The sequence below is a fragment of the Notechis scutatus genome, chromosome 15, assembly GCF_049901735.1.
Source record: "Notechis scutatus isolate UNSWTSFEM ecotype Mainland chromosome 15, rNotScu1.2, whole genome shotgun sequence".
In the NCBI taxonomy this organism is placed as follows: domain Eukaryota; kingdom Metazoa; phylum Chordata; class Lepidosauria; order Squamata; family Elapidae; genus Notechis; species Notechis scutatus.
Window position 1 is genome coordinate 8,410,556 of NC_142023.1, and position 71,631 is coordinate 8,482,186.

The 71,631-nt window shown below is 43.9% G+C and overlaps 2 protein-coding genes across 4 annotated transcripts; both read right to left on the reverse strand.

Annotated features, from left to right (window-relative positions):
• Positions 1 to 700: 700 nt before the first annotated feature.
• Positions 701 to 14,725, reverse strand: ZBTB34 (zinc finger and BTB domain containing 34). Its single transcript, XM_026685735.2, has 2 exons — positions 14,580 to 14,725; positions 701 to 9,837 (listed from the first exon to the last, which is right to left on the reverse strand). Exon 2 carries the CDS (start codon positions 9,813 to 9,815, stop codon positions 8,331 to 8,333), a length of 1,485 nt encoding a protein of 494 aa, XP_026541520.1. The 5' UTR covers positions 9,816 to 9,837; positions 14,580 to 14,725; the 3' UTR covers positions 701 to 8,330.
• A 2,348-nt stretch (positions 14,726 to 17,073) lies between these two features.
• Positions 17,074 to 22,907, reverse strand: ZBTB43 (zinc finger and BTB domain containing 43). Of its 3 annotated transcripts, none has more exons than XM_026685736.2 (2): positions 22,753 to 22,907; positions 17,074 to 21,625 (listed from the first exon to the last, which is right to left on the reverse strand). In XM_026685736.2, the coding sequence occupies exon 2, from the start codon at positions 21,611 to 21,613 to the stop codon at positions 20,228 to 20,230; it is 1,386 nt and encodes a 461-aa protein (XP_026541521.1). In that variant the 5' UTR covers positions 21,614 to 21,625; positions 22,753 to 22,907; the 3' UTR covers positions 17,074 to 20,227. The 3 variants fall into 3 exon arrangements, with proteins under 3 accessions (XP_026541521.1, XP_026541522.1, XP_087800292.1); XM_026685737.2 differs by having other exon boundaries at positions 22,778 to 22,903; XM_087944166.1 differs by lacking the exon at positions 22,753 to 22,907 and adding an exon at positions 22,518 to 22,642.
• Positions 22,908 to 71,631: the final 48,724 nt, after the last annotated feature.

A 71,631-nucleotide genomic window follows, 5' to 3' on the forward strand; every position in this document is an offset into this window, starting at 1 on the left:
GGGGCATCTGAACGCAGAACTGCCAAAAATTACAACGCAGCTGACCCCAAGCGACCACGGTTATGTTTGGGAAATGTCTCTCTCTCTGTGTGTGTGTCCCAACTTGGGAATGTCCCCAAGGTGCTTTTTCAAGAGGCAACTGGACTTCCTTTGTTTTTCTCCGAAGACGTTTCGCTTCCCATCCAAGAAGCTTCTTCAGCTCTGACTGGATGGTGGGGAAAGGAGGGATTTACGTTCCTTGCAGACAGCTGGTCATTTGCATCCTTTGCGAGGGTCGTTGAGGCCACTTGGAGGTTTGTCTGTGTCCTTACTTTCAGATAAAACTTCCAAGTGGCCTCAGTGACTCTATAAAACAATGCAAACTACCAGCTGTCTGCAAGGAATGTAAACCCTTCCATTCCCCACCATCCAGTCAGAGCTGAAGAAGCTTCTTGGAGGAGCAGCGAAATGTCTTCAAAGAAAAACCAAGGAAGTCTGCGTGCCTCAAACTGAACTCATAAGGTCCACGAACATAGCTTCACCACACACCCAAGCTGTGTTTATAAACCACATGCTAACCCCAAACCAAGCCACATCATGGTTTGGATACAGAGGGACACCATAATATGAGCTCAGGGTGATTTTAACCAAGCAGGAGGTGGTGACAGATGCCCAGCGACATGGCGTCTCTTGAAAAATAAATCCAAAGCCGGAGACAGCATTTGTGCTTCAGAAGCATTTTAATTTATAAACGGCAAAATTCCCATTGACTTTATTTATACCATAAAAAGGCAATTTACAAGCAAGGAAACAAACAAACAAACAAACAAAAATCCTTTAGAACAAAATAAAGCAGCACTGAAATATTCATGACACAAAATGAAAAAAAAAAAGGACCAACCAACCCCAAAACAAACCAAAAAAACCCCCATCTGAGTATAAGAGTAAAATATCATTTGAATAAATATTCTAAAATATCTCATGCTATAAAATAATCCTTAATGGCAAGTTCAGTTGCTTTAAGAGCATCCGTTTCATTTTACTTCACGTCAGCGATGAAGTGTGTGGAGTTTGTGAGGTTACCGGTTTAATATTGCAAAATATTGACACTGAGGTAAGTCATTCAAAGCGTTCAAATATTGATGAAAACATCAAAAGCTCCTGATAGGAAGTTACTTAAAAATACCCATTGCCAATGCACCGACGTCATGCAAATCTGTCATGAGTTTCTCGTCTGAGCCAAACAGGTGTAAACAAGTATGTATTTATTTATTTTTTGCAAAGTTCAAAAGAGACCGTGGCTTCCCGCATGAGATCTGGTTAGAAGGCATGTTCTGGAAAGAAGGTTGGAAAATACAGAGCTGTATTCTAGAAGCTAGATCATGTGGTGTCCAACTTCGACAATTTGCCGCCCCGGGGAATTCCGGGAGTTGGAAGTCCACCGTTTTTTTTTTTTAAAAAAAAAGTTGCCAAGATTGGTCACCTCTGTTCTGGATTGAGAACCGAAGGACTGGCAAGTGTCAACTCATTAAATATTTCTATGGTCTTTTTAAGAGTTGGCAACAGAAAGGGAGGGGGGAAAGAGCAGCGCGGCAGCTTGGAAAGCAAAAGTGCATTCCATAAATACTTTTTCAAAGATGGTAACTAGGGGAGTGGAGAGCATGATTGATGACTCTGGGCTATGGATGTGTCCCATTGGAGAATATGAATTAAGATACACCAAGGGGATGCGGGGGGAAACCAGGGTCAAGGGTGACAATGAATTATGTGCCTGTGCTACACCCAGGCAGTGCCGGACATGTTAACTCCCAATAAATCATTTGAAGTCTTGGAAGTTTGGCTCGAGACTCGTGATTTAATTGGGGTAACTGCCAAATCCTGACAGCCAGGTGTTCTTCCCGTTTAAGGGGGGAAACCTGAAGCCTGATGATGACCTGTTCCAGAATGTGCCCTCAGGTGTGAATAAAGAGGACATCTCGCTGCCCCGAGAAGGGACAGAGAAGACGCAGAAAGCGAGGTGGATTTCATTGGGTTTGGCACAGCTGGGACTATGAGAAAAGGAGAGTTTTTAAAAAAATGTTCAAATTGCTCCCGAGCTTCTTCCGGGATTGTTTTGAAATCCCAACAACAGACCCAACAAGACTAGTGTATCCTGCATCTTCAAATCAACCAGGTAGTACAGGTAATCCTTGACTTACAACCATTCATTTAGTGACTGTTGGGGGAAAAGGTGACTGGTCCTGCCGCTTACAACCGCCGTTAACATCCCCCGAGTCTTGGGATTCAAATTCAGGCACTAGGCAACCAGCATGTATTTGTATGACGGTTGAACTGTCTGTGAGTGTGTGACGTGATCGCCCAGTTGTGACCTTCCCAAACAGCTTCCGACTAGCCAAGTCAATGGGGAAAGCTGGATTCACTTAATGACCGTGTGAATCGCTTAAAACCCAGGTCAAGAAAAAGCCGTAAAATTGGGCACGGCTCACTGAACCACCATTTAGCAACAGAAATTCTGCCTACAGTTGCGGTTGTAAGTCAAGGACTACCTGTACGGCAAATCTCTCCCAAGGGAACGTTCTTAGAGGCAAACACCCTCCGCCCCCAGGTTGTGTAAACTTGCATATAATTCCATTTTTCTACGAAGATATTTGATCTCTGCAGAGCGATTTCCATGACATGATGATTTGCTGAACATTCTGAATGACTTCGCTGAACTCTGGGTTCAGTTTCTGAGCTTTTCTCCTCTCCTTACAGTTCATGAACTAATATAGATTCATATATATATTTATATTTATATATATATATATTTATTATTTATATAAAGGATTTACACGATTCCCAAATACTTTAAAATATATAAAAATTTTAATAAATAACTCTGACCAGTCTTAAAAGCACCATTCCAGGGTAGAATTCCCCTTAGAAAATAGATTAGGCGTTGCATATTTGAGTCCCACTGCAGTGGCTTCAATGTGAAACCCCTTCCGATTAACGACCAAAAGAAGTCACAGTAAACTTAACATAATATTTCAAATAAGAGATATCCGCCTAAAGATAAAGCTCAAACACACCCTCTTCTCTCACCCCCCAGCCCTTGATCTAAAAGAAAAAAAAAAATCCTGCGGTCTTCCTACATGATAGATAGAGCTCTGAACAACTGCTTCAGATAACACAATTCTATCTAAGAACGAAGGAAAAGCCTCCTTGATGTGTTCCATTTATCCTGCGAATTTGTTAAGACAAACTTGAGAAAAAGGAGAAAAAAATAAATCAGGTCAGGGCTGACAAGCACGCAGAACATTCAGCCTTCTCCAACCCCAGGTTGGACTCCAATCCCCCTGCTTCCCAGCCAATCGAGTACGAGCTTGGTGGGGGAACGATGGGAATTTTACACCCAACGGATCTGAGCATTTGGGTAATACCTGGTATGACGGGCTGGCTCTTTCTCTGTCCCATTTGGGAACGGAGCAGAGGTTCAGGATGAACCATGGTTGAAGACAGGGGTCGGCAACCCGTGGCTCTGGAGCCACATGTGGCCCTGCTGTGGCTCCCTGTTGCCGGGTTGGCGCCACAATTGATAGGGCTTTAGGTTAGGACAGGTAGAGGAAAAAGGATGCCGCGCTAGGAGGAGACTCTATGGTGGGGGAACGGCCATAGAGTCTGGTCGGCTCCAGAATTGAAAGGGGGGGGGGGGGGTTTCCAGTCAGGACCTTCGTGTGAATGTTTTAAGGTTGCCGATCCCTGGTTTAAGAGATTAGGTCCACCTGATCTCACTTTTGGCAAGGATTTCCAAGCTAATTTCCACTGTGAAACATGCATGTATATATATGAAAGGTTGACGACTATTGCAATTCCCTAAATCTTCTTTTCTTATGGCAAATTTTCTAAAACTATCCTTCCTGTCACTAAAAAAAGCATTCGTTCTTGAATACAGAACCAATTGTGAGGTGCTCTGTTGCTTTAAAAAAAAAGAAAAAGCCACCCACTTATTTACAAAGCTTTCCCCACCTTAGTTTATTTACAAGCTCAATAGAAATTATATGGAAGAATTAACTGGTTAAAACAAAAAATTCAGTTGCTATTTAAAACCACAAAAGTATAGCAAAAGTATAAAAATTCATTTTCACAGTATGTAAATAGGTTAAAACGTATAAACAAAGGACATTGTCACGGTTGGTTTTTGTTTTTGTTTTCACATTGTCTATGTAAGCTAAAAAGGTAGATTAAGAGACTCAATTATGAACCAATTTTCTATGATTTCACATATCTAACCCAAAGTTTCATATAGCTGTCTCACTGACTTCCTTTAATTCCTGCGTTATTATAAACGAAATGAATTTGCAGTTCTGGAATAACTTAACATTGTAGAGTCAGCAGCACAACAGGCTCACTGCATACTTTGCACCTGGGTGAGGTTAAGGTCTGAACTTCAAAGGAGTAAGAAGGTGTACCCCCATCACAATGGAAACAACGGTGCAAAACGGCACAAATTAGAGGTTGTGGCTAGATTTGAGGCCTGTCGTTTGTTCACCTTGCAATATTCCAGGGGGAAAGTAGAGCAACATCTGAGGAAGACGCTTGAGGGCTGCTTCACACAACGCATTTTTGCCTTTTGTGCAAAGGGCAGTCACAGGTATCTGGAAAGCTCAACACCCTGCTTGCTTTAATGCTGAGGCTCCGCACAGAATGGCCTTCTAACACTGATGATGTTAGCTAGTTGGGTCGTGAAACGTCTGCAAGGAAACAGCTAAGCTCACAGAGTGCCAATGACCCCCACAGTTCAACCCTGAGCTACTAATATTCTCTCCTATCAGTAGAATCGCTCGTCTAGCTTTTCAGCAGCTAGAAATTCTAGGACTCGGAATCCTTAACAAGGGTAGAGTGGCCGGTTAAAATGGCAGCCACTGTAGTTACCTGCTATTAAGAGAGTCAGCTTGAATGCAACAACACTGGCACAGCTTCTGCGTTTCTCAACCTTGACAATTTTAAGGTGCCTGGACTTCAATTCCCAGAATTCATGCTGGCTGGGGAGTTCTGGGAGTTGGAAGTCGAGGCATCTTAAAGTGGCCAAGGTTGAGAAATACTGGCCTAAGGAATGGGGAAAGGAGGTATGGACAATGTTATGACAGGAGTGAGGAGTTAATTAGTCGATATTATCAAATTTCTAGGTGTTTTTCTTCCCTGCAGTCATCTGGTCTTTGCTGGATATTTGCCTTTAATACATAACTAGAGCAGAAACTCATTTTATACACGTGCATAAATCTTATGGAAACTGTCGGAGAACAAATTGCTTTAACTTTATACACGTTGGCTTCCTACAGTTGCCATGTCCTATGAAGCTCTCTGATTTATACAGTACTATATTATGGCTTGATCATTTTTAACCCTAGCAGGAGGAAAACAACCCTAGAAAAGAGGAAAACAACCTATCAACACAAGCAAGGACTTAAAAGCCTTTTAAAAGAAGGTTGTTGTCAGATGGACAAACTCTTAGGCGGGTTAACACGAAGTTATGCCCTGTTTATGAAATCTGCATAACTAAAACGAAAGTAGCCTTTTGGATATATCACTCTTTGGTAAACTCAAACCAGCTCAAGTTTACAGATTAAAAATAAATAAACAAGCAGTATTTTATACTTCGGAAGGACCGAGAGAGGGCTAAGACCGCAGAACTGAAAATTAACTGTCCTCTTTCTTTCTTTCTTTCCTTCTTTTTTCTTCCTTAATCCTGCTTACTATGGAGTAAAGCCAACTGATTGAAAAGGCACCGCAGCAGAGGTTTGACGTAAAAGGGTCGCGATTAACTTGCACAGCTGGACTTTTGTTAAGAAAACCTTGGCAAAGCAATTTAAAAACCCGGTTTCGTTCCTTGGGCAAAAACGCTTCTTAAGCTTACGTCTTAAGAAGCGTTAAGAAGGCGCATGAATGGATGGTCTATATGCCCTCGCTGATGCCCTATGGAAGTGTGAAAATTGTTTCTCACCCCCTTCTTCTGGTGCACGTTGTGAGCACCTTGCCAATTCCCCCTAGCCAGAAACCTACAAGCCTTCTCCCCCCAGCAAAGGGAGAGGGAGAGGTTTCCCCGTCCTGTCGTGTCCGAATTTAAGGTGCGGTGCTCACCTCTGTTTTTTGGGCCGAGGGAGCCAGCACTGTCCGAAGACATTTTCCGTGGCCACATGGCCGTCCACCATAGGCGCACGGAATGCTGTTTCCTTCCCACCGAAGTGGTACCTATTTATCTACTCCCATTGGCATGCTTTCAAGCCGCTAGGTGGTCAGGAGTGTCCTGCCCACTGCTACAGGTCGGCCTCGACTTACAACAGTTCATTTGGTGACCAAACGGCGCTGAAAAAAGCGACTTACGGCCGTTTCCCGCACTTACGGCCTTTGCAGCATGCCTGTGATCAAAATTCAGGCGCTTGGCAGCTTGGCTCACATTTAATGGAATTCTGAGTATCAAAAGGTGCTTTTTCAAGAGGCCCCTGGACTTTCTGAAAAACCAGAAAAGTCCAGGGACCTCTTGAAAGAGCTCCCTTGGGATAACCATGACCTGGATGACTGAGAAGCTGCACAGACACCGGAGTACCCAAGCGCCCTTCAAACCAAGCATCACCAATATTTTGCTCTGCTCAACCTAGTTAACCCTACTGCCTACACCTTCAGATCAGAAATCGAAACAGCCACTAATAAACCCAGCCAGGAGAGAAATTTAGGACACTCGAGTTTCCCGTAAAAGCGAAGACACCGATCAAAACGCTGCTCACCCCACCAAACGCAACACTAACATGCTTTAAAACAATCGAATAAAATCCATCATTTTCCCCGTTGTGTAGATTAAAAAAAAAAAATACAGTCAAGTTTGCCAGCTTATAACTGTTTGAGGTCTGTTTCAGAAAAGCAAAAATCTGAGCGGAAAGGTAAAAAAAGGTTTACTACCAGTTTAAAGTTTCACATTTTCTATGCTGTAGTAAGGGAAAAGAAAAAAAGTTAGCACCACTTTTAAAAGTTATTAAACATCTGAAAGCAGAGAAAAGAGGATATTCGTTATTGGCTCTCTGTGAAAAATACTGATTAGCCACTGTTAGGGAGAAGCTAAAAGTTGCCTCTCTAATACAATAGGATATATTGCTCATTGTTTCCCATATAATATCATTACAAAAAAAGTAAAAAAAAAAACCCAACTGTTTCATTTGAAAACATTTAAGTATGAAGGTAAGGTGTACCTGAAGAAGTCTGTTTACAAATACTGCAGTGAAATATTGTAGATTCAAATACAACATCCTTTTTAAATCCACTGTTGAGCTGACCGTTAGCTATCCAAAGCAATTAATGTAAAACATGATTGAACCTGGTCTGCCTTTTTACAGTACGAAATGAAGGTAGATTCCGAGCAGAATAAAAAATAGTTAAAACCACAATCCTATATTCTGTGTTGGCTAATATAACAATACATTTTTTGCTCCTATAAAAAAAGAGGAATCAGCACCAAAGTTGTCCAGTTTGGATTCTAGACAAAAAAGGCCCAAATTAATACATTTATGGCATTTGGTTTATATATGTTATGGAGCAAAGTTATACTAAAAAAAAGTGATACTTTGCTTGCGTCTGGACATCATATTTGCACAAAAAGGGGAAAACATACAAACAAACAAACCAAGAACAATGTTTCTTGAACAAAATCCAGGCTGGGGGACTTAAATGAAGCTTGAGAGCCTTATCAACAGGGTTCGTTTTAAAATGCATTTAAGATATTCTACATTCACCCCTCACCAACCAGAAGAGGAAAAAAACAAAAAAACCCAACCTCTTGTAAGTGTTTATATATATATATATATTATATATAAAATTCAAAGCTATCGAAATAGTTATTCCACAAAGAAAAGAAAAACCTTCTTGAGCCCACGTTGTCATATGACAAAATAAAACAAGCACAGCTGAGAGGCGCCATTTCTAGCTTTCGAGCTCTGCCACCTCAATCAACCTGAAATAAGTCCTACTGAACACAACGAGACTCACATGCAGGGATGTCTGCCTACTCCCGGGCTCCCCACAACACAACATTGTGGTGTCGTTTGGTGAACCAGCCTGCACTATATCCCTGTTGTCATCCCATCTTTAGCTAACAAAGCTCGCCCCACCGTCAGCGAGCACATCATCTCCCTAAGATGGTTTATTGGGCTTTCTATTGCCTTTTTGCTGGAACCACGCCCGCAAGAATGGCTAAAATTTGGGGCGGAGAAAAACCACGCAACTATAACTCTCGTAAAACCAATCGAAGGAACGAAGAAGGAACTTGTGTGCTTTGCTCGAGTTGCGTGGAGAGAGAAAGCGCCTTGTTTTTTGTTTTTTTTTTAATCGGGGGTGTGCACATCCATGGTATAATCCAGAGTCTCGTGCACGGAAGTGTCGTCGTCTCTCTGTTCCATATAGACTTCTGTTCTTTCGGGCGATTCCACCCGGCTTCGGATTTCGGCCACACCGGGATGGTTCTTCCGCAGGTGTTGGTTCAAGGTCCCTTGGAAAGGGAAACACTTCCCGCAGACTTCGCAGCGGAAAGGCTTGTCGTCGGTGTGGCCGCGGATGTGGTACTCGAGCTGATCCTTGCGGGTGTATTTTTTCCCGCAATACTTGCACACGAAGGGCGTGATGCCCATGTGCAACCTCATGTGCCGGTCGAGGCTGCCCTTCTGGTTGAAAGACTTCCCGCAGTAGATGCAGATTAGCCGTTCGCTGTAGGCGTACCAGTGGCCTCGGGAATTCCTCTCCCGGGAGCCGCTCTCGTAGCCCGGCTGATGGGCGGAAGGCTCGCCGTCGGCTGCCGACACCAGGCTGGACACGTCGCTGTGCAAGTGGCTGGTGGAGACCCGCTTTTGACGCCCACGGCCTCGGTAGGAGCCGAGCATCGACCTCGAACTGCTGGAGCTCCTCAGGCTGCCGAAGGATTCGGAGGCGTTGGCAGACTGCGAGGCTCCCTGGGAATACGAGAAAGCATTTTGCAAGACGGAGCCGTAGGAGCCGACGTTAACGGCCACCACTTGTTCTCCGTCCACCATTTCTGTGTGGTATCCATCGTCGCCAAGCGAAGAGCTATCCGAGCAGCTGGGCCGGTCGGATTTTTCCATCTTGACCTTCACCTCGGCAGCCTGGCTCTCTCTAATGATCAGCTCCGCTTGATCGTGATCTCCTTCGACTTGAATCTCGTATTCCGAAACGCTACCGCTGCTGCCCCGGTCCGAGTGGCCTTCCTCCTGCAGGCGGCCGCGGAAAGCGTTGACCGGTGTCGTTTCCATCCGGAGGTCGTTCCCTGAAGCTGGTGGGCGGCCCTGAGCGCAGTAGGGAGGAGGGGAAATCTCAACGGGGTTGGCGAAATAGCTGCCCTCCTTCAGGCCATTGTGGTTCTCCAGCGGATCTTCGGCCCCGATCGTCACCGAGTCGACTTCCCCGACGCTGATTTTCGAATGGATGCTTTCCAGGATCTGAGTGCACTTGTCGATGACGCACTGCATCTGGAGGAAGCTGGCGGCGGTGAGGAAGCTGACCACGTCCTTCAGCTGCAGAGACATCCTTCCAGTGTAGCAAAAAGAAAGCAGCTGCTCGAAGACGCTGGGGTTTTTAATGACGGAGATGGACAAGCCGCTCATGGTGTTCAGGGCCGAATGGTCGCGGAAGTAGGGAGAGCTGGCGGCTAAGACAGCTTTGTGAGCTCGGAACGGCTGGCCCTGGATGTGCACGACGATGTCGCAAAGCTTGCCCTGCAGGCGGAGTTCGTTCAGCTGGCTCAGGACGCTGCTGCTGTATTCGGGAACGTCAAACTGGATGAAGCTGCTGCTGTCCATGTCTCCTGGCCCAAGGTGTAACCTGCAAGAAAGAAGGACACAAAAAGAGCGTTCGCAAAATCAGAATTCGAAGTGCACGACTTGGGGGAGAGAAAAGAAAGGAAAAAACAACAACCCACCAGCCGTTTGGGGCCGGGGATGCGATTTTTCACTTGGCACCGCATACGATCTGCAAGTTGATGAGAATAAAAATACAAGAGGTGGCAAGTTTTACCCGGGATTCAAGAGAGCAAATTACATTTCTGAGACATGCGCGAAGTGGGAGGGAATTAATTCCCCCAACAGGGAGTTGCTGGATGAGGGGGAGGGGGAGCCTGTAGTTTGATCCTGCAATCTCCTACGGAGAACATGGGCCCGAGTTATCTCGCATGACCCAGAACTATTCACACGTCCTCAGATTAGCACATTTGAGTCTCTTCTTCAAATACTGGGAATTAATAAAGCCATTAGAAGTTGTGCTGGCTGTAGTAAGAATGCAAAAAATAAAGGAACTAATTCATCTATTACATTTATTTGGTGCCTATCTCACTGCAGGGCTACTCTAGGTGGCTGACAACAGTAAAAATTAAGAAGTGAAAAGATTATAGACAGTAGATGCCTGTCTGTCTGTCTATTTAATCTTCTATCACATCCATCTTTTGTATCTATCATCTATCTATATCTACCGTATCTACTGTATCTATCTACCATATCTATCTACCATATCTATCTACTGTATCTACCTATCTACCTGCCTATCTATCTAATTAATCTTCTATCACATCCATCTACTGTATCTATCATCTATCTAATGTATCTATCATCTATCGTATCTACCGTATCGTATCTACCGTATCGTATCTACTGTATCTATCTATCTATCTATCTATCTATCTATCTATCTATCTATCTATCTATCTATCTATCTATCTATCTATCTATCTATCTATCTATCTATCTATCTATCTATCTATCATCTAATCTTCTATCATATCTATCTAGCGTATCTATCATCTATCTACCATACCTACCTACCTACCTATTTTTATGATTCTGCAATCTGCATAAGGAATCGGGGCTGAACCTTTACTGGCCGGATGCCCTTCCTGACACCTCTGCAGAGTTCACAGCAGATATTTTCTCTTTGCGCCCTGATAGATAAGCATCTGTCGCTGCTAAGATTGAACTCTCAACCTCTTGAGTGTGAGGTGAACATCTTTACTTCTAGGCCACCCCACCGCTTAGAACAGAAGATAACAGAACAATAAAATAAACAATGAAAAATAACACAACGAGAATACAACAATAGAATGTCCAAAAAAGAAAGGTGACAGAGAGAGAAGAACAGAGGGGGTGGAAATCTGCCATCAAATCCAGCAGCCACTTCCAGTGTGGATTGGAAATACATTGTCTGAAAGAAGGCTGTATTTTATGGGCAGCTGACCCCAAGTACTGTTGATGTACACTAGCAGGTCATGCAACATTAAGAGGCAAAGAATCTTGCAACTTCCTTCCATCTCGTGACTCCAAAACGGAATTTCTCAACAATTTGAACCATCTTAGTTGACAAAATAACAAGTTATGTCAAAAAAATTTTTGCTGCAGGTAAGGACAGTTTTCCCCCAAACCATTCCAGAAGGCTAACAAAAGGTGCTTCCTTTCCACACAAAAGCCATCACTTAAAAATAAAATAAAATGTAGCAGAGAAAAATCAACAATAATTTCTCTGCCGAGCCACTGGAGAGATGATTTGCCTCATACTGCTGATAATCAGTGATGGCAAACTTACTAATTGGGATTGAATTTAATTTATTTTCTCATCTTCCAGTGTGGGTGCAGCCTTATCTATCTGAATCATGAGATTTTTTTAAAAAGATGACCTCATCTTTATTCTGGCCAGCTCACTTTTTAAAGAAACATACATTAACAGCCTCTCCAAGCCGAGGCTTCCAGCTGTTTTTCACTGTAATTCCCTGGAATCTTAATCAGCAATAACTTTGAACTCTGGAAATTGTATTCAATATATCTAAAAAAGCAGCAAGGTAGAAAGATTACAGAAGAACAGGTGTGCAAAAAAAAAACACCCCCCATAATTTTAGAGTGGATGAAGGGTTTCATAACAGCGCATTTTGGTTTTGCAGAGCCCCATATGAGCAAATCTATGTTCACAGTAGATAAAGCGACCTTGAACATATGTACCTTGCTTTTATTTAAACTTCCACATATTTTACAAGTCCGTAAATACCATTTCTGAAGAAATGCCTATAAAACAGATAACTTATCCCGTGCACACACGTCAGTACAGGCAGATGCCACCAACCAAACCTTAAAATGGTATTTGCGAGCCACTGCTGTCAAGAAAGACCCACCTCCAAATGGCAAAGGAGAACTAGACTGTTGATTATCTGAGACTAGTCCTTTTAAGCTATTATATGTAAAAGTTAGGCACAGACAGGCCAGCTCCTGACTTTAGTTTTGCACTTGCAAAGTTGCTAAGATGTGAAAAGGAGATCTGCACTATTAAACCAGATTGCTTATCCATGATTATCCATGTTATGTTGATGTTTTTCTGTAAGAAAGATTCAATGTACTTTTTCAGTTCAATAATATTGATCAACTGAAAAATGTACATTGAATCTTTCTTTCAGAAAAAAAACATCAACAAAGAATGACTGTTCAAAGTTAACAGCAGCACTGGGAAAAGGGGCTTATGGCCGTTTTTCACGCTTACGACAGCTGCAGCATCCCCATGATGAAAAAATTCAGGTGCTTGGCAACTGATTCATACTTATGATGGTTGCAGGGTCCAGAATCATTTTGTGATCTCTTTTTGTGATCTCCTCACCAGCAGAGTCAACGGGGAAGCCAGATCCACTTTAAGAACCGGCGTTACCAAGAACTGCAGTGATTCATTTAACAAATGTGGCGAGAAAAGTCGCAAAATGGAGCAAACTCACTTAACCGTCTCACTCAGCCACATACATTTTGGGCTCAATGGTGGTCGTAGGTTGTGGGCTACCTGTACAGTTTTCTTTATGCACCTTACCCACCTCAGTTTCTCTAGAGCGGTCTATAAATAAAGGGCTGTGATCTCACTTCCACACCAAGGATTAAATTAGCTGAAACTCACTGACATCATCTAAATATCATCAGATACGACCTGAGCGGTGAAATGGGTAGGAGGTATGAAGAAAACCAACGGGTGCCTGAAAAAGGGAAACCAAGCGCAACTTTCCGACAACAAGAAGTAACCGCTTCTGAGATCTAAGAGCATAACAAGGCCTTGAAGTTAGAAGGGGGCAGCAAAGTTGCATGTGAGATTTTTACTTCTATAAATGTTGGGATTCTTCTTCCTTTGCCTTGTTGAAGTGCCTCTTGTGATTGGCTCTGCCTCACTCTGTCGTAGAACTCGGATACACAAACCTGTGGGAGGTTTATTTACAAACAAAGTTCCACACCCATCATCGATTGCTTCATTCTTCTCTTTGTTCCCCATCGCCTCGCCTAGCAACCATTTCCAGACCCAAAGCAGGGACCCCTCCAACTAGACACAAGGGAAAGGAGACCCTGTAGTACAGAAAGGTTTCACTAAACAAATATCCCACGCTTTATTAGCTGCCCATCTCAACAAGAGGCTCCAGAGTAGTGGACGATATCGAATAAAAGTAAAACAGTTACGGGATTGGGGTATGGAGAGCCTGCAGCACTTAAGAAAACCCTCATCCGTATACCTGCCTTCCTAACCAGGGTGTTATAGGCATATCCATCGCAAAGGATCATTTCTACAGGGAAAACAGGAGGCAGGAGTATTTGATTTGATAATTAGGTAGGTAGGGATAGATAGATAGATAGATAGATAGATAGATAGATAGATAGATAGATAGATATAGATATAGATATAGATATAGATATATAGATATGATAGGTAGGGTGGGATAAAACAATGCATTAATGCATTCTTTTAATGCATTAATGCATGGGATAAAATAATGCATTAGCCTGGTTCCCAGTAGACTAGAACTCACAATCTCTTGGTTTCTAGCCAGGTGCCTTCACCACTACTCCTAGTTGGTGGCAGAGGAGGTTCTACAATAGGTTGCCTGGGGACCTAGAGAAGAAGGCAGGGATGCCAACTAATGAATGCCAGCAGACTAGAAAGTGGGTGATCGCGAGTTCTAGTCCCACCTTAAGTCGGGAAAGCCGGTTGGGTGACTTTGGACCAATCGCTAGGAGATGGTGAGTTCTAGTCTTACCTTAGGGAGGAAAACCAGCGGGTTGACTTTAGCCAATAGGGTAGGAGACAGGGAATTCTAGTCCCGCCCTTAGGCATGAAGGCCAGGTGGGTGACTGTGGGCCAATCACCAGGCGATGGGGAGTTCTAGTCCCGCCTTAGCCATGAAAAACGGCTGGGTGACTTTGGGCCAATCACCAGGCGACGGGGAGTTCTAGTCCCGCCTTAGCCATGAAAGCGGCTGGGTGACTTTGGGCCAATCACCAGGCGACGGGGAGTTCTAGTCCCGCCTTAGCCATGGGTGACTTTGGGCCAGCCCCTCCCTTCCAGCCCAGCCCACCTCACAGGGTTGTCGTTGCGGGGGAGATAACAGGAGGCAGCCACCACATGGGCTGCCCTGAGTTACTTACAAAAAGCAGCGAAGGCAGGAGAGGAATAAAACCAAAACCTCCCTCGAGGGAAGGGCGCCTGCCTGAAGGGACCGGGGCGCCTGCATAGGAAGAAGCCGGAAAGAAAAGGGGCCCCGAAAGACGGCCTCCCCACTCCCGCCTCACCTGAGGGGCGTTGGGGTCTCCTCACATGGCGGGCCCGCCGGAGGGAGCTCGGCCCTGGCCCGAGTGCTGCTTTCCCCCCGGCCGCCGCCAGCGCCGCCGCTTTCCCCCTCAGCCAGCAGCACCCGGAAGCGAATCCTTTCTGCGGACGGGGGGTTGGAGAGAGACGGGGGACGTGCGGTTCCGCTTCCGGGGCACCATAGGAAGGAAAAAAAGGAAACGCCCCTTCGCGGGAGGGACGGTGAAAGAGAGGGCGCATGCGCGCGGAGAGACAGCCTCGCAAATCGATTCCCTTGCGCCCCTGGTGGACATTTCGTGTCCTGCTCGGAGCAGGTCTAACTGGGATTTTTGCATTAAATCTACACCTAAAGTGGTGTGATAATAAATATAATAAATAACAATATTGCAATACAATACAATATTATATATTATACAATATAAAAGATAACTATAATAAAATAACTATAATAAAATAAATATATAATTCAATATTATATAATATAAAATATAATAAATATAACACCTTGTGTGGATGCAAAATCAAGTTTTTTGTTCTGCTGACCCCTTTCCCCTCTGCAGGGGTTGTGGAGTTCATGGAAATGCTTTTTACTTTGGGGGGGAGGGTGTCTAAAGTTTATGAACTGATCCAGCCCAGCATTATTACGTCCTTAGAATCATAAACTCTTCCTGACTTCCGGGTTAATAAGTTCACAAGTCACTCTGCCTTGACATGTCAAGGTACAACTTGAGTTAACACGCAGGGTGTTTACATTTGTCGACCTCTGTGCTGTGCACTCTTTATTATCTTTTGGGCTAGGATAATAAAAAAAAATATTCTGCTTTTTGGTAAAAAAAAAAAAAAAAGGCACGGGGGCTTTAAAAAAATAAACAGACTTTTCTTCCTTCCAGATAGAGAAGTACCGATAAGTAACATTCACTGTTGCTATATACAAGTATAGCAACATTCGACAACGTTTAGCGACCGGTCAAAGTTACACGGGAAAGAGTTCGTTTAAAAATGTGACTTAGGAAACGTTTTTTTCATAGTTAACGATTTTTGCAGTATCCCCATGATCAAAATTCAAAGGCATGGCAGCTGACTCCTATTTATGATGGTTGCAGTGGCCAGGGAGCATGGATTACCTGTATGAGGTATTAGAATTAAAATTAGAATAACTTTATTGTCATTGTACAAAGAAACTGGATGCACCCCAGCAACTGTTCGCAATACAATAAAACCAAAGCACTTAAAAATGAAGATAAGAAAAATAGAATACCCACGTCTCCATTTGCAATTTGAGAGTACAATATCTATGAATATACACAAAATATACATCCAACACTGACTGTAATGCTTAGCTGAGTATAATACGCAAGAGATGGATTGTACTGTAATATGTTATTATACATCTGAAAGGGGTATTGAAATTTCACATCTTTTCATATCTTAATGAGGTAGTGACTTCGTGTTTATTTGCAGTTCGGATGGCCCAGGGAAAGAAACTATTTGTTAAGTCTAGTGGTGTGGGATTTTATTGACCTAAAACGCCGTCCAGACGGCAGCAGGTCAAAAAGATAATTGCCAGGGGGTGAGGGGGTCTTCTATGATGGCCTTGATTCTGCTTTGGCAGCGGGACCTGGCTCTTTAAGCCAACTATGCAGGAAGGGGCTCCTTGGAAACAGCCACAATGGGGATGGGGGTGTTTCACTCATTTGTTATGCTTCTATCTTTTGCCTCAGCCTACCAAAACAGGGCTTGCAAACAAGGTTTTTGTGAAATGAGCACTTTGCAAGCTCCGATTAATTTTTTGGCACCTTTGATCCAAGGGATCAGGGGGTGTACGCCTGTGAAACACAAGGGGAAGAATTGTACACAGGTTCTGGCGTGCGCTGCTTTCCCCTGTGTCTGAAAGAGAAACACGTCATCCTTTCTTTGTGACCGAAAGAGAGATTCTTATGGCACCGTGATTGAATTTAAAAAGGGAGGTTAGCCGAGAGGCCCCGGATTGAAGGCAAGAAGGGTGGCTGTTTTGTTTGGAAAGCAAACATTCGCTCCGGCCAAAGCCAGTTATGACAGCTGTGGGCAGGGCAAGCAACTCTGGAGATGGGGGGTAGATTTGGTTACCCTTTTGAAAATAAATGGCTGAATTCGGATACCCGTGTTGAAAAGGAGTGATTAAATGAGATCTGTTAGAATGGCCGGGTTCAGCTAAATGCCACTGCCGGTCATTAAGAGTGGCAATGCAAAAGCTTTCCGATGGCTTTGATTGAGCACATGTGATCTTCAGCTTCTTCATATCAGCAGATCTCACCGATATTCAGAAGAGGTCTGCCGTCCAACGTAGAGGTGTCCTTGGGGTATGTTAGCCGGATTTCTGAATTCTTTCAACCCAAATTGGGTTCCTATTTATTCAGAAATCAGCAACCGTTAACATTCAGTGAAACTGGCTCCCCACCCACATTTTTTTTTTTTTGCTGTGTAAACAAACGTGCCCAGCAAAATACCAATAACATTTATTAAAACATGTTATACAAAAAGAGCAACGGACTCTTCTATAAGAAGAAAAACAAAGAAACAGGAATGTCACATAAACCACGCTGTACATGATAAAGGACAGCAGAATTATACCTCCCACCTTTGTGATATAATACACAGCAGTTCACAGATCAGTCCTAAATATTATAAGTGACCCGATGCTTAACGGGTAAATGTTTGTAGTGGAATGAAGGAGGTTTGCTTGTTTGCAAAAAAACAAAGAAACCTCCCATCACATTTATTCTAGAAATATGGAGGAAAACCAGAAGGGGAGTTATAGAGGAGGGTGAGGGAAAGCAGCAAGAACCAACTTAGGATGCAGGCTTTAAGCAAAGGAGAAGCATGTCAATGTAACACATCAAAAATGTTAATATACATTTAAATCCTCCAATTTCCTTTCCCTCCCCTCCCGCCTGGGGGCTTAGCAGCTAAACTCTTCGATTCTGACTCATCCATAGATGAATTTAAAGCAAAACAAAAAAGCACAAATCCTTTCTGGGTGGTTTTTAGTATTCTATAATCCTAGATAAAACAAGTATCTTTCTTTAAAAAAAATAGACTCTCAGGTTTAGAAATATCATCTGCCCAAAAACATGTTTAACATAGATGCCCTTTAAAAAAAACAACAACACAAAAAGAGGCCAATGGTGAATTTTACAATATAATATTTACAGTCTCGGATTTGGGAAACATGCCATGTTTGCATGCCTCTAAAATCCTTTAAGGATTAGAAATAAGAATACATTTCCCAAACCCAGCAGTTTTTGCCTTCGCCGGAAAGCAGACTATGGATTACTATCCAAATTGCACCAGAATGGAGGGGAAAAGATTACCCCCCCCCCAGCTTAGCAGCAGATATCTGAAAGAAAAGGGAGATTGCAAAAAGGAACGGCAGGTAAAATTCATGGGGTATTTTCCTTTCCCGCAAAAGGAAAATTTTCTAGAGAAAATTTTAGTTTTGTTAGTAAGATGGGCTCAAAGCCAAGTGTGCCATTATCACGCCGGCCCCTTCATGAGCACACTGAACTGACAAATTGTCCACAATCCCTTCTCTTGGATTAGTTGCAAGGCAGGCGTCACTCATGAAGATGTACAGTTGGAATTTAGCACAGCACAAGAGAGGGAATACGTGCTGCAATTCCCTTACCATGCACAGAATCCTGGCCTATGTGGAAATAACCTATTTCTACACTTCGGGCATTTTATCTAGTTTTCCTTAATTGCAACTGCCATCTCGAGAGGCGAAGGAGAGGACTATCGATTGCACACCAATTCTGCCTGGAACTGTTGCCAGCAGATGACAAATATCTTAAGTTTTATTCCACATGGGAAACAACGAAAGAATTGTCTCTCTGTTCCTATCTGAAGCATCATGTTCAAAGTGCACAAGCATATCCCCAAAGATTTTTGTTTTTTTTCCAAAAGGTAACTGAACCTTCTTGGGGTGTCCCCCCCGTCCCCCCGAAAACGTTCTGCTTCTCATCCAAGGAGCTTCTTCAGTTCTCTCCAAGAAGCTTCTAGGATCATTTTAAAGGGAAAAATAAAAACCAAGAAAGTCCAATTGCCTTTTGAAAAAGAAACACCTTTGGGACAACCATGAGCTGAATGGTTGAGAATTTCCCTACATGTCCAAAATCATAGTTCTTCCAGTAACTGTGTCTGGTTTCCACTGTCAACTTTTGGCCAAGAGAAGTGTTAGGGTAGCATACAATCCCTTTCTGCATTAAATTACATGAAAAATGCAGCATAACTATCTTTGCATATTAGCTCAATGGCAGTTAAGAGAACCATTTCCCCATGGATTAAACCTCTGGCATTTTGACCTGTGTTGATACCCTCCAATTGCTCAGGAACTAACTTTCCCTCACACACAAAAAAACCATACATACATCCATGTATAATATTTGAAGTTAAATATAAATATACATGGATGGATGGATGTTTGAGGAAAAGTTAGTTCCTGCACAATTGGAAGCATCTATATATAAATGAAAAATTGGGGAGATTCTGAGAGATTAGAGAAAAGGCCTCCAGAACATTCTAAGGCAGTGACATATTTTTTTTTTTTTTTTTGCTTCTGTTTGATTTTGGAAACAAAACTCAAAAGAACCAGATCCTTAGGATCTTACTTTTCCTCAACAAAACAAAACGAAACCCAGCTAGTACCGACCCTTGTGTAAACACAAAACTTCTCAACCTTATAAAATTTCAAACAAGAAATAAGAAAAAACAGACCAAACAACATGAATTAGAAATTAAACCAGAGGGAATATGTGTGTGTGTGTGTATACACGTTCTAAAAATATTATATATATTTTTGTTTGTTTGCTTTGCTTTGCTTTAAATACAAAGTGCTTCTGTACATTAGCAAATTACAGTGTTGGCAAAGAGATCCCTGCTGACGTGTTTTCTAGGGTTCAAGTCAGTCAATGGAACTCAGAATCTTGGAACTCAAAGAAGTTGGACAGAACTTCAGAATTGCCTTGGAGTGCGAGACGGGTGGCAAATAAATTTGATAAGAATAATTAACAATTTGATGGTGATGATAATAAGTCTTGCCCTTGAAAATTACCCAGCAATGTGCTTTTGGAGACAAACTGAACCCACCCACTCACCCTTTGGTTCTCAGCAAGCAAGCGCTCACACCTCTCCTTCACTAGCTTCAATTCAAACACCGCTAACTGGGGAGCGCCGTCAAAGGAGACCACCACCCCGTCCTATGCATTCCCGCCGAACCTGAAAAGAATCGATCCAAATTCTACTGAGATGAATTCCAAGCAAGAAGCGACCTTGGCATTCCTATCGGAGAGAACCCAAAGCACAAATTAAACCGCAGGAATTGTTAAGTAGGGAACAAGTACCACGAAGCCAACTGGCTGGTCTGTTTGCAGTCTCAGGGCAGGGATCCTCATGGACACCTTAAAAGGGGGTCCTGCCCCCCTACCCGGGTTTATTTGGAACCCACCCCCTCAAAAGCAGCAAGGCCTCCCGCACGAGGCTGTGGGGACAGGTGGCCATTCCGCTTGTCCAAAATAAGCCATGGTCTGATCAAGGGCTGTGCCGACACGGCCGCTCGCCCGGTTAAGCCATTCGTGGCTCTCCCAGGCCCCACTCCCTAGTTCATTTTAGCAGCGTTCTGCTCCATTTTGCAAGTCTGGTAAGATTTGGTGCAGGAAGTGACGTGCCGGTGGAAACTGTCCCTCCACATGAACCTTTTCCCACAGATGTTGCACTCGTACGGTTTGATGCCCGTGTGGATCTTCATGTGGCCCACCAGGTGGTGTTTCATCTTGAACTTTTTACCGCACACGCCGCAACCGTACGGCCGGAGTCCCAGGTGCATGCCCATGTGACGGTCCCTCTGGCTTTTGTGGGTGAAGCTCTTGCCACACTGGCAGGGGTAAAGTTTGTCGGTGGCCGAAAAGCCGGAGAGGGCGCTCTCCTCCTTGATCCCCGAGGGAAGGTCCACGTTTTCTCCGTAACCCGAAGCCTCCGGCCCATGAAGGCTGAGAGGCGCCCCATCGTTCCTTTCCCCGGAAAACTCTTCCATGGAAGAGCCGTAGAAGTCGACATGCTCGTCGTAGTTGCCCTCGCTGGCTGGGTCCCCAAATTCCACCCCCACTTTCCTCTCGTTGGCCCGGAGACCTTCCCCAAGGCTGGTCTGCACTGAGCGGTCCGGCTGAATGACGTTCCCCGACTCAGAGACCTGGTGCTCGTCGTGCATTTCCACCCCTTCGCAGTCCTGGACGAACCTCTCCGTCTTGACGTGGATCCATCGCTTGTGAGACATGATGCTGGGCTTGATGTACAGAGGCCGGGCGTACGGATAGTCGGTGCTGTCGCTGACGCCTTCTTCTCCATCCTGGCTGGCCATCCCAGTGCTCAGCCGGTCATGTTCTGTGGAAGAGTTGCTTGGGAGGTACTCGTGTTCGGTCAGTTGGGAGAGCAGCTCGTCCTTGGAGCTCTCCTCTTCGTTTTCCCCGTCCCTCAGTTCCTGCACTTTGTGGAAATCCGCCTGGCCTGCTCCCCCCAGCTCAAAGCTTTCCGCCAGGCCGTTGTAGCTACTACTGCTCGGAGACTGGTGGTCGCTGGCTCGGTTGAGCTTTTGGCAGAGGACTGAAGGGTTTCCTTCCAACACCTCTGTGCATTTGTCCACCACGTGCCACATCTGGAGGAAACTGGCCGCCGTCAAGTAGCTGACAATTTCCGGGGCGGGCATGACGAGCCGGCCCGTGTAGGTCGACAGGAGGATATTCTCAAAGACCCTGGGGTTCATGACGTCAGGGAGGACGATCCGCCGGCTGTTCTTCAGCAGCACCTGGTCGCAGAAGTAAGGGGAGCTGGCGGCCAGGACGGCCTTGTGGGCTCGGAAGAGGTGGCCCTGGACCACGATGGAGACATCGCACAGCTGGCCTTGCTGGCGCTGCTGGTTGAGCTTCTGCAGGACGGTGCTGCAGAAGTCGGGGAATTCGACGCGGAAAGAACTCGCCCCTGGCTCCATTTCATCAGCGAGCTGCAAGAGAAGAGAGCGCCTGGTTTTAAAGAGGAAAGAAAGTCGAGAACTTGCCTAATCGGGAAGCCCCCAGGGAAAGCATGACCGAGGTTTGCAAGGCAAGAGCCAAGCTCAGAGAGCACCAAGGACCCCACAATCCTCCTCTTTTTTTCTCCATACACCCCACTCCCTTCTAGAGCTGATGAGGTTACCTAATGACTTACAGAGTCATAAAGGTGGGATAAAAAAAAATGAGTGAAGAAATAATAATAATGATAATAATAAATAAAATAATAATAATAATAATGGCAGCAATCCGTATCAACCATCAGAGCCAGTCAATCATATTTGTGATACATTTTTAAATGTCCAGTTGACTAAGTTTCATGTTTAATGATTAAAAGTTTACAATAATGAACCCTGTATCTCTCTGGTGCTGGGACGAATTGTAACAAGACAACACGCTGTTTAGATAGACAATTAAACTGTTGCTCTTTCTATATATAGCAAAAATAATTTTAAAATACTAATAGATAATAATAAGAACAACAACATCAGCACCAGTCAATGACATTGGGGATGCATTTTTAAATGTTCAGTCGACTTGAGTTTCATGCTTAATGAATAAAAGTGCATTAATTAATGCTTTAAATAATAACAATAACAATAACAATAACAATAATAATAATAATAATAATAATACCACTAGCCAGGGCATGTCAGTGCATCAATAATAATAATAATAATAATAATAATAATAATAATAATAACAACAACAGCCAGGGCATGTCAGTGCATTAATCAATAATAATAATAATAATAATAATAATAATAATAATAATAATAATAATAATAATAATAATAATAATAATAATAATAATAATAATAATAATAATAATAATAATAATGCTACCTGAACAGTTCCTAGGTCCTTGGTTAGGACTCGAGCTGTTGAGTTACCAACCAGCCCCAAAAGCTGTAATCTCACTAAAGATTAACTAATAATACTAATACTAATAATGATGCATCCTGCTTCCCTCCATGTAGACTGCTCCTGCCTGTGGAGGCTCTCTCAGGGATATCTTTCCCCTCCCTCCTCCCACCCAGGCCCGGAGGACACCCCCCCACAACGAGAGCCGCCCCTTCACCTGCCCCCGGAGAAAACAGCCTCACATGGCGGGCGGGCGGGCGGCCTCCCCAGGCGACCCCGCCGCGCGTCCTTCGCCCCCTTCTCTCTCTCTCTCTCTCTCTCTCTCGCCCTCGGAAAGCCAGACCCGGAAGCCCCGGCCTCCGCTTCCGGTCCCCGCGCCTCCGCTTCCGGCCTATAGAGTAGGCAGGGAGAGACGATAGAGTAGGGCGGGGACGGAGTGGAACCTCCGAGGGCGCTGGGCGGGTCTTCACCCCAACACCCCCCACCCCTTGCCAATCGCCTAGGCTGCGCCTATTATCCACAGCCATCGGGGGCGGAGCAACATGGGTCGGGAGGGGAGAGCGGCCAAATCCAACCGGGCGCCCGGGAGGGTCTCTTGGGTGGCACCATTTTTTGGGGGCGGGGGGGCAGCAAAAAGGCAGGATGGGGATCTTGGTTTCGGTTTCGGTTTCGAAATAGAGGCTCCTATAAATAGGGGGCCGAATTCTGCCCTTCCTGGCCTGTTGGAAAGGCCTTCTCCCATTTGGGGGCGCGGGGGGGCTCTGAGATTTTGGGGTTGAAAGGAGGGAAATGTGGGCCTGAGGGGCGGGGGAGACGTTTTTCTCCCCTCCCCCACATGCAACATAAGTTTTCTCAACTATTTAATTGATTACATTTATTGGCGGCCAATCTTATTCGCCAGATTTTTTCCAGTCTAATCACGGAAGCTTCCGCTTTGGGACAACCCCCCCCCCAGCCCCCCAATCTTACAGTAGCTTCCTTGCTTGTTCAGGAAGGGGAAAAAACAACCTTGCGGGTTGGTAGCCCAGAACCTGCCAGTCCTCTTGTTGCTGGCGTTGAATTCCAGCTTGTCTCATTTAGACAATCAAAGAGGCACTTTGTGATCCCTGGCACCGGGAGAGGCTCCCAGAAATGCCCACGGCGCTTTCCCCCCTGTTGTCGTTATTTAGGAGAGTTCAAAGTAAGGCTTTGATCTATTCTCAGCTTGTGAATTGCACCTCTGACATCTTGGAAGTGTTGGGGAATTTGCTCTCGGGCTCACATGCTGCGAATTGGAGTCTCTGGTCTCGTGGTGGCATGTTTCTTCCTGAGAAGAAGACCGAAGTGATGGAATTTCCCATCTCCCAGTTAGGGGCCCTGGCCTGGTTCAATCAGAACCCAGCACGCAAAGGGTTTTCCTTCCTTCCTTCCTTCCTTCCTTCTCCTCTTGAGGTTATAAACCTATTCAGTATAATATATTGTATGAAAAAAACTTACAAGAATATTCCTTCCTTCCTTCACTTCTTGAGATGGATATAAACTAATTCAATAACATACTGTATCTCCAACAGGATCATGAAAGAAAACTGCTAAGAAATCTTTCTTTTTCTTTCTTTCTTTCTTTCTTTCTTTCTTTCTTTCTTTCTTTCTTTCTTTCTTTCTTTCTTTCTTTCTTTCTTTCTTTCTTTCTTTCTTTCTTTCTTCCTTCTTCTCTCTCTCTCTCCTTCCTTCCTTCCTTCCTTCCCTTCCCTCCCTCCCTTCTTCCTAGGAATGCATAATGCACCAAGGCAGAATTAAGAAACATTTTGGGTTGTTCTCTGAACCAGGTGAGAAGTCCTTAATAACACCATCCATGCTGAAGAAAAGGTTTGTGGAGGTTTTCTGGAAAAGGAAGAGAGAGAAGGAGAAAAAAAAAACAGTCCTTGTTAGCAACAAACAGTAGATGGCACTGAAACCCCAAGCAGTTCAAAGCTCATCTTCCAACATTTAATGTAGCAATATTCTCAGAACTTTAGCCCTGCTCTCCAGCCTTCAGTGCATTAGAAGCAGGGATCTTATTTAAGAAATAAATAATAATTAGATAAAGCAAGGAACATTGTAATTGCGTGCTCCCGTTGTTAATGTCCTACAAAATCTCAGGCTCGTTGAATATAATATCAGTATCTACCATGGCACTAAGGTTAAAGGGCCGTTCACACAAAGAGGCAAAGTTTGCAATTTTAAGAAATCATGGATTGGGGCAATAAGTGGTAAATTAGAGAAGCAGCCAACCAAAGTTGCTCTGGGAATGCTCAAAACGAAGATTTTGGAGTATCAAATGCTAGTGAGATGGAATAATTTCTTTTAAGGTAGCAAGACCTGTAAGTAGTCCCTGACTTCTAAGTATTCATTTACCGACCGCCCAAAGTTACAACGGTCCTGAAAGAAGTAGTTTACAACTGATCTTTCGCAAGGGGGATTTTTTTTTTCCTGAGCTCTTGTAAGACCAAGTTCTGCCCAGTATTTATATACGTGCCGCAGTGAGGAATTTAAAGCAGAGAAGAAGAAATTAAGAGCCGAGTGTGTCAAAACAATGACCACAAATGCAACGCTTCCTTCCTTCCTTCCTTTTTCAACAGACTTTATCTCCAAACAAGGGACCGCAGAAACTTCGTAGATGACCCTGCAACCTCTCCGTAGTGACCTGTGAAATATGAAATAGGAGTTTTAATTACAAAAAAAAAAACAGAGAGTGCCTTTTATATGTTTAATATTTAATGCGCTACAGCAATTTGCCGTTCAAAGACAGCCAAGCGTTTCCCATTTTTAAAAATGGTTGTCTTCTCTTTTTCCCTGCTCTCTATTCAGGGTGCAGCTATTCCTCAAAACGTGGGATCCTCCAAGAAAGTTGGATAATACTTGCCTTCTTGGGAATCCCTGTAGCTGGAGACTACTTTTGAAGAGAAGGGGGATGTCCCTTCTCTGTCCCACAATGCGACAAGGCTAGGGCATTGTGGGAAATCAAAATAGAATAACAGAGTTGGGAGGGACCTTGGAGGTCTTCTAGTCCAACCCCCTGCTTAGGCAGGAAACCCTATACCATTGCAGACAAATGATTGTCCAATCTCTTCTTAAAGACTTCCAGTGTTGGAGCATTCGCAACTTCTGGAGCCAAGTTGTCCCACTGATGAATTGTTCTCACTGTCAGGAAATTCCTTCTTAGTTCTTGGTTGCTTCTCTCCTTGATCAGTTTTCACTCGTTGCTTCTTGTCCTGCCCTCAGATGCTTTGGAGAATAATTTGACTGCCTCTTCCTTGGGGCAGCCCCTCAGATATTGGAAGATTGCTATCATGTCACCCCTAGTCCTTCTTTTGATCAGACTAGACATACCCAGTTCCTGCAACTGTTCTTCATGTGTTTTAGCCTCCAGTCCCCTAATCATCTTGGTTGCTCTTCTCTGCACTCTTTCCAGAGTCTCCACATCCTTTTTACATCATATACACCAAAACTGGACACAATATTCCAAGTGTGGCCTTACCAAAACATTATAAAGCGGTATTAACACTTCGCGTGATCTTGATTCTGTCCCTCTGTTGATGCAGCCTAGAACTGCGTTGGCTTTTTTGGCAGCTGTTGCACACGGCTGACTACAGGTTCTTTACCAGTCTGATAGCCTCTAGATTATGGTAATTTATTAATTACTTATTATCAGTTATTAATTATAGTAGTCTAGATTGTGTTGTGTTGTATTTAGATTAGATTAGGTTAGATTAAATTAGATGAGGTGACTGGAGTCTAAAAGGTACAAAGAACATTTGCAGGAATTGGGTATATCTAGTCTGATCAAAGGAAGGACTAGGGGTGATATGACAGCAGTCTTTCCAGCATTTGAGGGGCTGCCCCAAAGAAGAGGGAGTCAAGCTATTCTCCAAAGCACCTAAAGGAAGGACAAGAAGCAACAGGTGGAAATTAAGCAAGGAAAGAACCAACCTGGAACGAAGGAGAAATTTTCTGTTCGGTGTTTTGGATGCCAGCAAAGAAGGAACACACCTACTGTCTGGGAATTCTGGAGTTATAGTCCCCATTCATCTGGAGGTTCTTCGTCAAGGGAAGACGCAATTAGGAAATCAGATAAAGGGATATTAATAATCATAGCTTGAGGGAATATCAATTTGCTTATTCTACAATGATCTTGAGGGACGTTTAGGACATTCCAAGGGTGTTTAGATTTAGCATCAAGAAATGAAAGTTGCAAGGATTTTCAAGCTGTGCATTGGGGAGGAAAGGAAAAAAAAAAACAGAAGCCAGTGATGGAAGGAGGCAGAAGAAGAAACTCAACCATCCCAGCTCTCGATCATTAAATTGATTTCTCCGTATCCCTCTCCTTCCCTCCTATCCCTCTGAGAATGCTAGATTGGGAACATTACTGCTTTTTCATTTTGTTTTGACACGGCACCTTTAAAATTTCATGCCTGCGCGGGAGAGCTCGTCAAAGTGACAGATAAAAGTTGACATTAATCTCCGCTGTGTCACTCTGGTGACTGGCTGTTTTTGATTTGCCCATTACCCTGTGGGATCATCAGGGAAACGCAAGAATACAATACCGGAAAATTTGGTTACCACGAATGGGGTGCTGTCGAAATGCAGCTCTCTGGAGTGATACCGTTTTATTTTGTGCAAATTAAGATAGATAGATAGATAGATAGATAGATAGATAGATAGATAGATAGATAGATAGATAGATAGATAGATAGATAGATAGATAGACAGACAGACAGATATGATAGATAGATATGATAGATAGATAGATATGATAGATAATAGATATGGAGATAGAGACAGGTAGGAAGGTAGAGAGGCAGAGAGATAGATAGAAATGAGAGAGAGAGGAGAGAGAATAGAAATGGAGATAGAGATAGGTAGGTAGGTAAGTAGATAAATAGGTAGAGATAAATAGAAATAGATCATAGAGAGGCAGAGAGGTAGGTAAATAGAAATGAGAGAGAGATGAGAGAGATAATATATATGGAGATGGAGATAGATAGATAGATAGATAGAGAGATAAATAGATAGAGATAGATAGATCATAGATAGGGAGATAATAGAAATAGATTTCAATCTACAGTTCAATGGGTGTCCAGAATTATTTCAAAACTCACTTCCTAGTGTTTATTTTTGACTTTTTGTCAGCATTATTTTAAAACTGTGGGGAAGTTATTTGGAGGGACTCTGATTAAATCTAGTTCTGCCCAGCTGAGAAATATCTCCCCCACCTATATCTTTCTCCCCAGCAGAAAAACAGACCAAAGTGCACAATCCATCAATGCAACCCACTCTTGTTCCTAAACTGCCAACCTTCCCTGAAAAGGAAGGGACAAGGTAATAAAAAGAAACTCCCAATTCTTAAAAAAAAAAAAAACCTTCCTGGGCACAGTCCCTCTTTCCACCCTGCCAATGACTAATCCAGTTTGTAAGTTTAGACTCCTCTGATCGGTGCTTCTCTCTCTCTCCTTTCTTTTTTTCTTTTGTTGGCTTTTTTAATTAACTTGTCACACCGCGATCTGGAAATCTCCTTGTCAGTAGCTGACAAGGAGTTGGCAAGACGTGTGGAATATTGACTGGGAGAAGACGGAGAGCCAAAGCAACCGGGGAGTTTTACTCCTGTCTGTTGCTGATGACCTACTCTGATTTTCTCAGGCATTAGAGGGGGCCTGGTATACAACGGGTGCAACTTTGTTCCAAGAGAAGAAAGAAAGGAAGGAAGGAAGGAAGGAAGGCCTGGCTGCAAAGGAGTGGAGGAGGAAAATAGCTTTGCTTGCCTGACCTTCAAGATTAAAGCTATTCATAAAGATCCCAATGGGTTGTTTTTAATCAAAGGCTCATCTATCACCACGTGCAAACTTTCCCCGGCTTTGTAACCTGTTGAGGGCTTGTTGGCTGGAGAAATCATTGAAAAACCAAACCCAAAATTGCCTCCTTTGGGGATGGAACGTTTTCAGTAACAGTCAGGAAAATGCAGGTTGGACTTTTCACGAAGCCCCTTGAATGTAATCAGAGTGGGGAGAGACCTTGGAGGTCCTCTAGTCCAACCCCCGCAGAAGATCCTATACTATTTCATAGTAGAGAGTCCTCATTTTACCGATCTTGGAAGGATGGAAAGCTGAGTCAACCTCAAGCCAGTGAGATCAGACCACAGCTGGAGTCCAGCCTCCACTTTTGGTCAGCACACTATAAAAAAGACATTGAGACTCTGGAAAGAGGGCAGAGAAGAGCAATCAGGATGATGAAGGGGCTGGAGGATAAAACATAGATGAACGGCTGCAGGAACTGGGTGTGTTTAGTTTAAGGAAGAGAAGGACCAGGGGAGACAAGAGAGCAGTCTTCCAATATTTGAGGCATAGAGAGGAGGAAGGGGTCAAGCTATTCTCCAAAGCCCCCAAGGGCCAGACAAGGAATAATGGATGGAAACTGAACAAGGAGAGATTCAACAAGGAGAGAATTTCAAAAACGGACAACCATTTGACTGGGATGGTATTAAAGTCTTCGGCCTTGAGCAAAGGGGTTGGACTAGAAGACCTTCAAGGTTCCTTCCGGCCCTGGATGACATTTCTTCTCGCTGTTGTGGCAGATTCGGACAGCGAGGAGGTTGGGGAGGAACCTGGGCCAGTCCTGGAGTCTGGGGGAGGCTCTGACGAGGGCTCTGCGTTGAAGGCAGAGATGGGGCCAGGGCTGCCTGACACTTATCAGCTGCCTTTGGATATCAGTGGGGCAGAAGAGCAGCTGGAGCCTGTTCCCAGTGTGCGCATGCGCAGAGCTGCCAGGAGAAGGGAACAGCTGAGGAGCAAGGGTCGACTCGGGAGTAAAGGCACAGGTGAATGGCCCCTCTCAGAGGGAATAAAGAGGAGCGAAAGGGGAGTGGGGTTTGCAGGAGACCATTCGTTCATTTAATTAGTGTGAAGATCTGTTCCTGACTTCCTGCCAAGTAATTGCTGCTCTAGTGTGGCGTTTGGAAGCCATCGGCCTGGCAACTCTCCAAGCCTGATCAAGGTCTGTAGTGGTGAAATCTCTTGAAAGACTGTTTGCCGGGACTTTGCTGGAGAGGAATTCCCTTTATAACCTAAATAAAAGGTTTGTTTTTTTTTCCAGACGAGGAGTCTGCTTCGTGCTTTTGGGGAAGCCTAAGTCAAGAACACTCGCCAACTGGGACGATGAATTGGGAAGGACCGGCTGCAGGAAAACCCGAGATTTGAAGGCAGGCTCTCCCTTCAATGAATCCAACCTTGGATGGAGCAAACGATTTCTGTCCGTCCCCGGCAAACGGACAAATGCTTGGTGAGCTCTGCCTTTAGACAAATCAAGCGGAAGATTGCGGGAGCTGATAGGGATATGAATTAACAATCAGGGCTTGTTCCCAAGTGCCAGGCTACCGGCAGAGGCGACTTTTGCAGGTGGCCGGGGGGGAAGGACGGGGGCTCCAGGGTGCAGCCGCCCTGTCAACGCCTGCCTACTCCTCCCCTGCGCCTTTTCTCTTCAAATTAACTCCATTCTTCACATACAAAGAGAGATAAGCCACCTGCCTCCCCTCTTTAACAGAGGCAGGATTCAGCCCCCTCCCCCCCAATCATCCTTCAAGGGCTGGGCGAGATATTTTATATTTGCAAAAAGGGGAAGATTTTTAGATAAACCCAGGGTGGGTGGATGGGGGAGAGAGGAAAAAGGGGGCCTAACCAGCTGCCTGTCCCAATAGTACGTTTTTATGACTATTTTCTTTTCTTTTTTTAAAGAAAATGAGGTTATCTGGCCTTTTTTTCCTTCTGTACGAGAAGGGTAGAGAACGAAGTAAAAATGAAATCTCTCTCTCTCTCTATCACACACACACACACGATATTCTGGAGGTCCTTGGTGGTTTTCTTGCAAATGTTTCATGACCCAGCTAGGTAAGATCATCAGTGCTAGAAGGGAGAGAGATTTGCTGGAAGGAGGAGGAGAAGGAGGAAGAGGGCTGTGGGGTCCTTGGTGCTCTCTGAGTTCGGCTGTTTTCTTGCAAAAGTTTCCTAACTCAACTAGGTAACTTTATCAAGTGCTAAATGTAGGCAGGCAATGAGCTAGGTAGAACTGACAATGTCACCCAGTCGGCTCAGGAAACGTTTGCAAGAAAACAGCCAAACTCAAGAGTGCACCAAGGACCCCCTCGTTTCAACCCTGAGCTATTCTCCCTTATTGATTGGAGGAATTTGATGCTTTTTGGAAAGGCCATGGGTGATGTTCAGAGTTCAAGTTCTGCTTGGAATCAGATGGAGTCTCAGATTATTTTAAACAGTATGTTACTGAATAGGTTTATAACCTTCAGAGAAGAAGGAAGGAAGGAAGGAAGGAAGGAAGGAAGGAAGGAAGGAAGGAAAGAAAGAAAGAAAGAAAGAAAGAAAGAAAGAAAGAAAGAAAGAAAGAAAGAAAGAAAGAAAGAAAGAGAAGGAAGGAAGGAAGGAAGGAAGGAAGGAAGGAAGGAAGGAAGGAAGGAAGGAAGGAAGGAGAAATATGCCCAAGGATGAACCCACACTATTAAGATAAACAAAAGACTTCGTGGAATCTCTCATGTTGGCCGCTAGAGATCCAGAATCTGCCCGGTGCATGTTAACACCTCCTAACAGCCACCCACTGACAAAAGGAACAAACTTTAAAAGAAGATATCAAAGGAGAGCCGTGGAAGGAGAGAGAGAGGGCAAGATCTCAGAATAAGAAACAGATGCTGAGTCCCACTCCCATCCAGGGCAAAGAGGGGATGATGGCCACCCTTCTCGAACCTGGACGACAGAAGCTTCCAACCCGGGCGGAAGGAGAGACGGTCTTGTCTTGAGGCACTTTTGTCCCAGGGCTGGAGAAAGAAGATGGTAAACAGCCGGTTCCCCCAGGAACAAACCAGGTCAGGAATGCGGACCTCAAAGGGGAGATAGAAGTCCATGAGATCCAGATGTTGAGATGAATGACCTCCAGTTCTCAAGATGTTGTTGTTGTTGGGGGGTGACAAAAGAGCACCCGGTAACAATCAAATGGAGCAGCCAGAATGCTTTGGAGTGGAGAGAGGTTAGACAGTGTCGTCGGAAATTCCCCAACAACATAGGGATGTCACATTCTCTCAGGGGTGTGACAGGATAACCCAGTTGGAAGGGACCTTGGAGGTTATCTAGTTCAACCTCCTGCTGGAGCAGGAAAGTCTATACCATCCCAGAGAAATGGCTGTCCATCTCTTCTTGGAAGCCTCCAGTGATGGAGCACCCACAACTTCTGAAGGCAAGTAGTTCCAACGGTGAATTGTTCTTCCTGCCTGGAACTTTCTCCTTAGTTCTAAGTTGCTTCTCTCCTTGTTTAGTTTCCATCCGTTGCTTCTTCTCCTGCCTTCAGGGGCTTTGGAGAATAGGCGGACCTCCTCTTCTTCTTTGTGGTAGCCCCTCAAACATTGGAAGGCTGCTATCATGTCAGCCTTGGTCCTTTTTGTCATTAGACTAGACACACCCAGTTCCTGCAACCCAGTTCCTTCTTTATATGTTTTAGCTTCCAGTCCCCTAATCATCCTTGTTGTTCTTTTCTGCACTCCTTCAAGTGCCTCAAAATCTTTTTTATATCGTGGCAATCAAAACTGGATGCAGGAAGGAGAAGACTTAAAAAGGGAGGGTGGGTTTTTTGTTTTTGAGAAAGCCTCGTCTCTTCTTATTCTTCCTCAGACATTTTACAGGAATGTACTGCTTTGGAAGCCAAGCAGAAAATTCAGAGAGAGAATTTTAATCTCTAGGTCAGCAAAAACATGGATTTGTGGATGTTTCCCTCATGGTGGCTCTTCAAAATTCTTTATTATGGCCACTGTGGCTGCTACACCTGCCCTGAGCTGTTGGGGTTTTTCTTTGGGGCCTGGCCTCACAACACAACACAACACAACTATCTCACACTTCATTTTCCAAGTTCCTATGAGATGCTGAGCCATAACCAAATCCCGCGTATTTGTCTAGCTGGGGGAAAGATCTAAGGAAAAAAATAAAAAATAAAAAACACCACGCAATATTCAGCAGCCAAGGTTGCCCGACTGAACATATTTCTAAGGAGATCCAGGGGAAGAAAAAAAATAAAGAGATTTCTCAGATAAGTAGCACAGGGAATCTCCTGACCCTGGAAATGAGAACAGACCTTAGCAAAACATTGCAGAACAAAAAGCAGATGGACAATCTATTCTTATCGCATGAAACAGACAGACAGCTCCCCCTTAAACAGAAAGAGAGAGGGGGGAGGGAGGGAGGGAGGGGATCAAAAATATCAAGGAAGGCTCTCTTAAAATACTGTTGATTGGAAAAATGCATACATACCCAGATTCCAGATGCCAAAATTCGCCACTTTCTAAATGTAAGAATTTAGTTTTCTTAATGAATGTCAGAGGTCTTGATCTAAATTCCCAGGTTTGGCAATGAAATTAATTTTTGTCCGAATGGTTTTAGGAGAAAATGAGCCCAAGATGTGCTTTACAGTGAGAAAAAAGGGAGAAGTTATTATAAATGGACTTATTAGGCAAAAAAAAAGCATAGAAACATACATATGAATATCTGTTCAAACGTTTGCTTACAAAAAGCATTTGCAAAGTAGTGAGGCACTAGAGAAAGAAAACAGAAACAAATTTCAATGAAATTGGTAGATTTGCACATTTCCTAGTTCCATAAAGGAGCTTGAGCTGGTGTTGAGATCTTGGTTCGCGTTCTGGTAGGTAAAAAAACAAGCAAAACTATTGCCATTCCAAACCAGAAAACAAAACCAAACTTCAATCTGTTTTTCCGCCACCTCTTTATGATCCAGCGATAGCCTCTTTTTTTATTGTTCCTTATAAAATATACATAGCTTTTTATTGAATTGCCCGCTGTCGAAATCTGCAAGAATTTTATTGCTTTTTACTATCCTGGAGAGGAATGAAAACAGCACTATCCGTGTAATTTCGTAAGAAACCAAGACAGTAAATCTAATTTGGCCAATGTAGGTTCAATAATGAAAAATCATACACTGAACTGGAAATTAGTGATCTTGGTGACAAGGAGTTTGGGAATAGAGTGTAGGACACTGAGCATCCCTCCTTCGGGGACGCTCACACCTGGGGGTTTTAAAATCGGTGCTTCTCGGGTTTTAAGGGGGGGTGTTAGCAACGCATAGTGGTAAAGTAGTGGATCAAAGATGGAAAGCTTGTCTTGTCTCTGTGGAGATGCTCCGTCATCCAGGTAATGGTGCTTTTTCGAGAGACAATTCTTTCTTTTTCTTTGAAGACATTTCACTTCCCATCCAAGAAGCTTCTTCAGCTCCGACTGGATGGTGGGGAATGGAAGGATTTATATTCCTTGCAGACAGCTGGTAGTTTGCATCCTTTTAAAGAGTCCTTGAGGCCACTTGGAGGTTTGTCTGTGTCCTTACTTTCAGATAAACCTCCAAGTGGAGGTTTACAACTCTGTAAAAGCCATGCAAATGACCAGCTGTCTGCAAGGAATGTAAGTCCTTCCATTCCCCACCATCCAGTCAGAGCTGAAGAAGCTTCTTGGATGAGAAGTGAAATGTCTTCAAAAAAAAACAAAACCCAAGAAAGTCCAGTTGCCTCCTGAAAAAGCACCTGTGGGACCAGTGGTGTATTAACCAATAAGCAGACTAAGGATGTGCTTAGGGCACCAGGCCCAAAGGGGGCACCACAAAGTTGAGAATATGGCTTCGTTTGTACAGTAGGAGCCAAGGAGGGAGGCATCAAGATTTGTCGGTGCTTTGGGCACCAGGGAGCTTCCCATTTCATGTATTCATAATCATAGTTTATACTTACATCTGTTATCTAATACATGCACGACAAATAAATAAAAATAAATGAAAGAAACTGTCTAGACTATCGAAGAGAAGGATTTGGGAGGGACATGACAACTGCCTGCCAGTATTTGAGAGGCTGTCACAGAGAAGGAGGGATTGGTTTATTCTCCAAATCACCTGAGGGCGGGACAAAGAAGCTACGGATGGGACACGAATCAAGTACAGATCCAACCTAGAACGAAGGAGGCATCTCCTATCAATGGGAGCGATTGATCAGTGGAATAGCTTGCCTCCTGGAGTCGTGGGCGCTCCATCACTGGAGGTTTTCAAGAAGAGATTGGACAGCCATTTGAAATGGCACAGGGTCTCCTGCTTGAGCAAGGGGTTGGACTAGAAGACCTCTAAGGTCCCTTCCAGCCCTAGGATTCTATGATTCTAGATTGTCCAAAGTTTTGATGGCAAAAAACAAACAAACATGTTCATTGTTTGCCCAAAGGTATGTGATGCGAGTTCAACAGCAATGCTCAGGTATTTCCCAACCTTCTCCTGCGTCTCTTAATTCCAGGGCATCAAAGAAAGTCATTTAGATAATGATAGCCTAAGAATTCAGCCACCTGTGGTTTTCTTTCCTCCTTCTTCTTTATTATTATTTTTAACTCCCCAAATCCTCTCTCGGCCACTCCTCCCCCTTTGTCCTCTCCCTTGGGGGGCAGAGGAAGAAAAATGGACAATTATTTCTCTTTGCGTTCTGCTAGCTGAAACAATAACTGGAGATGTTTGGTTCAAAACATGGGCACATCCCTTTTCGCCTTCTTTACATCTGATACAACAGAAATCTGGGAAAAAATAATTTCCCCAGATTGACTTTTTCTCCAGTGCAATCTTGGCCGAAGTATGGCTGTGACATCTTTTCATTGATTATTATATTCCATCTTTCCTCTCCCCCCCGCCCCAAATCAATGGCTGGAAAATTTAAAAGTCCCTCTCGTTGGTCGTTCCCCAATAATACATTTATAGCAAACGTTTTGGTACTATGTTCTCTCTCCTACACTCCTCCCTCCCTCCCTCCCTCCCTCTCTCTCTCTCTCTTTTATTGATTTCAATAAAAAAGGGTAATTTGAAGATGGAGCAGGAGGTGTCACACTTGGAGGACGAGCATTTTGCACCATGGATTCAGGGAAGTTTCGGAGACAGGAGGCACGGTGGACAAAAGGGCAAATACAGGACAGAAAAAAAGGACATGGAAGAAGCGCTGGCTTATTTTTTTTCCAAAGCATTTTTATTTCGAGAGGTCAGCCCGTAAAGGATATTAAGGCAACGTCCTTCTTCTATGCTGCAAAGGCTGAGTTGCGTGTGTCTAAAGCAGTTTAAACAAACAAACAAACAAACAAAAAGGCAGTGGGTGGGAAGAGGTGATATGGAGCTACCCCCTAGGAAAGAAATGAATTGATTTGAGTCCGGCTAACTTTTCAAGATTGATCGGACAAGCTCAGATAAATCCAGCGTTGGTCTGGACACAGGTAAAGAACAGACTTTGAAAAGAATGGATCCGAGTTTTAGAATTGACCTCTGAAGTGTGATATGGGTTTGAACGTCAGACAGCAGTAAAATGCAGAGGTTTTGTTTTTACAGAATTAGCAAATAACAGAGTTAAGAAGGGACCTTGGAGGTCTTCTAGTCCAACCCCTTGCTCAAGTTTGAGACCCTATGCCATTCCAGACAAATGGTCGTCTAATGTCTTCTTGAAAACCTCCAGTGTTGGGGTACCCACAGCTTCTGGAGGCAAGTTGTTCCACTGATTTTAACTGTTGGTTCTCTCCATGATCAGTTTCCATCTGTTGCTTCTTGCCCTGCCCTCAGGTGCTTTGGAGAATAGCTTGACTGCCTCTTCTTTGGGGCAGCCCCTGAAATATTGCAAGACTGCTATCATGTCACCCCGGGTCCTTCTTTTCATTAGACTAGACATACCCAGTTCCTGCAACCATTCTTCGTATGTTTTAGCCTCCATTCCCCTAATCATCTTTGTTGCTCTTCTCTACACTCTTTCTAGAGTTTCAACCTCTTTTTTTTTAATATCACAGAGACCAAAACTGGATGCAATATTCCAGGTGTCCTTCTAAAAAATAAAAATCATGCACAAAGAGATTGCATATCGTTTCCAAAAGACGCAGCTTAGAAAGAGCTATTCTTTGTCCAGTCTCTTGGTATGTGGCTTCTAGACACCAGAGACAAAATCCTGAGCTCCTTAAACTATTTAGCCATTTGGAAATATTAGCCTAAGCAGTTTTGAGTAATGGCTTGAGAAAGTATTCTCTTGGCTTTAGTTACTGTCTAGCATTAGTAACTGAGCCCCAGTCAAACAACTGATAAAAGCAAAGCATCTTAAAAGACAGAGCTGCGTTTGAATGCAACTTCCCTCCGGGCTGCATAAAGGAATTGCCCAAATCCAAAAAACTGGGATTAGGAAGCTAGTTATCTGGGTCTGTTTTTAAGAAGGAAAAAAACACTCTTGTTTCTCAACCAGGAAAGCATACCTTGCTACAACATTCTTGGTTGCGGAGGATTTTTATATGTAGCTAATGAAGCATAGACAGCACGGAAAAGTGAAAACTTAGGAAAGAATTATTATGGGGGAAAAAAATACTGCATCCAGTTTGGGTCACTACGATGTAAAAAAGATGCTGAGACTCTATAATGAGTGCAGAGAAGAGCCACAAAGATGATGAGAGGAGTGGAGGCTAAAACATACGATGAACGGTTGCAGGAACTGGCTGGTCTAGGGAAGAGAAGGACCAGGGGAGACAGGAGAGCATCTTCTAGTGTTTGAGGGGCTGCCACAGAGAGGAGGAAGGGATCAAGCTATTCTCCAAAGCACCTGAAGACAGGACAAGAAGCAATGGATGGAAACTAAGCAAGGGGAGAACCAACCTAGGAGAAATTTCCTAACCGTGAGAACCATTAATCAGTGGAACTCATTGCTTCCAGAAGTTTGGATGTTCCGTCATTGGAGGCTTTGAAGAAGAGACTGGGAAGCCATTTGTCTGAAATGGTATAGGGTCTCCTGCTTGGGCGGGGGGATTGGACTAGAAGACCTCCAAGGTCCCTTCCCTCCCTATTACTCTATGTTCTATCCTTTCTTTCTTTGAAACCACACAATCACCGTGCATTCATAAAAGCAAGAGGAAGGACGTAAACCTTCCTCCTGCACACACAAACACACACATATACAAACCTCTTGGCTGCCTGTGATTTGGCACGTCGTGAAGAAAGGAGGAGGGGGAAGAAAAAAAAGAAAAGAAAAAGGACAGCTCTGCCATTCTTTTCTTTTTCCCTTTTAAATGAGCGCTTAAGCCAAGTCGGGATCAAGCCGGAGTTCACCTTATCAGCTCTTGTACTTCACCTGGAGGCCGAGTTATTGATAACTCTGTCATCCTTCCTAATATTGGTGGGTTAATAGCACTTGCTGATTAACCCACTCTCGAGCTATTAACTGCGTTCCTTATCCCTTCTCCAAAGGAGAGACAAAGGCTGCCTTCAGGGGACCCGAAGCCAAAATTGTTGGCTGGCATTTGGAGGGGCTGAAAGACACAACTGTTACACTTACAGGATGCTCCGAAGCCAGGGGAGAACCGAAATGTCAAAGGTTACCTGGCGGTGTTATCTGAAAACGGGCGGCCGGCCGAGCCCCCCCCCCCCCGCCCTTCTCCGCGATGACAGAAGCTTGCAGAGAAATTACAGAAAATTGCCTGTTTTGTCAACATTTTTTTTCCCTTCTCTCGAGAGAGGTTTAAGGGAAGAGAAGGCATCCTGTTTCAGGGAGTTAAAGAGCCTCAGTTCTCCAGGAACCAAAGGACAGACGGTCTATTATTTCCACTATGTAAAAAAGTGATATTTTATATCATTCCTTTGAGTGATTGTTAAGTGACTGGAGAGCAGCTATGACATACAAGATAATCCCAGGAATATTTCCAGTTCTGAGTGAGACCTTCTCCTGATCTGTCAAGAAACCCAATTGTTTTCTGATTCTCTTCCTCGTTGGGATTAAAAAAAAAAAAATATCCCCACCATTTTTATCCCAACCTGAATATGGAGAAGATCTCACTTGAAAGGCATGGAACAAATAACGGAGGGCAACCAGCTCTAAAGAGGCAAAGGAAGAATGTCAAGAACTTGGATCGGGCCAGGTCTGAGAGCAGAAACAGAGATGGTCCTGGATCCATTGTCCAATTGTCTAGGTTGTGTTGTGATAAGAGTTTCTCTCCATGCAGTAGACTTGTCCTTCAGGTAGATCTATAAGCCATTGTCCATTGTTCACTAGATTGGGAGGTCGAAATGAAGACGAAACCATTGACATTCCCAAGACCAACCATGAGAAGAATCTCTTATCTCTCGGTGGCACAACTTCCAGGAGAGGGCCGCTCATGTTGTTAGTAAAATAGGAAACATTTCCAAGCCAACTGTCTCAAGAAGTGCGGTTCTTCTTGCTATTGGTGCTTGGAAACTTAATACCTGTAAGCCACCACCAAGCCTCTATGGTCTTCTTCTCCCCTTCCCCAATTTCCTTTGGTCTAGAAGAAAGCTTGAAGTTGCAGGAAAATGGGACAGGGCATTCTCTCCCCAACAAAGAGAGACTCCAAGCTAACCTTATAAGACGAGTTGATGATCATGACTCATTTAGAACAGTGGTGATTTGTGCCTGATGGGATGTCACTCCTCCCATGTTCAGAAATGTAATACGCCACCCACGTGATTGATGGCTTGAGGTGTTGACAAGGTAGCTCACCTTATGACCTCTACAAGAACAGGCCTGGACACAAGCAACCTCTTCTTCTCCTTCTCCTCCATCACAGCCAGGTATTCAAGTTCAGAGACACCCTCACATGGTTGCTCAAAATAGAACCAAACCACAAAAACCATAGGATTTCCCCAGGTATGTTCCCAGGAAACCTAAATAAGATGGTCTTGAAAAGTCAGAGCCCCCCTAAGCAATCCGATGCCCTGTGGATCTATTGGCGATGTCTATTTTACTCTCTAGTCTAATCCTTTCATCTCAACAAATCTTGTTGAAGAAAACTCTACGAGAACTGTCCTTTTTGTTTCTAAACAGCTTCTGAAACTTGACCCAAAGCCCGGGAAGAATCCTTTTAAGTGATCTATAATTTGTTCAGCATCTGAGAAAGGTTCCAGAATGGTCTTCAAGTCACCTATCAGCTGAAGAAGCTACTTGTTTAAGTGGTGAAACGTTTCCACCCCACAAGAAAAGAAGTCTAGTTGTCATGACTCAACCTCCAGACATTCCTCAGTTCTCTGGGAAGAGATCTGTCCATGTGTTGCTTCAGGAAAAGTTGGGAGAAAACCTCCCTGTAAAACAGGGGCCTTCAAACTTGACAACTTTAAGACTTGTGGACTTCAACTCCCAGAATTCCTCCTCCAGTCATGTTAGCTCAAAACTTAAAGTTTTGGGGGTTTGGGGAAGAGACCACAGAGTCAGGTAGAGCATTCTGGGCATTGACCACTCTGTGGCTGAAGTTGTATTTTCTGCAATCGAGTTTGGTGTGGTTTACCCTGAGTTTTTGTATCTATTGTGTATCTCATGTATTGTTGTGGTTGAAGCTGAAGTAGTCATTGACGGGTAAGACATTGCAGCAGATAATTTTATGTACTATGCTTAGGTCAGACCGAAAGCGGCATAGTTCTAAGTTGTCTAACTTCCCACAATTTCTTATACACTACTTGGTGCCGTTCCTAACAGAAAGTTCTTTGGGTGGGTCTGGATTATGTACAAATTGAACCCTGCAACAATGGTGAGCTACATCGAAAGAGATCTGCTCCCCATAAAGCAGAAACGGGTTGGTTCCTTGCACACTAAACTCATCCCAGACACACCACACAATCTGCGTTTCGCATGTCAAATAACCTTTCCCAGTTACTCGCAAGCTTGCTGAGGTGAGTTCTATAATAGGATGGGAGTTCTCCATTTTCAAGGAATGTTTACTTATTTTTTTTCTTCTGGGAAGTTTCTTTGTCACCTCCTTAAATTTTACAGCCTTTGGCATTCAGCTGGCTATGGGGAGCTGGAGAGGTTCAAATGGGGCCATAAATTTCACGTCCCCTTGGTCTAAATCATGGGACTACACCCCCCCCACACCCTCCAAGATCTTAACCTTAAATGTATCAATACAAACCGAGGTTATTGGTTCTTTGTTTCGGGTTTGGCCTCACTCCTCCGCTCGACGTTGATGATGCCATAACGGTCGGTTTTGGCAGGAAAATAAAAATTTTTTGCAACGAAGAGACTCTTCCAATACAAAAATCCCCGACTCACTCATTGGCTACGGAGCATCTTGTGGGCAGTTGTGCATTTTAGCGTTGGGGTGGGAAATATATCTATAAAAAGAAACCAGATTTGTAGACTGGGACAATCTGTAAGGGCAGGGAAGTGTACGGCTCCTCTTTAGGGTTTGGAAAACTGGCGTTGTTAATTGGTGTGCAAATGTCTCGTTGAATAAATGCATTTTCTAGCACACTATATAACGAACCAGAGAGCTAATTTGGGGTAGTGGTTAAGGCATCAGGCTAGAAACTAGGAGACTGGGAGTTCTAGTCCTGCCTGAAAGCCAGCTGGGTGCTTGTGGGCCAATCACTAGGAGATGGTGAGTTCTAGTTCTGCCTTCACATGAAAACCAGTTGGGTGATTTTGGGCCAGTCACCAGGAGATGGTAAATTCTAGTTCTGCCTTAGGCGTGAAAGCCGGCTGGATGGCTTTGGGCCAATCACCTGGAGACCATGAGTTCTAGTCTCACCTCAGGCATGAAAGCCAGGTAGGTGAGTTTAGGCCAATCACTAGGAGATGGTGAGTTCTGGTCCTGCCGTAGGAATGAAGCCAGCTGGTGGACTCTAGGCCAGTCATTCTCTCTCAGCCCTAGTTGTCCTCCTCCTCCTCCTCCTCCTCCTCCTCCTCCTCCTCCTCCTCCTCCTCCCCCCCAGAGCAAACTCTCTTCTAGCACTGATGGTGTTACCTAGCTGGGTCATGAAATGTCTGCAAGCAAACGCCAAAGCTCTGACAGCACCTCATGTCACCCCTGAGCTGCAAATATTCTCCTTTATTAAAACCAACGTGCCTTTTTAAAGGATTCCTAAGCCCTCTATAAAACACCCCAACGGGTCAGAATACCGATTAACACACACACACACACACACACACACACACACACACACACCGTGGATGGCAGAAGAGAGACCCCTATCTGGGTAAACGGGAGCAGACCCCAATTGCAGCATAGGCTGCCTCCAGATCGCCAGGGCTGTAAATGTGGAGCCTGGACGCAAAGATTAAAGACAGATGAAAGTTATTAATTAAATCCTCCCAACATGGGAAAAAGGGTTTGGAGGCACATTCCTGCATCCCAGCCTGGCTGGGGAAGGTGCATTTTTTCCCATGCTCTTTGATCTCTGTTTCCCCCCTCCCCACCTGTTCCTCTCCCCCTCCAATGGGGTAACCCCCCAATAAAGCTTTTGCTTAATAACTTCACACATCCGAGGAAAGACTTCGGAGCACAGGGGTGGGCGTGCTTGCCTCAGTGCTGGGCTCCTGGGCTTAAAGATAGGTTCCTGATGTTGCAAGGGGTTGTTGCTTTTATTTGTGTAAATCAGTCCCACATTTCTCAAGAGAAGGGGACAAATTGCATTAGTAATGCCCCACCGCTGGCTGCGGAAGGCCCACTGATGGCTGTGGACTGTTTTTTTTTTTTTAAATAAGCAGGGACAATGACGACTTTTGCCGGAGGAAAGAAGCTGGGAGAAATCTGTTCTCTCGTGGGAATTGTTTTATTGTTGTGGATTGAACCTCCTGGGATCGTCTTCCCCACCTGCCCCGATCTTTTTATTTCCAGAGAGAAGCAAGAAACAGCAAGCGAGGCAGGCATGAAGTTGTGGGTGCAGAGGAGGAGGAAGAGGAGAGGGAAAGAATGAGGGAGGAGGAGGAGGAGAGGAGGAGGAGAAAGAGAAGGAAAAAATGAGGAAGGCGGAGGAGGAAGAAGAGAATGAGGAAGGAGAATGAGGAGGAGAAAGAGAAGGAAATGGAGGAAAAGGAGAAAGAGAAGGAGAAGGAAAGAAGGAGGGAGAAGGAGAAAGAGGAGGAGGAGGAAAGAATGAGGAAGGAGGAGGAGACGACTACAGCCAGTTTGGGATTTCTCATGGAAAACCTGTCTTGCTCTTCCAGCCCCATTCCAAATCCCCACTTCTTGGTAGTGCTAGCCGTGTTGCAGATCGGGCAATAGGCAAGGTGCTGGACTAAGGGAACTTACTCAAATATTATCAAAAGTCAGGTGAGGGTTTAACTCTATTATCCAGAGCTTTGCTTTTCTGGGTTGGGGGGGTCAAAAGTACAGCCGGACTTGGAGAAACACCAGGGCTGTTTTGAAACCAAATAATTCCTCATCTTCAATGAATGTCGGACACAACACACACACAAGCCATGGAAGGTAGCTCTTCAGAGCCGCTGAACCAAGACCTCCTCCCCATACATCAGCCTCCTCACCTTCCCACAGAAAACCTTAGTGCCCTCCACCTAGGCTGGACTTCAACTCCCATCATCCCAACACATTGAACCTGAATGTTTCACGTCTCTGCTTCGCCTTCTTTTAATTGGGGTGCTTCTGACGTACACCAATGGATTCTACTTTCGTTCACCGATCCACCCATCTCATCCTTGGGTCTTCCTCCCCACCCACCAACCTGGAATTAAACCTTGGGGAAGAAGAATATAGAAAGGCAGATAAATTCTACATTGTAGGTCACCAAGGCTGAATTTCAAGTTAATGGAGATATTTTTCCTTGCCACAAAGGGGCAGCCTTGTATGTCTCTTAGTCTTTGCAAAATTTCCCTATCGTTTAGTTAACTCTGGGTGATGATGGTCACCAACCATCTTACTTTTTATTTACATCGGTAGTTTTCCTGTCCAAAGCATTCAGACTGCCTCCCCTTGTTGTCGTTGTATAGGCAATACCGGAACGCTGATGAATGAATAGCTACCATTCTCAGTCGGTTCAACTATCGTCCTAAAATAGAATCGAAATCACGTGAAGTATTAGTACCGCTTTGTAAAACCTTAGTAAAGCCACACCTGGAATACTGCATCCGCTTTTGGCCACCACATTACAAAGAAGCATGTCGAGGCTTTGTAAAAAGAGACAAGAAAAAAAGAGCAACTAAGAAGATCGAAGGCCTGGAGACGGAAACATAGGAAGATGGTGTGTGTGTGTGTGTGTGTGTGTGTGTGGTGAGTGGCAGCTGTGCCACTCCATTAGTGCGAGGGTTAGGGTTACGCACCAAGTTCCATTTGTGCAAGTGGAAGGCGGGTGGATAGAGGATTGTAAGACAGGACTAAACAGAGATGCCGAGGGTGTCTCGCCCCCACCCCCAGGCCCCAAAAGTTTATTTGAATAAAGACGAACCTTTGAAAAATGTGTTTCATTTGGGCGCCTAGGCGATCAAAACCCGATTATCTTTGTACAGTAGTTACGAGCGTGTTATGTTGTAAGCTTAGGACTTGCTGGTATTTGCGTTGTGGATGTCCAACGGCCCTTTCATGCTAAACCTATTAGGGCAATTCTCTCCTTCACAGTTTCCTAAAGATTCCTTGGAGAATTCTGAAAAGCAACGGGCTCTTAATACTTTAAGATCAGGCCTGATTTGTTACAGACTGCCCAGAAAAGTCAACTATCTAGGGCTCCGTCATGGGGTTTGGTCGAAAGCTGGACTTCCGTGCGTGGCTCTCTGTGTCTGAAAACTTACCCCAAGTTCCACACAGTCTGCGAGCGGCTCAAGAGAGCTTAGCTGAAATTCGAACCAGGTGCTTCCCGAGGCCTACAAACCCACCGGCCTTCCTTTTGTCTGTTTGGAGAGCTTACGAATCTTGGATGGAGAGAAAAGATTTCAGGAATAAGAATCTTTGCCTCAGCCTTGGGAGATGGTTGCCCTCCAAACGATTGTCCTGGCAGGAAAGCAGATTAGAGAAAGATGCTGGGGGATTGAATCAAGCCATTGCCCCTGGAAGGAATAATTCTCTGGATGGGGCAAAGTAATCAGAGGAATGAAAAATTATTTCAAGGTAGAGCTTAACAGGCAGGAAGCCAATTTCAGCCTAAGGGAGCTACTACTGATGTTCATGTTGCAATCCATGCAACCCTTCATAAGTATGGTTATTGCTTCTCCTTCTCCATATTTCCCTTTTCCTCCTCTCCTCCTTTCTTCTTCTTCTTCTTCTTCTTCTTCTTCTTCTTCTTCTTCTTCTTCTTCTTCTTCTTCTTCTTCTTCTTCTTCTTCTTCTTCTTCTTCTTCTTCTTCTTCTTCTTCTTCTTCTTCTTCTTCTTCTTCTTCTTCTTCTTCTTCTTCTTCTTCTTCTTCTTCTTCTTCTTCTTCTTCTTCTTCTTCTTCTTCTTCTTCTTCTTCTTCCTCCTCCTCCTCCTCCTCCTCCTCCTCCTCCTCCTCCTCCTCCCCCTCCTCCTCCTCCTTCCAGATTTAAGTTTTGATATCCCACAAATGAAAAAAAAAATTATGAACATCAGTAAGGTATTCCTCAAAACAAATGAAACATTTGTTACTCAGCTTTTCTGGCCAAATCTAACTTTTACTGTTTGAAATTCCTTCCCGCAGTTGGAGTTTATGTTGACTTTCTCCTTCTTCACTATTGGATAACACCCATTCCATTTCAAATTTCCAGTTTCTTTTGTTGTTGTTTTTTTAAAAATGATCCATGGCCTTTATTATTGTTCCCCCCCTCCTCCCACACACACAAAATTCCCTTCTACATATTTTCATTTCTGACTGGGATTTTCTGTGTATATTAGCAAATTTAAAAAAAAAAAAGTCAGGTAAAGGAAAACCTGAATTCAGTACAAAACTCTCAAATTCTTCAAGCCCATTCAAGGTCTCGATTTCATCCAAATTTAATCGATATATTTTGTTTCTCCTTCTGCCTCCTGCTTCATTTCAAGCCAAGAACCAGCCACCTTTTGAGTGCCGAGTCCATAAATGGCTGCTTTCACTCCTCACAATGGGTTACAGAGATCTAACAGTTAATTCAGAGCTACTGAATAGGAGGAACGGCCTACTGTTTATACCACCAATTATAATTGCTTTTAGAGGTGGGTAATGTTCTCCCTCCAGCTACCCTCAGCTGGAAAGACAAGTTGAGCTTTAAAAATGAAAGCATGGGCTTAACACATTGAGAGAACCGTTGCCAAAAACCGAGGCACTAACGTCTGCGTGTGCATTTGACGAGTGGGGAAAACTATTTAGCGGGCAGACCTGAGGCTGTGCTCACTTCCGGGAGATGCTCGCAGGAACGGGTGAAGCCATTCTCCCGTAGCTACATCTTTATTTATTTATTTCATTCTATTTATTTTGTTTGTCAAGGATGTATAAGAAAACAAGTATAAGTATGAACATAACATATAAACATGTAAGTATAAACAGGGATAAGTATACCTATAATAAATGAGTACGAATATATGGAACAGTAGGACAGGGATGGTAGGCACACTGTAGTGCACTTATGCACGCCCCCTTTAAGGACTTCTTAGGAAGGGAGTGAGGAGGTCCATGGTAGACAGTTTAAGGTTAAAGGTTTTTTTTTTGGTGTGTGTGTGTGTGTGTGTGTGTGTGTGAGAATATAACAACAGAGTCAGGTAGTGAGTTCCAGACATTGACCACTCTGTTGCTGAAGTCGTAGTTTCTCCAATCGAGTTTGGAGCGGTTTACTTTGAGTTTGTATCTATTGTTTGCCTGTGTGTTGTTGTGGTTGAAGCTAAAGTAAGTCATTGACAGATAGGATGTTGTAGCAGACAATTTTGTGTACTAAGCTTAGGTCAGACCGTAGGCGGTGTAGTTCTAGGTTGTCCAGGTCCAAAATTTCAAGCCTGGGTGGCATAAGGTAGTGAGCAGAGGAGTGGAGGTCTCTTCTCGTGAAATACCTCTGGACTCGCTCATTAATCTAAGCCATTAATCCACGTTAAAAGGAAAGGAGAAAGAGAAAGGAAAGGGAAAGGGAGGAGAGAGGGAAAGGAAGAGGAAGAGAAAGGAGGGAGAAGGAGGAGAAGGAAAGAGGGAAGGCAGGGGCTAAAAAGAAAGGGATCTCCAATGCAAGAGTTGCACTTCAACTACTTTTGCCCTCGGAGAGAATTCTGCTTTATTCTGCCTCTTGGGTTCTTGGCGAACCATGGCTCAACATGACGGGAAGGGGACTCTGCCGCATTCTGTCCTACCCAGTTTTCTTTCTCCCTGGCTGAGATGGACCTAGGAGAGGATAGCTTTTTAGAATTTATTTATTTTAAAGGCCTCCGTTGGGTTGATGCATTTTGCTGAAGCTCCCAATGATGCCTTGGAAAAAAAACAACTCCTGCGTACTGCAATCAATACTCTACACTCACGGGGAAAAAAAAAAAAGCCCATCAATTGGTGAGGAGAAATCGTGCCGAATCCATGGCTTAAAGCAATTTAAGGAAGGGGTTTGATTTACGGGGCAGTGGAATCCTGACGTTGGCTGAATCGTTCCTTCAATAATTTAGCAGCTTCCAAGGTTCTCATCTTCCGTCTTTCTTGGTGGCCTGGTTTCCCATCCATTGGTGGCAACCGACTACTGTCCAGGATTGTCCTCCTGTTTGACGGATTGGTCACTTTGGTTTGGCCATAAAAGCAGCCTTGGCGATTTCTCTCTTTCCCTCCCCTTTTCTCCAATAGATAAACTATAAAACGGGATTAGAAAAGAGATTCAGAGAAGCTCAAGAGATTCGGCCATTCTTCTGCAGGATGCAAAGCTCAGTGGAAATGAAGGGTGGACCCATTTGCTAACTAAGGATGAACAAAAGTTCTCTGTGTAATACCCTGTTTTCCCAAAAATGTGACCTACCCTGAAAGTAAGTCCTAGCCTGATTTTTACATATGTGCCCAATATAAGCTCAAAATAAGCCCTAATTAAGATTCCACCCACTCCAGAGTAGATGGGTAAAAATTAAGCTGGGATGTGGGTGTGTGGAGCTATCCTACTACTTACCCTTGGACAGTGAGGTTAGTCAGTGGATGACATCCCCCGAAAATAAGACCTGGTGCCTTTTTGGGTGGCAAAAAGAAATATAAGACAGTGTCTTATTTTCGGGGAAACACAGTATTCAGGTTTAAAAACTCTCCCCCCCGCCCCCAGCCTTCAAGTGAGAACTCTGGTGAATTAGGGTGGACTTTTATTTTAGCCTTTTTTTATTTGGAGCAGAGGGGAGAACATTCTTGGGGTCCTTATTCTGTCCATACTGGGAATCAGCAGTATTGTAGCCAAACTTCAGCGGTGTAATTTTTGGGAAGAGTTGGGAGTCCATCAAAAATGGAGCTGGAGATGATTTGCGAGCTGTATATGACCCCTGAAAGCACCCTGTGAGGTAGACCCCCATTGTGCTTGTTTTATAAACTAGACCCTTTAAGGCTTCATTGCTTCAACTCAAGGCACGACAGCTTTTATTTTCTTTTTTTTTCCCCCTGCATCACTCGGAAGAACAAGGAAGAACGAAGTCCAGTCGCCTTTCAAAAAAACAAACAAAAAATAAAGCACCTTTGGGACAAGGCTAATAGTGACTCAACTCTTTCTCCGTAGGATCTGAGCCAAGGAGATGAACAAGCAGAGGAAAATCCCAGCTCTCCAGCTCTCCAGAGCGGTGCATCTGCTAACGGTTAAGCATTTTCCGCCTAATGCTGTCACTTGTCTGCAGCAGGGTTGGGGAAAGCTCTGTAGCTGGAGGGAGCCCCTTCCTACCCCCTCTCCTGTCTCTTTCAGATATGTAAAAAGAAAAAGAAAAAATATATAAACTTTTGCTTTTTGGAGAAGGGATGCTTGGTTTCTCTCTCTCTCTCTCTCTCTCTTTCTGTGTTTCTCTAAGGCTCTGGCTGTGTTTACAGGACCTTGACTTGAACTCCAGAAGTCTTCGCTGAGTGAAGGTATGAGACGGTTTGGCAGGAAAAAGCTTCAGGAAGAAACTTTTAAGTCTTTCTTCTATTGGAGTTGCTTTTCAACTTCCATCAAAACCTTGGATCCGATCCACGGTGGAAATTCCAAGGATAAGCACAGCATCTGGTGGGAAGCGTTCGGAAGAAATTTTTTTTTTCAGGGTTTGCCCCCCTAGGAAAAAAAAAAAAGGGCCAGCATTGCTTGACTAATAGCTACAGGAAGGTGACTTGTGCTCAGAACCAAGATGGCGACAGACCCGTAGACGTTGTCCTGGCTACAATCCAAATTTTGCTCACTGTACATTTCCCTAACCAATCGGGACATTTAAGAGTTTAGAAAGGGAGAGGGGAATAGAGAAAGACACTCAGGAGTCCCCCAATCCCAGATAAAACCTAGATGGTATTTCCTGCTCCACCGCAATGTCATAAGTCATAGAATCTTAGAATTGTAGAATCATAAAATCATAGGATCAATCATAAAATCACAGGGCTGGAAAGGACCTTGGAGGTCTTCTAGTCCAACCCCCCCCCCCACTCAAGACAAGAGGTCCTTATATCATTCTGGACAAATGGCTGTCCAATCTCTTCTTGAAATCTTCCAGGGATGGAGCACCCACAGTGGCAGGAGGCAAGCTGTTCCATTAATTAATCGCTCTCACTGTGGAAAATTCGTCCTTATTTCTAGACTGGATTGTGCTCTGACAAGCTTCCAGTTGCTTCTTATTTGGTCCCCAGATGTATGGAGAATAAATCCTTTGAGGGCTAATTTCACTTCAGTTTAGCCTGTTGGGCAACCAGGTCATTGTGGCGAGGAAGCCAAACTTAAAAGAATAAGTTTACTGGATATGTCATATTGGCACAGGCTGGTGAAAACCGACTCTAAACATTCCCACGGTTTTCACCTAATGAAAAATAAAAGTTTGTCACTTTCCCAAAACAACCACTCACATGGCCCAATCAGGATACAGTCCAGTTGCTAGGTGACATCAAACCCCTCCTTCTGAGCACCTGCAGGAATGTCCTTGGTTCCCAAGAGAAAGTATTTTGTTTTGACTACAACACCCCACAACTATCTCTGTTCCCCCCTCCCTATCCCTCAGCTCCAGCGTGTCAGCTCTGACGTCTCAAAATTGCCTTGGTCAGGCCAGCTTCAGGGTTGATACCGGCCATTTCCAGCATCCTTCCCTGTTGCCATTTGTGGGCATTGCGATTTGTGTTGTTTGGAGGGTCGCAAGCGTTCCTCTTGATGTTTTGCCAGAGATGTTGTCGAAGCAACCAAGAAGAGTGAGGAAGTCAGACGTTTCAATTGCGCACAAGATGCAGGCCTCTTGCTGTGTTTGGCGAGGTTTCCTTCACTCCATTCATCAGCTTGAAAAATGTTCATCTGGAGATTACTTGCATTTCATTTGTGCTCTAACCCACCATCTCAAACTTGTTGAACTCTTAAGTAGGAACAAACAAACAAAAGGAAAGATTCCCTTTGGGGATCTTTTGTGTGGCTGATAAAGTATCTGTGATTCTTCCTTGGCTTTGAGCAGAAGAAATCCAGGGTTCTTTCCTTTTTTTTTTTTTAAAGTCAAGATTGCTTAACAAGCTATTTTTCTGAGGAAATCTGATTCCACCTCCCTCTCTCCTGCTCAAATGGGAGTGCATAATCATTTTTTTTGGGTTGTGGTGGGATTTTGCTAACCCTTTGATATTGTGAGACGGTCATCTCCAGTGTGCGTGGAGCCAGGGGGGAAAAAAAAAGCAAAAGGAGATAGAAGTTTCGTCGATGAAAATAAAACTAGCCACCTACGGTGAAGCTGCTCCTCAAATACTTTGACCATCAAATGAGAAGATAGGACTCCTTGGAAATTCACTGCCCCAAAAGCTCAAGGAAGAATGTCACTTTATAAAGAAGGAAGGGACATATTCTTAGAGGCTACATCCATCAACAGTCCTTAAATGCTTACAGGTTCAAGACTGTTACCTTTCTGAATAACAGATCTGATTCGGATGACTTTGAGGGCACAGATACACTGGCAAGTAGCCTCAAGAGCTCTCAGAGAGAGTGCTAATGACCAGATGACTGCAGAGAAATACAACCCTATCAGAACTTATCCTTCCAGCCCTCTGCCATCAGGAACTATTGAAGCTTCAAATGAAGGTATAAAAAAAGATGTTGAGACTCTGGAAAGGGTGCAGAGAAGAGCAACACAGATGATTAGGGGACTGGAGGATGAAACATACGATGAACGGTTGCAGGAACTGGGCCTGGCTAGTCTAGGGAAGAGAAGGACCAGGGGAGACAGGAGAGCAGTCTTCCAATGTTTGAAGGGCTGTCACAGAGAGGAGGAAGGGGTCAAGCTGTTCTCCAAAGCACCTGAAGGCCAGACAAGGAGTAATGAAGGTCATCTGGTCCAACCCCCACTCCCCAGCCCAAGCAGGAGATCCTATACCACTTCTGACCAATGGGCAGTCCAGTCTCTTCTTCTCCAGTGATGAAGCTCCCACAAGTTCTGAAGGCAACTTCTGTTCCATGGGTGGGTTGTTCTCTCACTGTCAGAAAGTTTCTCCTTATTTCCAGGTTGAATCTCTCCTTGCTGGATTGTTACGGTATCCCTGCCTTCTCTCACAACACAGAAGACGTAAGAGGGATTACAGATTCGATCACCCTAGGCGAGGGAGAGGCCGGGAGAGGCCTTTTGAGTTGAGACGGTCTAGCTGACCTTCCAAACTGTCTTGGATCTCTTCCCACAGGTCGTTTCGTGCAACCTTTTCCCATCGCTGGTGCTTTTTTCTCATTTTTGGATTGCAGCCCAGGAAACTTTTCAGGATTAAAAAAAAAACTCCAGCCCGATCCAGGTGTGTTTGCAGCTGGAGGACAGTCACCTGTTCAGAGCAACTGTAACCCCTGTTGGCTTCCTTTTATCTGAAACGGGTTTTTTTTTTTAAAAAAAAAAAGTTTGCATCAAACAAGAAGAAAAAAGAAATAAAGAAAAAAGGAGAGTGGGGGGGAAGAGAGAGATCAGGGTTGGATACGCTAGAGGCTTCCCTGCGGTGAGTTGGCTACTCTGAAAGAAAAGCTCTGCACGAACTCAGAGGTAATCTTCTCTTTTCTCCCTTCATTGAAAACCCTACGTAACACGGGAGTGGAAGCCATCAATGTGGAACTGAGATTCTCTGGTGGTTTTTTTTTTTTCTTTTCTGAATGGAGTTGAGGAATTCAACCGGATCAAATTGGACATTCTGTGTGGATCGGGCTAATTGGGAGTCATTGGCAAGGGTTCAAATCCCCTTTTCTTCCCTGTTGAATTGGGGCAACGGAGTGGAATTGCCTCTCCGGCGTGTTTTGATGAGTTGAAGTGGATTAGAGCGGATTGGCCCAGATCTATTAAGCCATGCTGTGTTCTCTCTCTCTCTCTCTCTCTCTCTCTCTCTCTCTCTCTCTCTCTCACACACACACACACACACACACACACACACACTGTTTTAAAGGAGGCTGCTGTGGGATTTGTTTAAAATGTTGTGGAGCTCACCGTATTGGCAAAGTTAGTGGGAGCAGTGCTAACTGCTGACATTTTTTTTTTTTTTTACTTTCTGGGCCTTAAAAAAAAACAAAATCGGCACGGATTCATGTCCTTCTAGTTCTAAGAAAGTCAGGGCATTATTCACAAGCAGGGCTTGTTTCTTGAGGGCTCCTGCTTTTATCGCCTGGGTTGGATGCAGCATGATGTGTTTGTGCATAACTAGGAGTCACCTTGTATTTTGACACCTCCCTTCGTACAGGGAAGCACAGGGGTGGATGTCTCAGAGCCTACATTATTGCCAATCGTTGTTGTTGTTTTCCTTTCACTCAAAACCCAACTTGGCCTCCTATGAGAAACCCAGGTCTCGTAGGATAGGGACTCCTCACTTCCTTCTCCCAGGCGAGCCTGCTTGCTTCCCCATTTTGTTTTGAGAAAGCAATCCTTCAGACATAACAATACAGCAGTGTCCGAGGTCCCTTCGTGTACGTTCATTAGTCGGTGATAGCTTGGGTTCCAACATGTGGCCTGAATTTGAGAAGGTGGGTCTGGAAAGGGCTGACGGAGCTTCCTCAAGGAACACAATGCTGCACTCCAGGGCAGACTTGATCTCAATAGGGCGACTTCAAATAATTTTAGATCAATAAACAGGGCCAGGCAGGGTTGATCTAGTTTCCCACAAAACACCTTGGTGGTCTTACGGCGAAGGGAAAATGGCTTGGGATTTGTTTTCATTTGGGCAAACACCTCATCGGCTTTGGATAGAAAAGCTGGGTGCCTTTGACCACCCCCCACCCTGCCCTGCCCCAATAAAGCAGGAAAAGTGCAAGAGGTCTTCTTAAAAGGAGAAAAACGAGGCCACGGAAGGGGGGGGGGGAGGAATATTTGAACCAAGTGGGTCCTTTTAGAGTGTGTGTTTTTGATAAGCGTGATATAAAGGCCGCCTATTAATGCTGGGTTGAACTTGTCTGCTGGGCAGCTGCAAGCCAAATACATTGTGTGTCTTGTTCTCCATGGAGGACAACTGGACAAATCAGATTTCGTTCGGTTTTCCCACTGGAATGGATGGTTTGGGTCCATTCCTACCTCCACCATGGTTTGTTCTGAACCCCAGGCGACAAGTCCTTATTTCTGTTCATTGTCCACTTCCTTGGTCTGTTCCCTCACCCTTCTCTAATATTTGTATTTCTTCACTTTGCAAGCAATTTCCCACTCGTTAGCCTTGTAGGTCTATCAAATATGTGTTTCACTATCCTTCGCTTTTCCTCTAATGGAGCTGCCTGGCAACATCTGGACAAGAGAAGCTGCCAGCTTAGATGTAGGCTCAACTTATATAATTAGGAAGACAAGGGGTACATTTGCACTTATACAGCTTATGCATCAGACACAAATTCCTTGTGTGTCCAATCACACTTGGCTAATAAACTTGTTCTGTTCTATTTGTCCTGTCCCATCCAATCCCGTTCTCTATTCTGTCCTGTTTTGTTCTGCTCCACTGCATTCTGTTCATTCTATTCTGTTATATTCTATGTTCTATGTTCTACTCTACTCTACTCTACTTTACTCTACTCTACTCTACTCTACTCTACTCTACTCTACTCATTTTCCATCACTCCTCAGAGGCTGATGCCAGGCTGGGCATCAGCACTAAATAGCCCTGGACAGCTCCAGAGCATAGCTCCCAACACTGGACAAATTCAACATCTCTTGCACTTGCCAGTCTCGCCTAAGGAAGCCCATTCACCCAGTCGCTGTTATTCCTTATATTCAACCTAACAGCTCAGTGCAATTTTCATCCCCTCCATTTCACACCACTCCGAGTAGTAATAGTTGCAAGATAGATTGAGAGAGACTGGTGAGTTCTAGTCCCGCCTTAGATATGAAAGCCGGCTGGGTGACTTTGGGCCATGTGCACCTCTTAGCTGCCATCGAGTCCAAGTCCATGTTGCTCCCCCCCCCAAAAAAAAACCCTTCAAATTTTCTTCCCTAGCAGAGTATCTCAAAAGCAACACCATTTATTATCCGAAATTTTTTTTTTAAAAAAAAAGAAAGATAGAGTAATGCTTTGCGGGCCACTCGAGGTTCCTTCTCAGACCTACTTAGCTAGGCTTAACTCATAACATGACAGCTGTTCCTTGAAACGGATCCCAGAAAGTTTCCCACCTCTGACACCCAGCAGTGACGATGTAACATTGCTTGCTTGCGGCTCTCAGGTTTCCCTTGCTTAGGCTGATTCCAACCCCAGGCTCTCTTGACTCTTGCTGTATAATTTGAAAACAAAAACCGCATGGCATATCAGCAGGAGCCTGGACGAGGTAGAACAGCCATGTTGACCTTCAGATCAAAGGAGAATGTCTCAGCCTTGGCTGAGCACGAAGAGAGTTTGTTTGAACTTAACTATGTCAAAATATAAGTCAACGGAAGAAACCCGAAGAAAGCTCTCCCACAGCTTGTGGGCACTGCAGGGGGATAACCCTTCCCCTCCCTGTCCATCCTTGGTGTTTCCAACTGCAGACAGAATGGTTTGAGAGACAGTGTTAAGTGAGAGAGGCCAAAAGAAATCCAGAAATTGAAGCAAAAAGGGATCTGTGTTGAGCGAAGAAACAAGCCAGACGCAAACACAAAGCTGTGTTTATAACAAAATGGTGTCCACAACTTTTGCTTCAAGCTATGGAGATTTCGCTTCAAGCTATGGAGAAAATGAAAATAAATAAATATGGAGATCCTCAGTCATCCATCAGGTCCAGTGGTGGGATTCAAACTTTTTTTACTACCGGTTCTATGAGTGTGTGCTTTGTTTTCTCAAAACACACCTATTTTAACCTCTACAGCTTACCTTCTAGGGCAGCCTCAGTAAGTAAAACAGCTGAGGCGTGGGAATCCACTGTGCCACGCAGATCAGCTGAGCTGAAAAACACAGAAATATAGGACAGGATAGGGCGGGGCCAGCAGATCACTGGAGCTACTGGTTCACTAGAACCAATCTAAACCGGCAGCATCCCACCATTGATCAGGTCATAGTTGTCCCCAAGGTGCTGTTTTTTTTCCAAGAGGCAACTGGATTCCCTTGTTTTTCTTCTTTGAAGACGTCTTGCTTTTCATCCAAGAAGCTTCTTCAGCTCTGACTTGGATGGTGGGGAATGGAAGGATTTATTCCAAACCCAGTTAGAGTTGCTTCTCTCCTTAATCAGTTTCCCTCTAGGCTGCCTCTCTTCTTAATAGGTTTCCATCCATTGCTTCTTAACCTGCCTTCAGGTGCTTTAAGGGAGGGGAAGAGACAGAGAGACAAAAAGAGTTCCTTTCCTTTGAATTCTTCTTAAGAATTCCGCAAAATCCAGGACATCCTAGTATTAATCTGGCATTAAGTAAGAACATCAGAATACAGGATTAGGTCAATCTGGAAAGACCATGTTGTTGCGAAGGTCTCCAGTCAACTGTCTGCCCCAGCGTGGGCCAGATTGGAGAATCAGCTTGTGTGAATTCAGTTGGGAGGTTTCATTCAGTCGAATCTTCGGGACTTCCAAATCAGTTCAAGATTTCCCCATGCGTGGACAGAACAGGCTTCTTAACCGAGCGCAGGGATTTGATGATCCAAATCTAATTGAGTTGACTCTTTCAATCAGGGCAGATGGAATCGGCTCGGTTTTCTGAAGCAAATAAATGTTTTGAATTAGATCAAGCCTCATTCGGTAGAGCTGTGCCTCCCCCCGCCCTACCCCCCCAAAGCCATTCCTATGAAAGACACCGTAAACTGAAAGACCCTCTCAGTGGCTCCTTAATCAAGTCACACTTCTGGTAGCATTTGAGAAGAGGACACATATTTTTATTGGTGGGTGGCGCATTGTTCAATGTCTTTTTTGTTTCTTCTTTTGATGGACATGCTGTCTCTCCAGGATGATCTGTTCATCCATTGGCAAAGCCCCAAGGGTTCTTTTTCAAGAGGCAACTGGACTTTTCTGGTTTTTCTTTGAAGATGCTGAAGAAGCTTCTTGGATGAGAAGCGAAACGTCTTCAAAGAAAAGCAAAGGAAGAACCTTTGGGATAACTGAGAATCTCCATAAAGTCATCCACTAACGAAAGGAGCATTCACAACAATGTCCAACTTTGGCCAGGTCAATCATCAATTTTTTTCTTCTTCTGACATCTTCAAATTTGTCCAGGGACATTTTTATCTGCTCCTCCGTTTTTGTTGTGGGTGCAGCCATTCCTTCTGATGAAGCAGGTCTTGGATTAGTGTCAAACAGTTCTCTGCAGAAATCGGAATAGATCCTGGAGAGTTTTTAAGGGTCAGAGTCCCATCACCTATGAACTGTGGATGGACACCATGGTATGATGTAGGTTTGATTAAAATTGTATGTTTAAGTGCCAAGAGGAAGACTGGAGAACAGGCTTAAGTCATAGAAATAGGTCAGGGGATCGGAGGCTAAAACATACAATGAATGATTGCGTGAACTGGGCATGTCTAGTCTAGTGAAAAGAAGGACAAGGGGTCACATGATGCAGTCTTCCAATATTCGAGGGGCTGGCACAGAGAGGAGGGGGTCAACCAATTCTCCAAAGCACCTGAGGGCAGGACAGGAAGATGGAAGATTATCAAAGAGAGAAGCAACCTAGAACTAAAGAGAAATTTCCTATCCGTGGGAACAATTAATCAGTGGGAAAACTTGACTCCAGAAGTTGTTGGTGCACCATCACGGGAGGTTTTCAAGAAGAGATTGAACAACCGTTTGTCTGGAATGTATAAGTTGGGCTAGAGAGAAACTAATCAAGGAGAGAAGCAACCTGGAATTGAGAAGAAACTTCGAGGACAGTTAACCAGTGGAACAGCTGGCCTTCAGATGTTGTGGGTGCTTCATCACTGGAGGTGTTTAAGAAGAGACTGGGCAGCGACTTCTCTGAAATGGTATAAGGTCTTTCCAGTTCTATCCTGATCCCAACCCAATGCAGAGGTGGTATTCAGTAGGTTCTGACCAGTTCTGGAGAACCGGTAGCAGAAATTTTGAGTAGTTTGGAGAACCAGCCAATCCCACCTCCCGACTGGCCCCGTCAACCCCATCTCTTCTCTGCCTCCCATTGAGTCCCAGCTGATCGGCTGGGTCTCCTTTGGTTGCCCTGCACAGGAGAACGGAGCTGGAAAGCAGGTTAGCGGGGCGGGGAGGGAAGGGGGATTTTGCAGCATCCTTCCCATGCCACGGCCACAGAACCGGTAGTAAAAAAAAATTGAATCCCACCACTGACCCTATGGTTCTATGTTCTAAACCTGACACCAGACAGAGAACAACTCAAAGAAGCAATGCAAGATCAGAAGAGATCAAAGTATCACCAAGAGTCAGACAGAACTGAATGGATAATATCACCATCATGATCCTTCTGTGTTAATTTCCCAATTTACTAAAAATTGCAGTTCTTTTTACAGGGAAGGCTGTTATGTCCTCTGTCTCTTTGTCCAAGTTACCCAGCTGAGCTCAGCTTTGCAAGTCCTTCTCCCCTCCCTTTCACACACACACACACACACACACCCCCCCCACACACACACACTCAAAATGACCCAATGTGGCAGTTGTTTCACTGACAGCCATTCTCCAGAATAGCACGGGGAGATATTTCACCAAGATCCCTATCCACAATGCAATAAACCTCGCCCGCTAACACAGCAGAAGACTGCTAATGTTTTAATAGCTAATTACAGGCAGGAGACACGTTGGACCCAGCTAAAACACATTTTACTACCTGCAGATGATAAATATCTCAGGAAAGGAGCTGCTTTCACAAGCAAAACAAAAAGATAAACTTAAATTCGGCGCATTGCTGCAACCCAAACCATTGGAAGGGTCTCCTGTGATAAATTTAATACTGACGGTTAATACTTAGATGAATCTTTTCTCACCAGCTCTCTTTGCTAAATGTGGTCTCGCTTGACAAAAGGAGCACTCTCTTTATTGGAAATTTCTCCTTGCCTTTCCCTGGGCTCTCTTTACGCAGTTCTGAAATGGATTTGGACGGGGTTTAAGATGGGCCGTTAGGCCTTAAGTCCATAATGCAATCCGCATCCTCCACATCTCCAGCTAGAGAAGATTTCTGGAACTCCCGGATTCCGAGACTACAATTCTGGGCCAGGAAACACACAGAAACTACGACAGGATCCCTAAAATTGGCTTAACTCCTGGGGACCCGGTGCTATTTTCTTTACAGGACTAGAGAAGTCATTTCCTGCTAAGTTTTCTCACTTCTCAGTCTGGGTTACAGTTCAGAGATTTCTTGGAGGTCTCTCGTCTAAGTTGGAATGAACCTACTTGGGTTTTTTCAAAGTTAGCAGTGAACTTGGGAAAAAAAAAATCAAACTCATCATGCCCCCAGGCACCAAACCTAACCATGGCTTACTCAATCCAAATGAGTGAATTTACACCATACACTGAACCCTGGACTACCCATGACGGATGGGTGTTCACCAGGTACTCAACTACAGAAGAGTGTTGCTCAGTGTTGAGCTGCGGGGCCCTTGGTGCTGTCTGATGTTAGTGGTTTTCTTGCAGACGTTTCATTACCCAACTAGGTAACATCATCAGTGCTAGGAGGGAGGGATGAGAAGGAGGAGAACGACAGCCGTGGGGTGCTTGATGCTCTCTGAGCTTCATGGTTTTCTTGCAGACGTTTCATTATCCAATTAAGTAACCTCATCAGTGCTAGAAGGGAGTGGGGTATGTGGAGTGGAGAAGGAGAAGAGAAGGAGAAGGAGAAGGAGGAAGACTGTGCGCTCATTGGCACTCTCTGAGACTGGTTGACTTCTGGCAGACATTTCATTACCCAACTAGGTAACCTCATCAGTGCTAGAAGGAAGTGAGGTTTGCAAAGCAGAGGGAGGAAGGAAGAAGAGAACTGTGGGGTCTCTGAGCTTGGTTATTTTCTTGCAGATGTTTCATTACTCAACTAGGGAACATCATCGGAGTTAACAGTGTTATCTAGTTGGGTATCAAAACCTCTGCAAGAAAAGAGCCAAGAAAACAGCCAAGGGAACATCAAGGACCCCCCAGTCTTTCACTTCTTCCCCTTCCACTCCACATTTCTCAGTCCCTTCGAGCACTGATGAGGTTTCCTAGTTGGATAATGAAACATCGGCAAGAAAACAACCCAGCTTAGAGAGCGCCAAGGATCCTATAGTCTGGTTACTCGCTTTGTGACTCCATGTGCCCTCCGAGCTTTTGAGTTTTTCAGCGAAGCCACACCTTTCTGAATTTTTTGTGAAAGTGGGTCATCTTGAAGGATAAAGTCTCGGGTTTGGGTTTCTCCCCTGGAAACGGGCCTGAGTGCAGCTCTGTGCAGCTGTGAGACCTAATTAGATTTCATTGCAGGATGGGGGGCAGTCAGGTATAGGTTGATAATTAGGTGCTGACAGTAGACAGGCAAATATCACTGCAAAACAATTACAGGAGGAGCAGCTGAGCTTTTTTTTTTGGGGGGGGGGGAAGGAGGGAAACCAAAATCAAAATATGAAGGGAAGAGGAAAAATAGAAACTCTTTGAAGAGGGTTCTTTGGAAACTTACAAAGAGTTGATACTCGAGAACCTTTCTGGAATTAGGCAAGACAATGGATGCATTCATGACAATGACACTGGTTGACAATGGACCCATTCATTCACCGATGTCCCGTTAATCTTGGAAGTTCACTGGTTTTGTTTTCCCTTTGCAATCTCCTTATCGGAAAGAATAACATCGGTCTATTTTAATCTGTTTTAATTTTCCCAGTTGCAATGTATGGCTGTGAAAGTTGGACCATAAAAAAGGCTGAGCATCAAAGAATGGAGGCTTTTGAACTCTGGTGCTGGTGGAGAAGACTCCTGCGAGGCCCTTGGACAGCAAGGCCATCCAACTGGTCAGTCCGAGAGGAGATCAACCCCGGCTGCTCTTTAGAAGGCCAGGTCCTGAAGAGGAATCTCAAAGACTTTGGCCACCTCATGAGAAGGAAGGACTCCCTGGAGAAGAGCCTAATGCTTGGAACGATTGAGGACCAAAGAAGAAGAAGGGGATGGCAGAGAAGGAGGTGGCTGGATGGAGTCCCTGAAGCAGTTGGCATGAGCTTCAATGGACTCCGGGGGAAAGTGGAGGACAGGAAGGCCTGAAGGAACCTTGTCCATGGGGTCACGATGGGTCGGACTTCATGACTTCGCAACTAACAACAACAACAACAATTTAAATTTGAGCCACCGTCCAAGACAAAAGTGCGGATGAAGACTATGGGACCGAGCAATTCAAAATCTATAATTCTCTTTGCCCAAATCCAGATGAAAACTGTCCTCTTCATTCTTCAAATGGACACAAACGTTCAAACTTTCCATACCACTTCATCAGGGAAACTTTAACTTTGGAGAAAGTATATGAAGGGGACCCAAAGAGATTTTTTTCCAAAGGCAACGGGGCTTTGTTTTTCCTTGAAGACGTTTGGCTTCTCATCCGAGAAGCTTCTTCAGTTTCGACAAAATGGTGGAGGATGGAAGGATAAACTTTGTTGTTTGTATCTCATGATTTATATTGATTGCCTTATTTGGTATTCGATTACGATTTATGTTGTTTGTTATTTGGTTTCCTTTGACTATCACTGAGTGTTGTCTCTGATAATTTATGACGACTGTATTTTATGATTACGATCATGATTTATTGCTTGTTGCTTCTATGTACACTGAAAGCTTTTGTGCCAGAAACAAATTCCTTGTATGTCCAATAACACTTGGCCAATAAATAATATTCTATTCTATTCTATTCTATTCTATTCTATTCTATTCTATTCTATTCTATTCTATTCTATTCTATTCTATTTTTTTTATTCTGTTCTACTCTACTCTATTCTGATTCTACTCTACTCTACCCTACTCTAAAAAGGACATCCTTCTGGATCTTAATAGGAGAAGAGAAAACATCGAGGGAAGGATGAAAGGAAGGTGTAACACATCAGATAAATCAAGCGGACTCCTGCGAGGTGAGAACACATCCACCACAGCCAGAAACTGACACGTCTGGAGATTTAAACTGATTAACTTTGGGCTTCTTTCACTCCCTCAGACCTTGAGCCTTGCTGGCTGCAAGTTGAAGCGGACAAAGAGACTATTTCAGCGGTCGCCCTCGTTCTCCTCCAAAATATCACTTTTATCCCAGTAAATAATACCAGCCATTGTCTGTTCAAGAGCTTCTCCCTCCCTCTGCTCCAATCACCTCAAGACGTTCTTCGTGTCTGTTGTAATTCCATCAATAACCCAGCCTGGGATAAGTCTGGACAGTTCATCACTCTTGACGGGATTCAGATTTCCAACTACGATCCTCTTCACGTCAAACTGTCTTGGAAAGAAAAGTAAATCTTGTAAAAAGGCTATGGAGGATGGCGAAGGCAAACATCTTCCCCTTCTGAAACCACAGAACATGGATCTATTTTTTTTTTCTTTTTAGGGAAAAACAAACAAATACCCGATTTAAAATGAAAAAGAAAGCGGGGTTTCAAAGACTGCAGATTTGATCGCGGATTTCCAAATTTTCACCTTTGCATATTTAATTGTTTGGTTAAGTCTCAGGAATGTGGTGTGCTCAGCACGACCTAGAGTTACCCAACCGGCTCTCTTCATCTCATTGGCAGCATTCCAAGGATTTTAAGAAATATTTGATGGATCAACTTCCAACAGAAGCCGGGGAAGTCTAGGAAAAAGAAATAGAAATACCAAACCAGCATCCAAAGTTGTTCCAGCAATCAGTCAAGCTAAGACAGGAGGTTTTCTAGCTTGCTGATTCTTTCAGATAATCCCCAAAATTCAGTTCTGGCTGTTTCTTGAAGGGTCCCATCACAAGGAAATCTGTGACTGTTGAATTGCTTTTGCTTCTGAGCTTCCAAGTAGACTTTAGAACCAAAGAGTAGCTCAGATCTTTGCTTCCTTGGGTAAGATGGCCTTCCTCAAATTGTTGAGTTAGACATTGGTTGACGTGTCCTCCTCCGCTGATATCACAGCACTTGATATCACAGCTGGCTGATTTGAGATGATAGAAAATGATCTCTGGTGATTTGGAAGGCAGCCAGCAAAATAGGGATGGAGGATCTTGGCACTGCCAAGGGTTCTTCCAAAGCTTCTTAGGAAGGACCTACCTGGCAGAATCACCTCCAGGTGAGCAAAACATTTGGACTGTTTTCAAAGTACATTTCAGAACTCCACATTTGGAGGCTTCCAACTCTTCTAGATCCCCAACGGGAGCAAAACGGCTCCGCGAAAGGAATGTTGCGATATTGTGATTAAAATCTGAATCTGATGGGAACATTCACACCAACAACCTGAACTGAATCAACCGTTGGAAGAAAATCATGTTCTGAGTTTTCAAACCAAATTCACAAATCCGTCAGAACCAACCGACACAGCCTCATCTTTAAAAAAAGTCACACGCCAGCTATATCATCATCACCATCACCATCAATAATATTAATTATATTAATTATAATATTAATTATATTATTACTATTATTATTATTATTATTATTAATAATAATAATAATAATAATAATAATAATAATGCTCGCATAATCTGCCGATACATCACGCAGTCCTAAACACTTGGGAAGTGTTTGACTAGTGATCTGTGATACGAAACCCAGCATGGTTATCTCGTTTGCTGTGTATACTGTCATTTTTGTGTATAATAATGATGATGATGATGATGATGATGATGATGATGATGATGATCATCATCATCATCATCATCATCATCATCATCTAGTCTGGCAATCACGCTGTTGGTTTCTACAAAGATAGCATCTTACAAACATGCGTAAACAGGGACTTAAACAAGTCAATTTGTATTCCAGTCTTTTCAGGTGTTGTACGATGAACTATCGGTGTCATGTATACATGCTTGCCAGAACAAAATGAGACTTCCATGGTTATCCTGGCCAACATTTGCCTCCTCCAGGGGAAGCGTTTAGAAGAGCATCAGAGTACACTTGTGCCTTCCAACTAATTAGAACCTCTGGCCTTTTGAAGCTGGAATCCTATCACTAAATGAGAAATTAGAAGTGAAGAGAGTAGCTACTCCAGTTTTTCCATCGGGAATGAAGGGTGTGGACTGTACATGATCTGAAATGGTGGGACTCACGTCCCTTAATGAATGCATCTTTCTTATTTTTCTCAAGTATTGTTGATACCAAAAGAAGAGAGTGTTTTTCGCTCAGGGTTGGACTGTGGGGTCCTTGCTGCTCTTTGAGATTGGTAGTATTCTTGCAAATGTTTCATGACCCATTCAAGTAACATCATCAGTGCTAGAAGGGAGTAGGGTTTGCAGAATAGAGGAGGAGGAGGAGGAGGAAGAGGACAATTGTGGGATCCTTGGTTACTTTCTTGCAGACGTTTCATGACTCATCTATGCAACATCATCAGTGCTAGAAGGGAATAGGGTTCACAGTGTAGAGGAGGAGGAGGGCAGCGGGGTACTTAGTGCTTTCTAAGGCTGGTAATTTTCTCTGAAGACTTTGAGTCAACCAACCAACAGCCATTGATGAAGAGACAGCTTGGCAAGAGAAGGAGACACTCCATGGAAGTGAAATGCTGTGGAAAAGTGGTCTTTGGAGCCCTACAGTCTTCCAAGGGACTTTCACTCTTTGTAGGGGGTTGGCCATCATTGATAAAGCTCCTAGAATAGTCATAGTTGCTATATGGATCCTTCTTCTCCACAAGAACACAATCGTAGCTCAATTGGCTCAGGAGAACATCCCTTGAGAGGACATTGAAATATGTTAAAGCCAGTGTTCTTTGGAGCTGGGGGACAGTTGTTTGGTTTTCAGTATCTTGGGCTTGATCCATTGCTGTTTATAAATACTGAGCCAAAGAATGTGTTAAAGAGGTTTGCTTTGATGGTGTTGTCTTGCAGTCTTTGCCATTAGGTCCTTTCAGGAGTGGGATGGACCTTGAGTCTTTTAAATAGATAGGCATGGTTTTAGATTGCGCAGTGCTTTTTCAACAATGTCTTCTGTAAAATCAATATGTATTAGATCATTGTAGTTGTCTGTGGAAGATTACTGAGAGACATGTTTCTGGATAGGACAGATTAGACCAAACTGGGCTTCCAAATCTTCAGTGTGCTTCTTGAGTGCTGTAAGCGCTTGATGGAGCCTTGGGAACATATTCACCTTGCCTTGATGTTTTTGCATTGATGTCCTTCTGTTGATTGCGATGAGCAAAGAGCCCAGACCTTCTTCTGCTGGAACACATAAGAACACAGAGTTTACTTGTGTGGCGCCGAACGCAAGTCAGAGACAGGGAGTGTCTGTAGAAACAACGCTTGTCTATGTTCAAAGTGGCCAAACCAGCCACCATTCAGGTTGGATAAGCTGGCTTTCCAGCATCTGAAAGGAAAAATCTGCAAATGGATTTGGTCACACCTTGATTACATGTTTTTCATGGGATGAAGAGAGATAGCTCCAGGTCATGGCGAATTGCCAAGCCAAGCTGAGATGCGCAGTTCCACCAAGTTTCCCAACTCTTGGCATCTTCAAAGGAGACAGACCATTTGCAACTTCTCTGCTCCAGCAGAGCTCCAGCAGAGGTGGGACCATGTTCTCTAGAGGCTGATGGACACCACGCTTGGTTTCCTCCAAAATCTTTCCTCTGCTTGACTTTTAAATATTATTTGCGTTCAAAACAAATGAACAGGAGCTGGCCTCCTTGACTTCAAAGCCTCTGGACTCATCTTTATCAATAATAATAATAATAAAAAATAGATTCTGGGTCCCATTTGAGTCCCAGAGAACTTCCTTGGAATTAAAATCAACCCATCACTTTGTTTTGAAGGGGATTCACCTGTCCAGGTATAAGACAAAGATACATAGAGGGTGGTGGAAAAGCGTCTTAGGAGTTAAAAGTGGTTTTGACTGATTCTATTATTTTAATTCAATTTGGGGGGAACCCTGGAAGCATCGTGTTGACATCCTGAAGGTATTTTCAAGAGTTAAGGATGTTTAACATACATTGTCACCGCTACTTAAGGGTTATTTTCTCTCCCTCTTTCCCTCCCTGCTCTTTCTCCTCCTCCGCCTTTCTGTCATTAAGCTGTGGGTGACCCCGCTTTGCAATAAGAATGTGTTACCATAGAAACGCCAAGATACCCAGGAAGGCTTAAGCTGTGCTTGCAGCTCCCATCACTCAAGGGAAAGGGGAAAAAAAGGGGAGGAAAAAAAAAAGTCCAGGAGTCAAAAATTAATCAATCTAACATTAACTTTGACTAATGATTTTTCTCGCTTTTATTCTCAGTTGCCTGGCATTCGGGCTGGTTTCCTGAGCATGGATTGAATTATTGATGCCTTCTTAATACTGTTTTAAAATGACTGCGAAGGCATTATTAACTACAGCAATCTGGAAAGCGGCCTAACATAGTACCAGACCTTGGTCCAGTTAGACAATTTATTCAGCTACATCTCCCTAAAATTATCCCTTCGATTTGGGGAGAAATCAGTCACTCCCCTTGAAAAAGGAGAAGGTGCATTTTGGGTCCCCCCCACCCCAGAAATTAAACTAATCCAAGTTTTTGGTAGCGGTGGTTGGGATTGGCTTACTTGACCGATAGCCAGGAGATGACCTTCTTCCTTCTCACTCTGGCCAAGTAATGGATTAGGGATAACTATCAATGGACATTTTGGATTGTGGGGTCCTTGGTGCTCTCTGAGCTGGGTTGTTTTTCTGGCAGATGTTTCATTACCTAACTAGGTAATGTCATCAGTGAAAAAGAGAGTGGGATTTGTGGAAAGAAGGAGATGAAGGAAGAGGAAGAGGAGGAGATGAGAAAAGGAGGAGGAGGAGGAAGAAGAGGAGTGTGCGGTCCTTGGTGCTCTCTGGCCTTGTTTGTTTCCTTGCAGACATTTCATTACCGAACCAGGTAACAATTCCAATGAATTAAGAAACCTTCTTATAAGGCATTTCTTCTGGTCACTCACTCCATCCAAGGAGAATTCTTTCGGTCTCTTGGTGATTCAGCCCTGGTGGTGCAGTGGCTGGAATGCAGTATTGCAGGCTAACTCTGCCCATAGTTCTGAGTTCGGTCCTGAACGGCTCAAGGTTGATTCAGCCTTCGGTTTTTCCAAAGTGAATAAAATGAGGAGCCAGATTGTTGTGGGGCAAGAGGTTGACATTATAAACCACTCAGAGATGGCCGCAAAGCACTAGAGAGTGGTATCTATGTAAGATAGGTCTCTAAATTCTATTGCTATCATCCTGATCCAGTATTTGAGAGGCTGGCACAAAGAAGAGTGTGTGTGTGTGTGTGTGTCAACTTATTGTCCAAAGCAGCAGAAAGCAAGAAACAATGGATGGAAACTAATAAAAGAGAGAAGCAATCTGGAATGAAGGAGAAACTTACAGTGAGAATAATTAACCAGTGGAACGGCTTGCCTCTAGAAGCTGTGGGTGCTCCACCACTGGAGGTGTTTTAAGAAGACACTGGACAGCCACTTGTCTGGAATGGTATAGGGCTTTCTGCCTAAGCAGTGGGCTGGACTAGAAGACCTCCAAGGTCCCTCCCATTTCTGTTCTGATTGATTGATCCCTGTTTATTTTAATTTGCTTCAATTTGGTTTTCCACCCAGCTCACTCAGCAGTGGTGGTAGCATCTATCCACCCGGAAGCATTCTCTTCGTTTTTCTGGAAGAATTGGGCAGTTGAACTGAGTTCTTTATTTTTTTCCCATGTTCTTTCATCATGGGCTGCTCAGACAGCAGTGACTCCTGATGATCAAGGCCTCAGGGGGAAGGAACCAACGTGCATTTGTCTATCGGTGGGTGATTCAGTCTCCCAAAAATGCCTCTGGCGGGGATCAGTTTACACGGTTTTGCACACCCTGGTGAACACAAGCTGCAGCATCAAAGGATGGGCTAACCGTGGCCTCTTCTCAGCACAAAAATACAGCCATTGTTTCCATCAGCCCTTGAGTGACTACAAAGGGATGCCAAAGAAATGGCCAACAGAGCCAACGTGGGCAAAGCCTAGAGGAGGGACAAGACCTGTGGACCTGTGGAATTACAGTATTAGCTCCTGACCTCCTCGCATCCCTAGTTGCAAAAATGAAAAGCATTTTTTTGAAAATAAAATAAAACAATAAAACACAAGCTCAGGGTTTCTCTTAGGGAAATTCCTTGTCCAGGTATTTACCAGCACTGGACTCCGGGTGTAGTTGCCGTTGGGGTGTGGGTGTGTGAAGCTAAAACATTTGGCACACCTGGACAAATCCCCTTTGGGAACTTTGCAGGAATTGGGTAGATCTAATTGAATGAAAAGAAGGACCCGGGGAGACATGATAGCAGTCTTCCAATATTTGAGGGGCTGCCCCAAAGAAGAGGGGTGTGAATCTATTCTCCAAAGCACCTGAGGGCAGGGCAAGAAGCAACAGGTGGAAAAAGGAGAGAATTAACTTAGAACTAAGGAGAAATTTCCAGTCAGTGGGGAAAAAATTGATCGGTGGAAACCCTTCCCTCCAGAACTTATGGCAGCTCCAACATTGGAGGTTTTTAGAGAAGAGATTGGACAATCATTTGCCTGAAAATGGTATATAGGGTGTCCTGTTTGAGCAGGGGGTTGGACTAGAAGACCTCCAAGGTCCCTTTCAGCTCTGTTGTTCTGTTATACAAAAATCTCCCAAATTGTGAAAAAGAGAAGATTCTGGATTAGGAGAACGTATCCATACTTGGGGGTTACTTGTGCTTTTCAACTTTCCTTTTTTAATCTAAGTTTGCTTTTCTTTTTTCCCTCTTTTTCTTTTGGCTGGTATCTTTGATGTTGGCAGCTGTGTGGTTTGTTATAATATATAAAGACTGTCGTGTCAATGTAGGAATGAACAAGCTTCGTTTCACCTGCTACCTCTGCTTAATCTCCTCCCTACTTCCTGTATTTCGGCAGAATCTCATCTGCCATCATCAGGCTTCTGTATAGTGTTTGTCTGTGAGTCGGACTTTCACAGCCGTTTCAGTTTCATATATATATATATATATGTGAAAATTAAAAACTTATGTGAGATCCTAATTGGGACCCTCTCGTATCATGGTTGATCCTATGTGTATGTATGTGTGTGTGTGTGGTTTGCATTAACTGAATGCATACGCCAATGTCGAATTGGGAAGTCCATATATGTAATATTAACCTCATAATCAGATGCAGAAATACAGAAAATTAAATTTAAATAATCACAACCCAAACCACGATACAGGCATTCTGTGCATGTAACTCATAACAGGCCCTCAGTTTTGTTATATCTAAGCAGCTGACCTTATCAGAGATTATTACCTATGAAGATTGCAGCAAGCTTTAATCTGTATTTTGGGGTTTCTTTGGTATTTATTATCTCTGTGTTGTTGTTATATATTTTTTTTTTAAAAAAAAGAATTTGCACCCATCCTGCTTTCCAGCCCACTCCAGGATTTTAAAAGGAAGAAGACTATTTCTCTTCAAAGTACTTTCATTATTATAGTTATACATTTCTAGGGAATGGAACCACTTCATATTTTATCATTCCTCTCAGCTCAGCAAGAAATGGTGGCTTACCAACTTGAAATGTTCAGATCTTTTTTCCCCACATCGTGGTTCCTCAAGGAAATACTTGTAGAAGCCGTTGAAACTGCTACTGCCACCTCCCGAAATGAAAATGATTTCAGAACCCCATGACTCAACTATTGTAAGAATTCCACATTGGGTAAGATTTTGTGCAAGCATATTAAAACCCAGGTGAGCATTCCAGAACCCTGCTCAGATGGAATGGGCTGCAAGTTGCTTAATCCTTCTTCCAAAGTCAACGGAGGGAACAAATGAAATTCCAAAAATGTTTTGACAATTTCTTAGCTACAGAAAAATAGGAATGCATCAGGTATCTTTAATAATCGCAGTATCTACTTCTGTCCTACTAACGCGCACCATTGAGCGTGTCCTGACATACTGCATTCTTGTATGATATGGGAGCAGCTCTGGCACGGACAAAAAAGCTCTACAGAGAATCATTAAAACTGCCCAGAATATCATTGGGTTGCAGCTACTAGCCATGGACAACATCTTCGCATCTCGCTGTTTGAGGAAGTTGCACAACATTCTCAGAGACTCTTCCCATCCTGCTCACAATCTTCTTCTGGCAGAAGATACAGAACCATTCCAACTCAGACCACACATTTCCTGAACAGTTTTTATCCCAGAGCTATAATTGCACCTAACAATGAACTTTAGGACCACCATCAGTGAGCTGTTGGGCAGGATTACTTGGTCTGTTGGGTGGATGCTTGTGTGTTTTTAGGGGGTGGGGAATTTTGGCAGGTGTGGGGGGTGTTTGGGGATTGTCATGTGTGTGTGCATGTTGAGTCTGGTCTCTGGGTGTTACGTGAATTTCGTTGTATGTATACTGTGTATATACGTACAATGACAATAAAGAATTCAATTCAATTCGTAATACAGGATATGCAATGGGCATACACTGAATATTGAATGAAGTCTTGGTTGGGTAATGATGAGTTTTCTAACAAACATCTGAAGGACTTCAATGACCATCATCGTCATACCAACCAAAAGAGAAGATAGGGAAGATCCCTACAAGGTTGCCTTATTACGGTTCCAGAATCTTGGGGTAAAGGAAGGCAGCAATGTCACCCTGGCATCAGATGATGTTGCCCCAATGACATCGTTCGCTCCTTTCTTTTGTGGAACCCTATAGATTGCTGCCCTCCCAGCTTTGGGAAAGAGAGAAAGGCAGTGATGTCACCCTGGCATGAGATGCTGCACCACAATGTGACCACAAGCCCCTGTTTGAGCAGGAGACCCTGGCCTATCCCATTCCAGACAAGTGGCTGTCCAGTCTCTTCTAGAAAACCTCCAGTGATGGAGCATCCACAGCTTCTGAAGGCAAGCTGTTCCACTGGTTAATTGTTCTCACGGTCAGGAAATTCCTCCTTAGTTCTGGGTTGCTTCTCTCCTTGGTTAGTTTCCACCCATTGCTTCTTGTCCTGCCTTCAGGGGGCTTTGGAGAATAGCTTGACTCCCTCTTCTTTGGGGCAACCCCTCAGATATTAGAAGACTGCTATCATGTCACCCTCTTTTCATTAATCTAACATACCCCAATTCCTGCAACCGTTCTTTATATGTTCTTTCATCCTCCAGCCAGCCCCCTAATCCTCTTTGCTGCTTTTCTCTGCACTCTTTCCAGAGTCTCAGCATCTTTTTTTTAATAATATGGTGACCAAAACTGGATGCAGTATTCCAAGTGTGGTCTTATTAAGGTTTTACAGAGTGGTACTAAAAGTTTGCGTGATCTTGAGTCTATCCTTCTATTAACGCCACCTAGGATTGCGTTAATAGAGGGATAGAATTATAGTTTGAAAGCCTTTTTTTCCTTTCTATTGTGTGGTCTCTGATGACACCAAAAGCATCCCAATTTGATTTTTGGTTGTTTAAGGTAGTAGGGTGAGGTTAGAGGAGGTGTTTAACCAAAGCTTTATTTCTAGTTGCTACCATCTGTTGAAACATGCAACTTTGGTAGGAAAAGGAAGGGCAAGTATCAAAATTGTCTTCAGTTATCTCTCCCCCCCCCTGTTTTTTCTCCTTCTCTCTTTCTGTCTCTCTTTTCTCTCTGCGTCTCTCTCTTTCTCCCTCTCTTTTAATGGTTATTATTCTTCTTCTCTTCTTTCTCAAAACAATTTTAAAACCTACAAGGAAGGTGGAGGGAGGTCAGCCTTCCTGACCCACAACTGAACCGAACGGGTTGGTGCTGGGCGTTTGATGGCACGACAAAGGTCAGGGAACTGAAGATTGTTATTGGCTCCCTGGGCTTAAGAAGCCGAGTTTATCCCAAACAATTTTAAATTACCTCTAGCACTGGGGAGGTGAGGAGGGAGGGAGAAATTCAGAGACGTCTAGACGAGAGCTCACAAAATCTTCCCAGGAAGGGCTACAACAGGGTGGAGAAGCCTATATGACTATACGACTGTAACTTTGTCGCTTGTATCTTTATGATTTATATTGTTTTATTTAGTTTCCTAGTATGATTTGATTGCTTCTTAGTATCCGAGGACTATCACTAAATGTTGTCTCTTATGATTCTTGATGAATGTATTTTATTTTTTCTTTATGTACACTGAGAGCTTATGCACCAAAGACAATTTCCTTGGGTGTCCAATCACACTTGGCCAATAAAGAATTCTATTCTATTCTATTCTATTCTATTCTATTCTATTCTATTCTATTCTATTCTATTCTATTCTATTCTATTCTATTCTATTCTAAATTTCTATTCTTGTTGAAATTTGGCATGTATGTTCCTCTTGGTTTCTAGGGGCTCACTAAGAAAGGATTATTTTTCAAAATGGCCATCAGAGCCAGATTATTTCCTATATTATTATTATTATTATTATTATTATTATTATTATTATTATTATTATTATTATTATTATTATTATTATTATTATTATTAACACGCTCTGATGCTAAGGAGTTCTACTCCCCCTCCCACCTGAAAAGAAATCCATTCCAAATACAAAACACAAGCAGAGGAGAGGAGGTTCAGTTTCCGTTTTAGTTTCACAGCACCAAGCAGCTTTAGTATTGAACAGTTGAGCTAAGCCACGCCCAGGCTCCTTACTGTCTCCTTGCTCACACAGCAAATACTGTTTCACACACTCACTGAAAGGGCGCTAGCCAGATGAATACCAGTGGATGCTGGTAGGCAGAGGCACAATTCTTTTCTCCTTATTTTCCTCCCCAAAAACTAAGCCCGACCACATAGTTTCATAGCAAAGCACGGGTATCGAGCTAGTTCTGTTATAAATCAGTGTTGATTAAAACTCTCATTG

Excerpts from the sequence above, each read along its gene's own strand:
- ZBTB43 (XM_026685736.2), bottom strand. The coding sequence starts at position 21,613 with ATGGAGCCAGGGGCGAGTTCTTTCCGCGTCGAATTCCCCGACTTCTGC.
- ZBTB34 (XM_026685735.2), bottom strand. The coding sequence starts at position 9,815 with ATGGACAGCAGCAGCTTCATCCAGTTTGACGTTCCCGAATACAGCAGC.